Source organism: Heptranchias perlo, chromosome 15, assembly GCF_035084215.1.
Source record: "Heptranchias perlo isolate sHepPer1 chromosome 15, sHepPer1.hap1, whole genome shotgun sequence".
Taxonomy (NCBI): domain Eukaryota; kingdom Metazoa; phylum Chordata; class Chondrichthyes; order Hexanchiformes; family Hexanchidae; genus Heptranchias; species Heptranchias perlo.
Genome location: NC_090339.1, coordinates 57668899 through 57740987, shown reverse-complemented (window position 1 = coordinate 57740987; position 72089 = coordinate 57668899). Strand labels below are relative to the sequence as shown.

The following is a 72089-nucleotide window of genomic DNA, read 5'->3' as shown; positions in this document are numbered from 1 at the left end:
TCTTGGAACAGCCGTTACATCAAATGCCTATTAAAATGTGCAAAACACTTGAAGCCAAGGACTTTGTCGGAGTGCTGTGTGAGGACAAACTATAATTGATTTTAAATCTGTGCTGCAAATCATCTATTTTGCTTGTGGTGAGTTGGCTGTTTTCAGCTTTTCTGTCTTGGAGATGTTTAGCATAAAGATAATGGTTTACTGAGAGTATAATATCCCTTTACTTTGTTCATAAATATAAAAAATAATCACAGCAAACTCTCCACGCTAGGTTTAAATACAGGGATTATTTGCTGTAGAATTTCTGTACCTTTTTAATCAATTCAGAAATCTTTCCATACAGAATAATGATTTCCGATACATTAAGAGGGCAGAAACACACATTATTTTCAGTACAAGCTTTTAAAAGACCTCTGAAAAAAGATTGACATATAAATTGAGTGGACTTACTGACAGCCACCTTTAACAGTACTTGCTGATTGCCTGACAGAAGTTGTTGATTGGGATTCTGCCAGTTTTCTGTCTCCCCTTGAGGTAGAATGTCTGGGCTACCATGTAATGGAACAGTAACCTTTCACAACAGATACAAGCAACTTTGAGTCACAAACAGTCTTGGACTTGTGGCCATCCAGTTTTGTTTTTCCAACCATTTCACACTTTACTCCAAAGGCTTGAAAGGTTTCAAGAAAGCCTGTAGTTAAAAATGACAGTTATCATCTTAACTGTGAACCTGAGGTTAATCATGATAACCCAAATTTCCTTTTGATTCTCAATCCATTTGGTTATGGGAAATGAACCTCCCTAATTTGGAAATTTACTGTGTCGTGTACCAGATAAAATGATCACAAAAGCTGCTGGATTGTTGTAAAGACCTAACTTGTTCACTAATGTCCTTCAGGGAAGGGAACCTGCTACCATTACCTGGTCTGGCCTACATGTGACTCCAGTCCCACTCTACATGGTTGACTCTTAATGTCCTCAAGGCAAATGGAATGGGCAATAAATGTGGCCACGTCCTGAGAACTTTTCAAAAAAATATATTTTGAAACGTTTTCAGCCTTTGCAAAAGTGGGGAAGAAATTCTGGATGAGACCAGCATGACAGAAAACTCAATATGGACCCAGAAAACAGAGTGTAATGGAAATTGACGTGACACTGAACTCAAATCCTGTGTTTGATGGCTGACTAAGTGGATAAGGAGGGTGCAACAAGGGTGGTCCTGTTAGGCAATCCAAGGCACCTCCACAGAGGATTGGCAATGCACCATTCTTGACAGAAGATGGTGGCCAGACTTGGTGCTGTCTAGGAGGTGGGAACGAATGTTGGAGAAGGCAACACATTATAAGGAACCTGGAAGGTAAGACTACCAATGTACATCTTAAATGGCTCACTATTCCATGCAACAAATCATTCTACATTTACTGCTCACCCTTGCACAACCTTACACCTCTTTCACTGCAGCTTAGTGACATCAATTGAGGAATGACTGTTGGCTAGGACATTGAATGTCTGCACCTTTTTAATCAATTCAAAAATCATTCTGTACAGAATTGTGATTTCCTGCACATTAAGAGGGCAGAAAAACTCATTCACTTTCAGTAGAAGCTTTTAAAAGACCTCTGAGAAAAAGAATGACGTATAAATTGAGTGGACTTTATATGTCAATCTTGCAGCTACCTTTAACAGTACTTGCTGATTGCCTGACAGAAGTTGTTGATTGGGATTCTGCCAGTTTTCTGTCTCCCCTTGAGGTAGAATGTCTGGGCTATCATGTAATGGAACAGTAACCTTTCACAACAGATACAAGCAACTTTGAGTCACGGGCAGTCTTCGACGTGTGGCCATCTAGATTATTTTTCTAACCATTTCACACATTACTTTGAAAGCCTGAATGTCTTCAAGAAAGTCTGGAGTTAAAATAGACTGCAGTTTCTTTCTTTTATCTTCTTAACTGTGGCCCATTGGAAGTCTAGTTAATCTGAGGACCACGATAATCCAAATTACCTTTGATTATAAATCCATTTGATTATGGCAAACGAACCTCCTAATTTGGAAACAGTTAGCTGAATCATGCATAATTTATGGAATTAGTGACCACAGTGGAGCATTTTCCTTTCTGCTGCCCAGGTCTGAAAGGTTAAAGTGTATGGGAGAATGATGTTTTGCTGTGCTGTTCAGTTAATGCTTTGAAGGGAATACGCTATCATGACACTTGGTATCAGCTGTGAGTACAGCCATTTACATAATGAGATGGCTACATTAAATATATATTCATGACTGATTGATTATAATTTAATTAAAGTAGAAAATGATTCTGCCTCTACTTGCATAATGTTGGCACTGCACAAATCCAAAATTCTATAGTAAATGCGTTAGTTTAGAAGTTGATAAGTTTCCAGAGATTATTGTGCTACCAATTATTTTTATTTCATTTTGCAAAAATTTAATTGCATGACAGACATTTTGATCGCATTCTGAAAATTATATAGACATTTTGTGGATAGATGAACAAAAGCAAAATTGCTGGAAATACAGAGTCTGGTCAGCATCTGTAAAGAGAAAAGACAAATTCACGTTTGCTTCACATTTTCAGTAGTTGTAGTTGATTTTTTCTTATCTGTTTATTTATGAATAGAGCTAATATTGTTCAAACAAACAGGAACATTTCATGCGTATAATGTGTTTCTGTTTACACATTGAATGATAAGGGCTTTGTAAGTATAACACTATTGACTTTAATGATAGGAGTCACATCATAGAATCATAGAATCATTGGTTACAGCACAGAAAGAGACCATACAGCCCATCGAGCCTAGTCCGACTCTTTGTAAGAGCAATCCAGTTAGTCCCATTCCCCTGCTCTTTCTCCATAGCCCTGCAAATTTTTTCCCTGTATTTATCCAATTCCTTTTTGAAAGCCACAATTGAATCTGCTTCCATCACCCTTTCAGGCAGTGGATTCCAGATCATAACCACTCGCTGCGTTAAAAAACTGTTTCCTCATGTTGCCTTTGGTTCTTTTGCCAATCACCTTAAATCTGTATCCTCTAGTTCTTCATCCTTCTGCCAATGGGAACAGTTTCTCTTTATTTACTTTATCTAAACCCTTCATGATTTTGAACACTTCTATCAAATCTCCTTTTCACCTTCTCTGCTCCAAGGGGAACAACCCCAGCTTCTCCAGTCTATCCACGTAACTGAAGTCCCTCATCCCTGGAACCATTCCAGTAAATCTTTTCTGCACCCTCTTCATATTCTTCCTAAAGTGCTGTGCCCAGGATTGGACACAGTACTCCAATTGTGGCTGAACCACTGTTTTATAAAAGTTCATCATAATCTCCTTGCTTTTGTACTCTATGCCTCTATTTATAAAGCCCAGGATCCCGTATGCTTTTTTAATCCGTTTCTCAACCTGTCCTGCCACCTTCAAAGATTTGTGCACATATACCCTCAAGTCCTTGTTCCTGCACCCACTTTAGGATTGTACCGTTTAGTTTATATTGCCTCTCCTCATTCTTCCTGCCAAAATGTATCACTTCGCACTTCTCTGTTAACTGTCATCTGCCACATATCCGTCCATTCCACCAGCCTGTCTGTGTCCCCTTGAATTCTATCACTATCCTCCTCACTGTTCACTACACTTCCAAGTTTTGTCATCTGCAAATTTTGAAATCGTAAAAATTACACCCAAGTCCAGGTCATCAATATATATAAAAAAAAGCAGTGGTCCTAGTAACTACCCGGGGAACACCACTGTATACCTTCCTCCAGTCTGAAAAACAACCGTTCATCACTACTCTCTATTTCCTGTCACTTAGTCAATTTCATATCCATGCTGCACTGCTCCTTTTATTCCATGAGCTTCAATTTTGCTGATAAGCCTATTATGTGGCACTTTATCAAATGCATTTTGGAAGTCCATATACACATCAACTGCGCTGCCCTCATCAACCCTCTCTGTTACCTTATCAAAAAACTCAATCAAGTTAATTAAACACTATTTCCCTTTAACAAATCCTTGCTGGCTTTCTTTTATTAATCCACACTTGTCCAAGTGACAATTAATTTTGTCCCGGATTATCGTTTCTAAAAGCTTCCCCACCACCGAGGTTAAACTGTCTTATTCTTACACCCTTTTTTTGAACAAGGATGTAATATTTGCAATTCTCCAGTCCTCTGGCACCACCCCCATAATTAAGAAAGATTATGGCCAGCACCTCTTCAATTTCTACCTTTACTTCCCTCAGCAACCTAGGAGCATCCCATCTGGACCCAATGACTCATCTACTAATTAAAGGAGGATGAAAGACTCCATAAAAAGGGTGAACCAACCATGGCTAACGAAGGAAGTCAAGGATGGTATCAGGTTGAAAGAAAAAGCATACAACATGGCAAAGATTACTGGTAAGCCTGAAGATTGGGAAAACTTTAAAAACCAGCAAAGAATGACTAAAAGAATAATAAAGAGGGAGAAAATAAATTGAGTAAACTAGCAAGAAATATAAAAACTGACAGTAAAAGTTTCTACAAGTATATAAAAAGGAAGAGGGTAGCTAAAGTAAACATTGGTCCCTTAGAGGATGAGACTGGGGAAATAATAATGGAAAACAAGGAAATGGCAGAGGAATTGAACAGATATTTTGTATCTGTCGTCACAGTGGAAGACATTAATAACATAACAATAATAGTAGAAAATCAAGGGGCAAAGAGGAGGGAGGAACTAAAAACAATCACTATCACTAGAGGAAAAAGTACTAGGTAAACTAATGGGTCTAAAGGCTGACAAGTCCCCTGGACCTGATGGCTTGCATCTGAGGGTCTTAAAGGAAGTGGCTACGGAGATAATGGATGCATTGGTTGTAATCTTCCAGAATTCACTAGATTCTGGAAAGGTCCCAGCGGATTAGAAAACCGCAAATGTAACACCCCTACTCAAGAAGGGAGTGAGACAGAAAGCAGGTAACTATAGACCAGTTAGCCTGACATCTGTCATTGGGAAAATGCTAGAATCCATTATTAAGGAAGTAGTAGCAGGACATTTGGAGACTCATAATACAATCAAGGAGAGTCAACATGGTTTTATGAAGGGGAAATCGTGTCTGACAAATTTATTAGAGTTCTTTGAGGAAGTAACGGGCAGGGTGGATTAAGGGGAACCAATGGATGCAGTATATTTGGATTTCCAAAAGGCATTCGATAAGGTGCCACATGAAAAAAGATTACTGCACAAGATAAGAGCTCATGGTGTTGGGGGTAATATACTGGCATGGATAGAGGATTGACTAATTAACAAAAAACAAAGAGTTGGGATAAAAGGGTCATTTTCAAAATGGCAATCTGTAACTAGTGGGGTGCCGCAGGGATCAGTGCTGGGGCCTCAACTATTTAAAATATATATCAATGACTTGGATGAAGGAACAGAGTGTCTTGTGGCCAAATTTGCTGATGATACAAAGATAGGTGGAAAAGCAAGTTGCGATGAGGACACAAAGTGTCTGCAAAGGGATATTGACAGGTTAAGCGAATGGGCAAAAATTTGGCAGATGGAATATAATGTGGGAAAATGTGAAGTCATCCACTTTGGGAGGAGAAATAAAAAAGCAAAATATTATTTGAATGGAGAAATACTACAAAATGCTGCGGTACAGAGGGATCTGGGTGTCCTCGTACATGAAACACAAAAAGTCAACATACAGGTGCAGCAGGTAATCCAGAAGGCAAACGGAATATTGGCCTTTATTTCTAGGGGGATGGAGTATAAAAGCAGGGAAGTCATGCTACAACTGTACAGGGTGCTGGTGAGACCACACCTGGAGTACTGCGTACAGTTCTGGTGCCCTTATTTAAGGAAGGACATACTTGCATTGGAGGCAGTTCGGAGAAGGTTCACTGGGTTGATTCCGGGTAAGGAAGGGTTGTCTTATGAGGAAAGATTGAACAGATTGGGTCTATACTCATTGGAGTTTAGAAGAATGAGAGGAGATCTTATTGAAACATACAAGATTCTGAGGGGACTCGATAGGGTAGATGCTGAGAGGATGTTACCCCTCATGGAATCTAAAACTAGGGGGCATAGTCTCAGAATAAGGGGTCACCCGTTTAAGATGGAAATAAGGAGGAATTTCTTCTCCCAGAGGATTGTGAATCTTTGGAATTCTTTACCCCAAAAAGCTGTGGAGGCTGAGTCATTGAATACATTCAAGGCTGAGTTAGACAAATTTTTGATCAGCAAGGGAGTCAAAGGATATGGGGAGAGGGTGGGAAAGTGGAGTTGAGGTAAAAATCAGATCAGCCATGATCTCATTAAATGTCAGAGCAGGCTCGATGGGCTGAATGGCCTACTCCTGCTCCTATCTCTCATGGTCTTATGGTTTAAGTGCAGCCAGATTTTCTAGTATCTCCTCTTTATCAATCTTTAGCCATCTAGTATCTCAACTATCTCCTCTTTTACTGTGACTTTGGCAGCAGCATCTTCCTCGGTAAAGACAAAAGCAAAGTATTCATTTAATACCTCAGCCATGCTCTCTGCCTCCATGCGCTGATCTCCTTTTTGGTCCCCAGTTGGCCTCACCCCTCCTCTTACTACCTGTTTACTATTTATGTGCCTATAGAAGACTTTTGGATTCCCTTTTATGTTAGCTGCCACTCTATTCTCCTACTCTCTCTTTGCCCCTCTTACTTCCTTTTTCACTTCTCTTCTGTACTTTCTATATTCAGCCTGGTTCTCACTTGTATTAGCAACCTGACACCTGTCACATGCCCCTTTTTTCTGCTTCATCTTACTCTATCTCTTTTGTCATCCAGGGAGCTCTGGCTTTGGTTGTCTTACATTTTCCCCCTCGTGGGAATGTATCTAAACGGTACCCAAACCATCTCCTAATTAAAGGCAACCCATTGTTCGATTACAGTGTTGCCTGCCAATCTTTGATTCCAATTTACCTAGGCCAGATCCATTCTCAATCCACTGAAATTGGCCCTCCTCCAATTAAGTATTTTTACTCTAGATTGCTCCTTGTCCTTTTCTATAACTAATCTAAACCTTATGATACTATGATCACTGTTCCCTAAATGTTCCCCCACTGACACTTGCTCCACTTGACCCACTTTATTCCCCAGATCTAGATCCAGCAATGCCTCGTTGGGCCAGAAACATACTGATCAAGAAAGTTGTCCTGAACACACTTCAGAAATTCCTCCCCCTCTTTGCCCTTTGCACTATTACTATCCCAGTCTATATTAGGATAATTGAAGTCCCTCATTATCACTACTCTATAGTTCTTGCACCTCTCTGTAATTTCCCTACAAATTTGCTCCTCTATCCTCACCACTTGTTGGTGGCCTATAGAATACACCCAGTAGTTTAGTGGTGCCTCTATATTGTTTCTTAACTCTAATCAAATAGATTCTGCCTTTGACCCTTCTCTCTCCAGCACTGTGATATTCTCCTGAATCAATACTGCCATCCCTCCACCCTCCCTCCTATTTTTCCTTCCCTATCTTTCCTGAACACCTTGTATCCAGGAATATTTAGTACCAATCCTGTCCTTTTTTGAACCAGGTCTCTGTTATCACCACTATATCATATTCCCATGTAGCTATTTGCAACTGTAGCTCACCCACCTTATTTACCACGCTTTGTGTATTTACACACATGCACTGTAAACCTATCTTAGACCATCTCGTATTCTCTCTTAGTCTGATCCCTTCTAATACTGTATTATTTCTTACTCTCTCTGTTCTTAGTGAATGGATTTGGACACCAGATAATCAACTCACAACAGCAAATTGTTTTCATGACTTCATTGGCAGCACAGCAATGTAGAGAGTGTAGTTACCCAGATCAGCAGAACAGAGATAATAGTGTCTTTGGGCCTCCCTCCTTCCTATGTCTGTTCTATTAGTCAATGGCTCCACTGCCTAATCATACCCAGCTTGTTTATGATCGATTTTCTGTCTCATCTTACTTTTAACATCCGCAAGGTCCTTTTGCTTCTTATTTTTCAGCAGTTCATTATTTTCAAGAGTTAATTACCCTCTTTATGAGTGCAGATGTTCACTCTCTACATTATCAGAATTTAAACAATCATTTCTCTCCCTGCAATGTCCTTGTTATAATCTCATTTTGAGTCACAACCTACGTTCCTCTTTATCAAGCAGAAAAATATTGCACAAGTTTTATGATCGTCCATTTGAACAATATTATCCAATTTACATGGTAGCTTTATTTTAGAAAGCCTATTTTCTCGTTATTTCATACATTAGCAGGTTTACACAAGAACGCTATTGTTGATTTGTATTCATGCCAGTTAATTTCTAATTGCTTCAAAAAAATTAGGGCAATTGTGAGATGCTGGCTTAATAAGTCAGTGGGACCCCTGTGTGAGGCCCAAATGTCTTGCTGGCAGAGTGATGAATTGGCCTCATTGGATTTTGCAAGGCCAACTCATCAATATAACCTAAATGCTGGTCCTTAAAGGCATGCTGAGGAAATTTTAAAGAGATTTAAAAAGCCACTTAAAAGGAAGTGTACGTGGATCAAAACTATTGGGGTCTTTTTAAATGCTCAGGGGTAGTGTAGCCTGATAACCTCTGGGATTACTAGTCCAGGACCAGAACTGAGAGTTCAAATCCCACCATGGCAAGTTGGGAAATTGAATTCAATAAACCTGGTAATGTGTGGGCTAGCACCAGATAAAATGACCATGAAAGCTGCTGGATTGTTGTAAAAACCCAACTGGTTCACCACTGTCCTCGAGGGAAGCGAACTTACCACTCCTACCAACATCTGGCCTACATGTGGCTCCAGTCCCACTCTACATAGTTGAATGTTAATGCTTTCAGGGCAACTAGGAAAGGGCAATAAATATGGTCATATCCTGAGAAATCAAAAAAAAATGTTTTTTGAGAAGTTTTCAGTTTTTGCGCAGGTGGGGAAGAAGTACTGTATGAGAACAACATGACAGGAAACTCACAATGAAGCCAGAAAGCAGAGTGTAATGGAAATTGACATGACACTGAACTCAAATCCTGTGTTTGATGGCTGAGGAAGTGGACAAGGAGGGTGCAAAAAGGGTGGCCCTGTATGTCAATCCAGGGCACCTCCGCAGAGGATTGGCAATGCACCATTGCTGAGAGAAGATGGCCAGACTCAGTGCTGTCTACAGGAGTTGGGAGCAGGTGTCTGAGGAGATGGCACATTATCAGGAACCTGGGCATTAAGACTATCCATGTACTACATAAATAGCTCAAGAATCCACGCAACAAAGTGTTCTATATTTACTACTCGTCCGTGTCAAACCCTTGCACAACCTTACACCTCTTTCACTCTGTCATGGAGGTATCAGTTGAGGAAGGACTGTTTGTTACAACAAGAACACCCTGATCTTTTTTTTTAATCGTTCCATGAGACCTTTAACATCCTCCTGAACTACCAGAACAGGCACACATGACCTGTTGGCCTAGAATACCAACCTGACAGTAGATTTCCAAGTAGGGTAATCAAATATAAAGTACGACCACACAAGGCCCATATGACATTCTGAAAGCCAAGGTCTAGATGCCCTCAGAACAGTTACTTCAAGAATACTAAAACTGGTAAACTGCTATCGAAAGTGTAGTTGCTGCTGCTGATTCCTTAATTTATACTTAGTTGTTAATAACACAGATCTGTTGCTATGCTTCCGCTCAGCGGTAGCACTCTTACCTCTCTGTCAGAAGGTTCAAGCCCACTCCAGATACTTCAACAAATAATCTCGGCTGACACTTAACAGTGCAGTTCTGAGGGAGTGCTGCATTGTCAGAGGTTCAGTCTTTTAGATGAGACTGGGGCCCCATCTGTCTTCTCAAGTGAATGTAAAAGATCCCATGGCACTATTGCAAGAAGACCAGGGGAGTTCTTCCAGTGCCCTTGTGAATATTTATCATTTAAACAGATTGGGCGCTAAATTGGACCGTGTAGCGCCCATTGTTTCAGCGCTACACAGCCTCTCGAACATTCAAGGTGACGTCTTGGCTGCGCACATACATTTCCAGCGTGATGTGCGCCGGACGCCATCTTGGTATAGGAGTTAGCGCATGCGCAAATACCGAACGCTGGAAGCCTGTAATGTAGGGAGAAAATGCATGCAATCAGTGTGCGATGCTGATTTAAAGTGATAAGTTCCAAAATGTTGTCTAACGCTCAACTCAACCATGCTCACCTGAATGTGTCTTAGAGTGCCTGGAGAAGCCCCCACTAGCGCTATTTAAAGGGACCATGCAGGATTAACAGGTTAGTTGCTGGATTATTGCTTCTGCTGCTGGTGGAATAGGAAGTGTTTTTTTGAAGCTTCCTACACGTACTGGGAGTTGCTACAGTACATTTGAGAGTGCTTTGGCAGGTACTGCCTTACGGTTTGGAAAGCTACATCCGTGGTTGAAAAACATTCCTGGCGATCATGGGTGGTCTGCTAGGGCTCCCGCTGAGCATTGAGCACGCAGAGAGACCACGCAGAGCAGGTCAAGCTGCGAGGAGAGGGAGGACAAGGAGGCGCAGCACGCTGAGCAGGAGGCTGTGTCCAACGAGAGCCTTCCGGCACCAATTCTCTTACCTCAACATGACCGAGGAGGATTGCATCTGACGCCTGAGTTTCACCAAGGAAGCCGTAACCGAGATCTGTCAACTGGTGCGGCCACAACTACAGCCTCAGAACAGGGCGAGGACAGCATTGCCTGTGGCTGTGAAGGTCACCGTGGTGCTGAATTTCTACGGCTCAGGATCATTTCAGGCCTCTGCTGGTGACATGTGCAACATCTTGCAGTATGCAGTGCACTGCTGCATGAGGGAGGTCACAGACGCACTCTACCACATGAGGAACAGGTTCATCTCCTGATAGAGACAAGGAGAACGAACAAGCACAGGGGTTTGCTTGCATTGCTGGCTTCCCCATGGTGCAGGGTGCCATTGCCCTGCATGTCCCACATATCAACTCGGCCGTCTTCGTCTACTGAATGTACAGCTGGTGTGCGACCACACGCATTGAATCATGGAGGTCAATGCCCCGCTACCCTGGGAGCAGTCATGATGCCTTTGTCATGCAGCAGTCCAACGTGCCAGCTATCTTTCACCCACCTTGGCAAGACAAAGGCTGGCTATTGGGTGACCAGGGCTATCCCCTCACGCCATGGCTCATGACTCTGGTCAGGAACTCACGCACATGTGCACAGCAGGCCTATAATGAGAGCCATGTTGCCACACGCAACATCATGGAGCACACCATTGACCTCCTCAAACAATGCTTCCGCTGCCTGGACCAGTCTGGAGGAGCCCCGCTCTACTGAGCGGGTGGGCAGATTTGTGGTGGTATGCTGCACAACCTCGCCATCATGAAGGAACAGCCTTTGCCACCAATGATCGGAGAAGACCCTGAGCCACAGGTGGAGGGGGAGGAGCCGGAAGAGGAAGTGGAGGAAGATGCAAGGGTGCAACAGGGACCACACGCCTTGTCTGCAAGGGCTCTCCGCGCTCGCCTGATTTGTGCCCGCTATCAATAATGTCAACTACATCCCCCAACTCACCAACAGTCCTACACTCCCCACCTTTCCGCTCCCACAAGACAATCAAATTGCTCTCCATCTGATTACACTTTGGTTTCCCCCTCAGCTCATCGTGCAAATAGAAACCACCACCAAATGCAAAATCAAAGTCACGTTTATCAAAGAATAAATGAAATTATGCAAACATAACAGAACTATTCACCCTTGCGCATTCCCTTAGTGCCTGTTGTTCGTGTGCCTTTACCTATCCTAGTGCTCCTACAAGGTGCTTCACCAGTGGTTGGAGTACGGGTGGTGGAAGGCTGCTGGCCTTCAATGGAGGAGCGTGCAGATGGCCTTGGAGGACAACCTCGAGCAGCTCTGGGCCGGGAGGGCCCAGCTTCAGACTGCATCGTCTACAGCATGGGCTGCAGCAATCTGACCTGGCTGGTTGAAAGGCAACAGCAAGGGCACTGGCGGAGTGGTAGGGGTGGGAGCAGGAAGGCTGTTGTTCTGAGGACAGCAGGTCTGACTGCCATAGTGCCACGCCCACTCTCCCGGGGCAGCGCCTCAGCAATCCCGGTGATCAGCTGGAGAACGGATTGCTGGAGTGCTGTGACGTCCTGGAAGCCCCGTTCCACAGTGGTCCCCAGACCCACGATAGCAGCTGTCTGAGCTTCCATTGCAACAGTCTGAGCAGCAACTGTAACTTGCAGACCTTTGACATCGGTTTGTGCTGCACTGGAAGCCATGACGCTGCATCATGGTGGGTTCCACAGATGTGCTGATGGAGGTGACCATCCATTCCATGTTGGAAAGGATCGGCTCCAAGCTCTGCGCAAAGCCCTGTGCCAAGTTGGAGCTGGACTCCTCCATGCCCCCTCTTATTGTGCGCAGGCTTTCCAGTGCCCCAAGCATTTGGTGGTGTTCATCCATCAGCCGTCTTCTGTAGCCTGGCCGATCGAAGTCCTCATTTGACTCCTCTGCTGCAGAACTAGTGAGTGACCTCGCCCTCCGGCGAGCTGGCAAATGCGGTATCTGTTCCCAACCCCGGTCCTGTCTCGGCTCCTGCGCACTTGTGCCCGGTGTCTCACCATGTGCAGATCCCTCCCCTAAACAACGCACAGTGTCAGCCTCTGAGCTGGTGGAAGCAAGTGTCAGATTGAGTGACGGTGTGGCTTCAATGTCCCCCCCTCCTCCTCCTCGGATGGTGCTGCCATGTGTTCCTGGGTATCTGCAATGACAAAGGGCAACAGGTTGAATTGTGGAGCGGGGAGAGGAGCAAGTAAGACGTGCGTGCTGACAGCATCTACAACACGTGAGTCAGAAAAGATTATGGGAGGAGGGAGATATGAGAAGGAGCATTAGATATGCAGAGACCCCCTTCATCAGGACCTCCAGCGGGCATGTTGTCACGGCTGCAGCGACGGCTGGCCCAGTGATCTGAAGCACTGTCTCCTCTAGGGTGGTGAGGATGTGTAGGCATCCCCATCCACCCTCGGGTCCCTCCTGCTGCCGGCTGTTATGCGTCACCTTCTCCTGCAAGACAGAGGCCAGTGTGTCAGTGAGTATCCTGCAAGCTGTGTGGGTGATGTGCCCGTCGTGGTCGAATAGCTGCCAGTGTGTGTGACCTGAGAGTGGTGGTTGTGTGGCACTGTGCGGGTGAGATGCAGAATGCCAAGTGCAGCATTGCATATGGATGGGCAGTGTTGGTGGGTGGGTGAAGGGGAGTTTGATGCCTGGAGCAGTGGTGCAGTTGGTAGGATGTGCCACTTGATACTTGCATTCACTCACCATGACCACTCATGTCAAATTATTGAACTTCATTCGGCACTGCATGTACATGGTGCCGTGCTCCTGGCTTTCACTTCCTGCGTCACAGCCTGCCAGTGCCTGTGGAGCTGCAGTCTGGAGGGTCTCCTGCAACCCTACGGGTACATATTGTCCCTCCTTTCATCTGTCCCTTCCAGCAGGGCCTCCAGTGCATCATCCGAGAAGCATGGGGCCCTCTTTCACGCCAGTCCTGCCATCCTCACGGCCATCTTTCCCTCCTCCTAGTGGACTGTGCATGTCCCATTTTAAAATGTGCAATTGCACCTTTTTTAAGGGGTGCAGGCTGCTGATGACATGCGCTGAGCACGCCCCATTTCAGGCTTCCTTATTCTCCGTGCAGCCTCTCAGCAGCAAGGTAGCGCTGGTTGCACAGAGATATCAGGGTAAGTATCAGGCAGCTCGAAATTCATGTGCTGCCTGCGTAGGGGCCATTGGGCGAGGGGTGATAGCGGACCATGCTATCCGCACCTGAAAATGGGCCCTATCAAATTTCCCCCCCCCCGCCGCCCCCCATGATCTGGTCATATCTTATTGCTGTTTATGGGATCTTGCTGTGCGCAAATTGGCTGCTGCATATCCTTACATTACAACAATGACTACTTCAAAAGTACTTCATTGGCTGCGAAGTGCTTTGGTACATCCTGTGGTTGTGAAAGGCACAATATAAATTGCAGCTCTTTCTTTATGGTAATAATTTGTCTTTTAATAAAAATAATATATAGTGGAGACAATAAATTTGTATTTTTATGTATGTGTGTGATATATATATATATATATATATATATTCTCTGCATTATTCCGTACATGAAATAATATTCCAGGCATAATTTTCACAACACTATTTCGCTCTATACAGTGGTAAGTGAGCTCACATTATTGATTTCAACAGCAACCCTATCTTTAAAGTAACCACTTGTTGCACAAAATCAGCTTTGACATGACAAGCCCGGAGCCATAAATTAATGTACAAAACACTGGGATCGTCTAATACACTGGGATCATCTAATACATTTTGTACACTGCATTTCATCAAAGTGCCAACATGTGTGCCATTATTTATCACTGTTTCCTAAGATTTTGAAAAATTTTACGACCTTTATAAAGCATCTATATTTATATCTATAGCATGAACAGAAAATAACACACAGGCAATTACATTTCTTGTCCCTTATTCAGTAAGGTCAGCTTTTGGACAAATAATCCAACCAATAAGTGACCAAATACATTTGCTTGCTTGCTTGCTTTCTTTCTTACTTTCTTGTCAATGGCCTATGGCATTGCACATAGATGCAGGACCAAGTGTAGTCCTCAATGCTATAAATTGGATAGGCCAGATTGAAGGCAATCTGGCCTTCGAGACAGAAGATCGTGGGTTCATCGGCCCACTTCAGAAACTTGAGCGCAAAAATCTAGGCTGGCACTTCGGTGCAGTACTGAAGGAGTGCGGCTTTGTCAGAGGTGCCGTCTTTCGGATGAGATGTTAAACCGAGGCCCTGTCTGCCCTCTCAGGTGGGCGCAAAATGATCCCATGGTCACTATTCTAAGAGGAACAGGGTAGTTCTCCCCGGTGTTTTGGCCAACATTTATCCTTCAACCAACAATTAAAACAGATGATTTGGTCATTCATCTCATTGCTGTTGGGAAATTCCTATTTTTGCTCAAGGTAGTGGAAAAAGTAGGCTTGTGTTAGAAGCCACTGTACAACACAATCGAACAGCTAACGTTTAATTTTCTTAAGTCTGCAGACTGGAATCTTCGCTTGTGCCTGGAGGAAAGCTTAAACTCAAAGCTGGCACTCTCCAGCAGGTGATAGCACAGCAGATTGTGACCAGAGGCTTCCTAAGATTATTCCCAATTGTTTGGAAGGGAAAACAAATTTGAAGCCAAATTTTAATGGATGTGTGATAAAAAGGACTTATTGTTAGCGTTGCTAGCTCGTCTTATGTCTCCTTAGTCTATTTTTGAGGGGGCCACGTGGGAAAGGGAGATGCTAGGGTATAGCCATTGGTGGAGAATGCGTTAAGAGCCTATTCATCTGTGTTTAACACTTCACAGAGATCTTATCCCCCCCCCTCACCCCCCAAAATGGAATAACAAACCGTAGTGAAAGGATTGGAAGAAAAAAACATTTCAACTTGCTAATGCCAATCAGACGTATAATTACGCAACATTATTTAAACGGAAGGGTAGTCTATGTCAGCGAAGATTCATAAAAGTATCAGCACGAGTCATAGAAGTGTATAGTACAGAGGATTTTTCTGTCCGTCCTCCCCTCCATTTGGATACAGCAGTCGGGTTTCTCTCTCATGGTGGAGTAGACAAAGGTGGTTTCTGTATTAGAAGGAAATCTCCTAATCTCTCCCCTCATTCTTTTATTGATGATATTCACTTTTTGCCCTCTAGTTACCAACTCACCAACCATTGTAAAAAGTTTTTCCGTTAATTTGTCCAGCCCTTCATAATTTTGAACACATCCATCAGATGTCCTCTTAACCTTCTCTGTCCGAGTGAAAAGGACTCCAGTCTCACTAGCCTCCCATCCCTGAGATCACGAGAGTAAATCTCTTCTGAAACCTCTCCATGGTCATGACATTTTTCCTCAATTAGAACACCCAAAACAATGTTTTGTATAGGTTTAGCAAAGGGGAACAGCACTCAGAGAGCAAAGAATTGGCACTGCAGGAGCCATATATCTGATCAGTGCTCTCTTTGAACGTGGCTCCTCGCTGGGAGCAAAGGATTAATGAATATTACCCCAGTGTTCACTGTTTAGGTGATACAGTCCCACATGCATCTCCTTCTCTGCATATTTGGGACTCCTCATCACAGTATTCCATCACAGCGCTCACAGGTGCTTGCAGTTCATTGTCATTGACAAGCAATTTTCTTACTTGCCTTTAGTCATTCTCTAACACTATTATGTATTCTACAACTGGATTAATGAAATTTGGGAGATTTATACCACTTACTTGGTTCATTAGCTGCTTCAGCAATGTTAAAGAATTACTATCACAGATGCATCATGATTGGTTGATATTTGTTCCTTCGCAGTTATAATGATGAAAAGGGGATTTCACACCCTTGTTTCTACATACACCAATAACTTTCAATCCCATTTCAAACGAGACATTGTCTAGTTTTTTTTTGTTAAAGAAATTCCTCTTTTCCAAGCAAATATATCTGCAACGTAGATGGATATGTATCTACAATAAATCTAGGTCGACACTCCAGTGCAGTACCGAGGGAGTGCTGCACTGTCAGAAATGCCATCTTTCGGATGAGACGTTAAGCAGAGGCCCTGTCTGCCCTCTCAGATAGACGTAAAAGATGCCATTGCATGTTTCAAAGAAGAGCAGGGGAGTTCTCCCCGGTGGCCTAGACAATATTTATCTCTCAACCAACATCACTAAGCACAGATTATCTGGTCATTATCCCATTGCTATTTGTGGGATCTTGCTGTGCACAATTTGACTGCCAACTTTCCTACATTACAACAGTGACTGCACTTCCAAAGTACTTAATTGGCTGTAAAGCACTTTAGGATGTCCTGAGGTCATAAAAAGTGCTATATAAATGCTAATTTTTTCTTCCTTTCCTGATTTATCTATTCTTCTGACAATCAAACTCTGGCACCAGGGGACCCAGACTCAACTCAGAACAGAGCAGGCAAACAGGCAGTTTAGATTTACCCACTTTACACAGAGGATGGTGAATGTGTAAAACAATTTGCCCAGGGAGACAGTGGAGAGTAAAGTGTCAACAAATTTAAGAGTGAGTTGGATAATTTTTGGGAGAAAGAAGAGATTGAGGGGTATAAAGAGTCAGAGAGAGAGATTATAGGGATCTGCCACAAGGACTGTGTTTTCTTTTACTCTTTCCAGCCTTGAGCGATGTCTTGGAATATGGCCCTCACCTTGGTTTTTCAGTAACAGAGAAATTACACTGTGTTCACCTCCACTTCAGAAGACTCTACAGAAAATCTAAAAGAGGTCCAGGCACATGAACCCACGATCTTCTGTCTCGAAGGCCAGATTGCCACCACTGAGCCAAGGCTGACACCTGCATGTAATGGAGTGATCTGATTGGTAGAATATGAAATTCTGATTTATAATGTTATCAAAAGCATTTTTGCATTCCAATAAACCTTAACTAAATTTATGAATCCATACAGTATTAAAGCTTTAAAAAATGTTGTGGCTCTTCCTGTATTGATTCAAAGTGTCTTAAAATTTGTTTTGCAGCACGATTGTGGACACTTCCCTTTTTACGAGGAATGAGAAACCATTTTAGTGGTGATGTTTTACATTGGCAAAAAAGAAAATAAATACATAAAGCAATGCCTAAAGCTTTTATTGTTTTGTTTTAAATGCTTACAAAGCAGTTCCTTTTTAAAATGTAATTGCCTTTCTCAAATAATACCTTGAAAAGGTCACTGTTTTTCTCTAAGTTTATTGATTCTTAAAACCATTTGATGGGCATTTTAAAGGGACTCTATGTTACCCTTTGGCTAACTATGTAAATTTCCCATTGATTATCAATTGGATTGCCTTGTAAAGTTTTGAAACTACTTCCAACCTAATGGCTGAAGAGATACATAGTGATGCTATTGTACCAAATTGAATCTGCATTAAGAACTCTTGGTTTGATGAATTGTGCTAACACTAACTGACTATGATTAGTCTTAAACTTTGTAAACCTTGCATAATGAGCACAGTAATTCTTTCAAAACATTTAAGGCTAAATTTTCCCTGTTGGCTTTACATACAGATTTGGGCATGGACCGATCAGTCAGTACACGCAAAAGGGGGAATTTTCACCCTATCTCCCGCGCAGTTAAAATGGCCTGGGAGTACTTACCATTTTAATTAGGCACTTTTTTTAACCACCTCGGGTACCCATCACAAGCAGGCGCGCCCTTTGGGGTTATATGATGTCATTAGGACCCCAAAGGCATTTTAATAGCCTACTGAACAGGGCGCTATTGGCAGGGAATATATGGAGGCTCTCTAAGGTAAGTCAGAAACTTTCTTTAATGACACCAGGAGGAGCAGGAGTGCCTCTGCATTGAGCTGCCTTCTCTCCCTTCCACCCACAAAATGGCCCTGATCTCTTCCCACCCCCCCCCAATCCCAATGATATGATAGTTCACTAAATCCAAGGGATAACATACTGCACACAATCAGCAATCTAAATGAAGCCAGTGCAGCATAATAATGTCTTCCTGTTAGCTCAAGGTTTCCATCATAATTGGCTGCAAATCAGCAAATTCTGTATATAATTTGGATAGATCAGACTTGAATATTATAACAGTAACTCACTGGGGAATAGTTAGAGATTTCATTGTTATAATTTCATAGACACTGAAGCAAAAAACAGCAAAAACACAGACACATTTTATTGATTATTTATCCACACTTCAGACTTTTGCAAAACTAAATGAGCCACAGAAAACTGCCCTCTGAATTACCTGAAAATGCCCCTTTTTATGAGAAACTACGCAAATCTAAGTACTTTGTATGTGGTCAAATAAGGAACAGGAGAAGTAATGGCCCAGAATTTGCTAGAGTGGGGCATCTTGTGGTGAGTGCCATGAGTTGGATTTACTTCCTCACCCTTCAGCTCGAATTAATTTTGCGCCGCAAATTGCTGGAAGTGCGAGCTGATAACGGTGCGGTGAGGGGAACAGGACATCTGGGACCTTTGGTAAAGGATGGGACCAACAGTCTATCTCCTTAACCAATGAAATTTAAAGGTGGCTGAAAGAAACCCAGCAAACGAAGGAGAAGGAAATAGGGTGAATTAGAGTCAAATCAGGTACAGAAAGAGAGGGAAAGAAAGATTGTGTATATATAGAGAGAGAGAGAAAAAAAAACAGAAAGGAAAAATAAGAAAAAAGTCTTAAAATTTATTTTACATTTTAAAAACCTTTTAGGAACAATTTACAACCTGCGGGAGTGAGGCTCCACTGTTTCAATTGCCCCTTTGCTGGGCCGAAGAGGTTGAGTGGCATGTCAGGACCATAAACCGTCATTAAAAGCGACCTTACACCTTTTAAATACTTTCTGCGGCGAGGTTTAAGTCGTTCCAAAAGCGCAAATCCAGCAATTTCTTGAAACTCGCTGCGAGATCTCGTTTTTTGCCAAGCTAACAGCGCAAATCATCCAGCAATTTGTGGCAATTCGCAATTCATGGCGTATCTCTTCCTCGCCACAAATTGCCGGATTGTTTACACACTAATAATGGCGAGTGCTATTAAACTCGCTGTTATTTTGCCAGCAAAATCTGGCTCTGTACATATTGAGCAAGTGTGCACATTTCTTCAAAAAATGAAGAAAAAACGGAAAGCAATGTGTAAGGAGATGAGGCGCTTCATGCTTATTCAAATCCAAGTAATGCAATACATAAATTAAAGACTCTTTATGCCACTGACACTTTATTAGCAGATGATCTCTTGAGGACATTACAGCAGGCATTTCCTTGTGATTTCTCAAATTAATGGGAATCAGGCATGAAAATATCATTTATCTTCCTTCCAAAGCCTGAGTAGCCTCTTGTCTCTAAAACACATTGGGCTCGATATTACCAGGGCGGTGGGTTCGCGGCGGGGGTCTATTGGGCGCGTGGGTAACGCGCCCGGTGAAATCAGTCTGCCCCGAAAACAATCTCAGGCTAATTGGATCCACTAACCTGGTCTTCCGGGTTCCCCGCTGCTGAGCTGCGCGTCGGGCGGGCTGCTCATGCGCAGTAAGGTCTGTCAGCTGGAGGAGTTCTATTTAAAGGGGTAGTCCTCCACTGACTGACTGCTGCATGAAATAGGAAAAGTTACAGCATGGAGCAGCCCAGGGGGAAGGCTGCTCCCAGGTTTAATGATGCCTCACTCCAGGTATCATTGGATGGGGTGAGGAGGAGGGGGAGGACAGAGATCTTCCCCCCGGCGGGCGGAAGGAAGTGGCCTGCCTCTGCCACCAAGAAGGCCTGGCTCGAGGTGGCAGAGGAGGTCACTTGCACCACCAACATATCGCCCACCTGCATACAGTGCAGGAGGCACTGCAATGACCTAAGTAGGTCAGCCAAAGTGAGTACACTTACTCATTCCCCTACACTCCGTCTGCCACGTCACCGCCCCCACCCCACATCTCCTTCTGCACTGCCAACACTACTCTGTCACATCACCCCTCACACCCACTCAAACCTCATCCTCATCTTACCTGCACTTACTCACCTCGCCAGTACTCATCCCGCCACTACCACTCAACCCAATCCTTATACAATCTCATGGCTCTATCTCATACTCACCCTCTCATGCATCTCTTTCACAGTCAGCCTCACTCAACCTGCCACTACCTGTGCTGCAGCCACAGGGCATGCATCACATATGTGCAGTAGGCAGCGTAAGGCAAACGTGTCGTGAGCATGAAGGGGATGCATAAGGTGTTTGAGGGTTTGTCATGGTTTTTACTTATATTTAATTTCTGAGCAACTCACATTACACATTATATTGGCACCACTACTGCCACGTCTTTGTGAATCTTGTCTGGTTTGTGCAATAATGCCCTTTCCTGAGGATCACAATGAAGACCCACACCTGATGCCACCCATTGTGTCACTGCAGAGTGGGTGTAGGTGTATTTGCTGGGCTCTTTTGTGCAGACGACTGAGAGACGTCGGCGATGTCCCCGGTGGCACCCTGGAAGGATGCGGAGGAGAAGTTGTTGAGGGCAGTGGTGACTTTGACAGCGACAGGTAGGAAGATGGTGCTCGGGCCAGCCGGGAGCAGCTCGGCATGAAGGAGGCTGCAGATGTCCACGACTACATGTCGAGTGACTCTGAGCCTCCGTGAGCACTGCTGCTCAGAGAGGTCCAGGAAGCTGAGCCTCGGTCTGTGGAACGTGTGGCGAGGGTAGTGCCCTCTGCGACGCATCTCTCTCTGCGGTTGCCCTCCCTCCTGCTGTGCAGGTGGATGTGTCACAGCACTGTGTTGTGGAGCTCCACGTGTCAGAGGTGGACGGCGTGGCTGGCGAGGCTGGTGATGCTGTTCGCCCTCCGTGGAGGTCATGACTGCAGCTACGGCGGCCCCCATCCAGAAGATGTACATCTGAGGGGGTCCACAAGGTAGGTACATGTGTCTGAACACTGGGGTAAGTGTGCAAGTTGGTGAATTTTATTGTTAGGAGGAGGGTGGTGGAGGCCAAACTTTGTCCCAAGTGACAGAGTGGCCTCCTGCAATGAGTGAGGGTCTCTCCCCCCACCTGTCAAATGGACCTTTGCAGCTGCCACAGGCTGATGGCTGCAACACGTCCATTTGAACTGGGAGTGTTTCCCCCAGTACGGGAAACAGTCCCAGTTGTTTGTAAAATCCCACCCCTCCTAAAATATCTCGTTAATCAGGTCTGTAAACGACCTGAAATACCTAAATAAATACTTTAAGTGGCACCCCGCCGGCTTTAATTGCCTGCGGGAGTCCCACATGCGAGGGGGAGGCGCGCATGTCGGCGCGTCTGTGGGAAACCCGGAAGTGAGCGGGTTGGAGCCGGGCTCCCGCCCCGGGAATCCCCGATTTTCGGAGCCCCCCCGCCAGGAACGCACCCGATAGCGGGTGCTAATATCCAGCCCCTTATCTCACTAAGTGTTGCAATGCTGCTGAAAGAGGGTCAGTTTGAAAATGACTTTTGAAGTGTTTTAGAAATGACTTTAATTTACAGAAAATTACAAACATTTTGCGAAGTCACTGAAAATTAGACTGTTCAAGAGGCCATTGGCGTAGCCTTGTGTGTTGCAGGTCACTGTGCCCAGCAAGGCTGTAGAGACAGGGGCCCATTGTTAACTTGTTTCCCCTTCTCATGGGTTTATTTTTCTTTTTTTGGTGATACTCTGGGTGTTTTTTTGGGGGAGAGAGGAGAGTAGATCTATGGTTAAACCAGAATACCTCCATACTTTGAGTTCCTTGTGGAAACTATGCATTCATCTTTCCGATTAACACATGTGTCACGTTTGGTGGGGAAGGGTTGCTTTGCACAGTCAGTGTATGTACCATCTTGCAGTGACAGTTATGCTAGCCTCTGTGCTCTGTGGGGGGAAAGATAGCAATCTCCAGTGAGTAGACCCAGCAGTCATAGGGCCAGACCTACGGAGATTGCAAGACCAGCCTTGGTCTTTGTGACCTCCATCCAAAATGGCTGGTTGTAGGAGCATAACAAAAATGTGTACAGTATTGTACCTTTTACAGCAGTTATCCTTCAGAGGAGGGTGGAATTTGTACTCTGCGCTCCTCCAATTCCAGCCTCTTGTGCATCCCCGATTTCCTTTGCTCCTCCATTGACAGACGTGCCTCCAGCTGTCTAGGCCTAAGCTCTGGAATTCCCTCCCTAAACCTCTCCACCACACTCTCTTTTAAGATGTTCCTTATAACCTACCTCTTTGACCAAGCTTTTGGTCACCTGTCCTTATATCTCTTTATGTGGCTTGATGTCAAGTTCTGACTGATGATCACTCCTGTGAAGAGCCTTGGGATGTTTTACTACGTTAAAAGTGTTATATAAATGCAAGTTGTTGTTGTGTAGTATGTGTTATGTTCAGCGTAAGTGGTTGAGTTGGCTCTCATGCATTTTATTGCATATGATAATTGTGAAAGCCTTCCTCCATCGCTCTCAGAGCAAGGATTCCGTGGTTGCCATGAGGTGAATTCCTGGTTTCGGTGTTGGTATTGGCTTTGTGATTGGGCAATTTCAAGGCCTGTGAGCATGCAGATAGCAGTTGTATTTGTGAATTTGCACCCAATTCCTTTCCTCTTTCACGGCTGATAGTGGAATCTGTGGCGGAACAGATGTCCTTGTCAGATGAAGCCCTCACGGCCACTGTGCCCAGGAGTCTGGTACAGAATGTGATGAAGCTGTAGAGTGGAGGTGGGATTGGGTTACAGCTCATTTTCTTCAGCGGTCTCATTGTGTGAGTCTCCTTTTAGATTCTGCATTCTGTGAAATCAATGATGGACTCCAGAGCTCATACCTCAAACAGGGAGGCAATGACACCAATGGAAACACAAATTACTTCGAATATGCAGAAAATTATATATTGACCATTTCTAACTCCTCCCTGAAATCATCATCTTGCTGCATCCCAGTCTCTATGCCAGGAATACATTTCTGTTTGAAAACCAATATGTTAAGCTTTGTTACTCATCACTTCATTTGACTGAGTTATTTTATTTTTGAAACTTTATTAATATTCACAATGCAATACAATTATGTGTAACTCTCTCTCATTTATCACTGTCTTGCGTTCTTACTTTGCAGATTCAATAGTGTTTTATATCGTCCGTACCACAGTACCAGGCTGGAACTGAAATCTATTCAGTTCTCTGCACATTAATTATCAGTCGAATTGCAACTGGGTATGTGCAAATATAATTTGCAGAGATATGTCAGGATGGTGTCACTCATTCCTTCTCAAGCGGGTATAAAAAAAAATCTACTCATATGGGTAAATGTTGGCTTCTCTCTTCCTAATTATGAGAATGATGAGATCAAGGTTATTCCCTCTAATTTTAGTTACAGTGGGACTTTCATTATCTACCATAATGAAGACCTTACCTCTGGTGGAGAATAGAAATTGGTGGATAATTGTAAGTTGCCAAATTTGGGTTTTTGCACCTGATTGCAGATGTATTGTACTTGTCTTCAATCCCAAGGAACAAACCGAATTTCATCTTTCTTGGGCTGCATGCCTGATTGACGTAAGATAGAATGAGATAGCAATTGTAGCGATTGTATCCTGTCCCTCACAACTCCATCAAATGGCTGTTGATGGCACAGAATGGGTCTCAGTTTTTCCTATATAACAGTTGCTGCATTTCCAAAAGCAGGGTACGATCGCATAGTGGTTATGTTACTGGACTAGCGATTCAAAGGCCTGGACTAATATTCCAGTCATGAGTTCAAATCCTGCCACAGCAGCTGGGGAATTTAAATTCAATTAACTAAATAAAAATCTGGAATAAGAAAAACTAAGTGGCCATGAAAGTACCGGATTGTTGTAAAAACCCATCTGGTTCACTAATGCCCTTTAGGGAAGAAAACCTGCTGTCCTTACCCGGTCTGGCCTGTATGTGACTCCAGACCCACAGCAATGTGGTTGATTCTTAATCGCCCTCTGAAATGGCCTAGCAAGCCACTCAGTTGTTCAAGAAGTTGGTGAGCCACCACCTTCTCAAGGGCAATTAGGGATGGGCAATAAATGCTGGCCTTACCAGCGACACCCACATCCCATGAATGAATTTTTAAAAAAATTAACTGCATGACACCCTTTTGAGATGTTTCAATGTGGACGATTGTATATAAATGAAAATATTATAAACTCTGCTGCTCATATCCTAACTTGCACCAAGTCCCCTTTACCTATTACTACTGTGCTTGTTGATCAATATTGGCTCCCTGTCCGGCAACACCTCGCTTTTAAAAAAAATTCTCATCCTTGTTTTCAAATCCCTCCATGGCCTCACCCCTCCCTACCTCTGTGACCTCCTCCAGCCCTACGACCTTCTGACATCTCTACGCTCCTCTGATTCTGGCCTCTTGCACATCCCCGATTTTAATCGCTACACCATTGGCGGCCGTACCTTCAGCTGCCTAGGTCCTTAGCTCTGGAATTCCCTCCCTAAACCTCTCCACCTCTCACCCTCTCTCTCCTCCTTTTAAGACGCTCCTTAAAACCTACCTCTTGGACCAAGCATTTGGTCACCTGTCCTAATATCTCCTTATGTGGCTCTGTGTCAAATTTTGTTTGATAACCCTCCTGTGAAGTGCCTTGGGACGTTTTACTACATTAAAGGTGCTATATAAATGCAACTTGTTGTTGTATAGCTTCAAAGAATGTGTTGAGTATTTACTGACTGCATCAACTGAATTAGTTTTGCATATCAAACTGCAACTAAGTAATTTTTGTTATTTGTCGTATATATTAATGTGGTCCAGTTATAAAAACATATGCGCCAAAAAATAATACTAGCAGTGTCTATTTCAAGCTCATATTATAACAAGAACATTAGCATCGGGTCATAAAATAACTTGTTGCTTCAGAATCCATGGCCAAGGCTTTCTGCCCCCCCTCCATTGATTGGGGCGCATGTCCGATGGAGGCAGGAAATCTGTCCGCCACTTTAATGCCTTTCAGCCTCAGGTTCATTACCATATGTTGCCGTGGCTCATTTGGTAGCACACTCACTTCTGAGACAGAAGGTCATGGGTTTAAGTCCTATTCCAGAGATTTGAGCACATAATCCGGGCTGCCACTTCCAGTGCAGTACTGAGGGAGGTGCGGTCTTTCGGGTGAGACGTTAAACCGCGTCTGCCCTCTCAGGTGGACATAAAAGACCCCACGGCACTATTTTAAAGAAGAGCAGGGGAGTTCTCCCTGGTGTCCTAGCCAATATTTATCCCTCAACCAACATCAATAAAACAGATGATCTGGTCATTATCTCATTGCTGTTTGAGGGACCTTGCTGTGTGCACATTGGCTGCCCCATTTCCTACATTACAACAGTGAATACACTTCAAAAACGTACTTCATTGGTGGTAATGTGCTTTGGGAAGTCCTAATAAATGACCTTAGGACTTCCCAAAGCACATATTCGTACTGAACCAAAAGGCCTTATGGAATATTTTCAAATAATGATTTGAACTCAAGATCTCGAGGATGCTAGCCCAATAACACAACCACTACACAACTATACCTAAAACACGCAAGTGTATCCAAACCATTTGAGACATTGCAAACTCATTCTTTCATTTATGTATGCAAAACAAAGTCAACTTTCTTTGTCCTTCGATAACGCATTGTCTGAAAGGGTGGTGGAAGCAGATTGAATAGTAACTTTGAAAAGGGAATTGGATAAATGCCTGAAAAAGAAAAATTTGCTGGGCTATGGGGAAAGAGCAGAGGAGTGGGACTAAATGGATAGCTCTTTCAAAGAGCCAGCACAGGCACTATGGGCTGAATGGCCTCCTTCTGTGTTATATCAGTGCCTTGAACAAGTTGTGCTTAAGTAACCGAACCAGGTGCTTTAGATCTTAAGAAAGAACATGCATTTATTTAATTCCTTTCATAACCTCAGGACATCCTAAAGCGCTTTACAGCCAATTAAGTACTGCTGTAATGTAGGAAACACAGCAGCCAATTTGCACACAGCTAGATCCCACAACCAGCAATGAGATAATGACCATCTTGGACAAGATAATGATAATCTTGGAAACAACAAAAATTAGAGCTTACACATATTTGTTTTAGATAGGTAGCCCACGTGGCCAGTTTTGTTCATTGTCATATCCTTCTGTTGTGTTCCTGATTATTCCAAATCTCATAAAATGCACTGTTTTTTATCCCTTTTGGATATTTTCAGTGATAAATTACTGATGGTTTTAGAAATGATTTGGTAATTCAGTCAGACCTGTACACTGATTAATATATACAACAAAAACAGATTGCTTGGGGCAACAAACATGCTAGGCGTTGAGCAGAGAATAAAGTCGCTGAAATAAAAAAAAATGTCAAGTACTTTTGCGGAGTATGTTGGAACTAAGCTTTGCAGCCTCGTGTGACATGTTGTACAGCATTTCAGTTCTCTGCCAACATTTCACAAAATTACTGCTTGTTATTGCAGCAGTTCTAATTACTGTAGTGCATCTCCAAGAAGCAATCCCTTCTCCTTGCTACAGTCATTTGTACAAAAATAAGCTCTTGATCCAACCATCTTCTGATTATTTCCATTATGTTTTATACTGCAATTGAAATGCATCAGTTTCAATCACAGGTCACATGGGGTGACAGATTTTTCATGCAGTTTGCCTTTTGCAACGTGCCTTGAGTATGGTAGTAAGATGTAAATACACAGGTAGATGTAGCACTGGGTGCATTTACAGGTTTATGGTATACAATTGAAAGGATAAAGATCTTGAACTGCCAAGCTATAGTACCTATAAGGAAAGAGTGAATGTGGGATACTATTGAACTCAGGACTAACACGTCTATGTCTCAAAATTGTTAGTCATTTCACACTTTCTATCACCAAATAGTAACCTTTTTACCCACCAAATGACTCTATGGTCAAGGCCAGCAGACAGACACTTACAACACAGAAGCTGGCTATTTGGCCCATCATGCCAGTGCTAGCTCTCTGGAAGAGCTACTCACTTTGCCTCAATCCCCTGCCCTTTCTCCAAGTCCTTTTAAAATTTTTTCTTTATCATATATTTATCCACTTTCTTTTTAAAAGCTATTATGGATTCTGCTTCCAATACTGTTCTGGCAGGGTATGCCATGTTCTAACGACAATCTGTGTAAAGAAAAAACATTCCGAACTGCTTCCTTCATTCCGACAGTGATGATCTTAAATTTATGGTCTCCAGTGACCAATGGAAATAACCTTTCGTGATTAACCTTGTCAAACCATTCGTAATTTTGAATGCCTCTGTCAGGTGTTGAACGATTGCAGTCTATCCAGCACCAGTGAAGGGTTTACAGGGCTCATGGATATCCAGCAGTCTCTCCTGAGCCAGGTGACTTGTACCCACGAGCAAATGCACAGACTTGGGTCTGAGCCATCACAGACCGATCAATGTCAAGTCATCAACCTGTCTTGAGCATAAAGATGATTAATTTGCAGTCACTTCAACCAAAGACATTGAATATCCAAAGCATTCAGCTCCCTGATCATCAGCATGATCCCAGGTATCTCCCTGTTAGAACTGTTTCTGTAGGGGACGTACAAGGGTCACAGTCAGAAGTACCTTGGTGAGATGCAGTACAAGGATTTTACAGGGAAAAAGCAGCACACATCTGTTGTGACTTTATTCCCCAATAAAATGTATTGCCCCCTGTATTAACTCATGCCTTTTACACAACTCAGTGAGCTTATGCCTCTCTACGATGAGGTTAGTTACAGAATCTTTTCTTCTTCGTCCTAACTTCTCATTCCTTATCCGAAAAGACAAAAATATATTTGCTGCTTTCTCTCCAGGATCTTTGTGTCACTAGTATACAGTTTAGTGTGACTCACACCGCTAGATTCGTGCACAATCTACCGAGTATGTCTGAAATGAATGGGATTCTGATGGGTAAATTGAAATTTTCCTATCGGCAGCATGAAATTGTGACTGCCCTGTTAAACCCACACTTGTAATTTCAATAACTATTTACTGATTATATACAAGGGTGGTAATGTTCATGATTCACAGGGGCTGAAAGGAGAGAAAGATGATTTTTCATTCTCTTCCCTTGTGAATCATCCACATTAACACCATAGTATGAATTTTGTTAACAAAATCAAAATGTTGCCAATGCCATGACAGAAACTGCAACCTGTGTAAATGCCACCAAATTGAAACTTAGGTCAAGCTTATCAGTTTCCACATGGCAGCAAGTTGGTTCAAAACTTAAGACAATTGGAAACTTACTTCCTACAGTATTCTTTCCCCCGCCCGCCACCACAACCCCTTTCAGTTTTAGTACTGATGCCTCATGTCTGGTGAGGGCAAGAGTGACTTTGCCTATGACTTTCTGGACTACATTGTCAAATGATTATACTTTTACTAGGAAACTGAGAAGGGCAGAAGTGAAGTGGGGCTCAGTGCTGTTGCTGTGATAATGCAATATTCCATCTGTTGACAATAAAGTATTATCATAGAATCATATCATAGAATGGTTACAGCACAGAAGGAGGCCATTCAGCCCATCGAGCCCATGCCGGCTCTTTGTAAGGGTAATCCAGTTAGTCCCATTCCCCACTCTTTCCCTGAAGCCCTGCAAATCTTTTCCCTTCAAGTATTTATCCAATTTCTTTTTGAAAGCCGTGATTGAATCTGCTTCGACAACCCTTTCAGACAGCACATTCCAGATCATAACTACTCGCTGTGTTTTTGAAAAAAAGTTTTCCTCATGTCGTCTCTGGCTCTTTTGTCGGTCACCTTAAATCTGTGTCCTTTGTTTCTCGACCCTTCTGCCAATAGGAACAGTTTCTCTTTATTTACTTTATCTAAACCCTTCATGATTTTGAACACCTCTATCAAATCTCCTCTTAATCTTCACTGCTCTAAGGAGAACAACCCCAGCTTCTCCAGTCTAGCCAGAGAACTGAAGTCCCTCATCCCTGGAACCATTCTAGTAAATCTTTTCTGCTCCCTCTCGAAGGCCTTCACATCCTTCCTAAAGTGCGGTGCCCAGAATTGAACACAATACTCCAGCTGAGGCCTAAACAGTGTTTTATAAAGGTTCAACATAACTTCCTTGCTTTTGTACTATATGGGGTCGATTTTAGCACCCGCGATTGGGTGCATTCCTGGCGGGGGGCTCCGTAAATCGGGGAATTCCGGGGCGGGTCGGGAGCCCGGCTCCAACCCGCCCACTTCCGGGTTTCCCACAGACGCACTGACATGCGCGCGCAGCCCCCGCATGTGGGACTCCCGCTGGCAATTAAAGCCGACGGGGTGCCACTTAAGCTATTTATTTAGGTATTTGAGGTCATTTACAGACCTGATTAAGGAGATATTTCAGGAGGGTTGGCATTTTACAAACAACTGGGACTGTTTCCCGTACTGGGGGAAACACTTCCAGTTCAAATGGACGTGTTGCAGCCATCAGCCTGTGGCAGCTGCAAAGGTCCATTTGACAGGTGGGTGGGGGAGACCCTCACTCATTGCAGGAGGCCACTCTGTCACTTGGGACAAAGTTTGGCCTCCACCACCCTCCTAACAACAAAATTCACCAACTTGCACACTTACCCCGGTGTCCAGACACATGTACCTACCTTGCAGACCCCCTCAGATGTACATCTTCTGGATGGGGGCCGCTGTAGCTGCAGTCATGACCTCCTCGGAGGGCGAACAGCATCACCAGCCTCGCCGTCCACCTCTGACACGTGGAGCTCCACAACACAGTGCTGTGACACATCCACCTGCACAGCAGGAGGGAGGGCAACCGTAGAGAGAGATGCGTCGCAGAGGGCACTACCCTCGCCACAGGGTCCACAGACCGAGGCTCAGCTTCCTGGACCTCTCTGAGCAGCAGTGCACACGGAGGTTCAGTGTCACTCGACATGTAGTCGTGGACATCTGCAGCCTCCTTCATGCCGAGCTGCTCCCGGCTGGCCCGAGCACCATCTTCTTACCTGTCGCTGTCAAAGTCACCACTGCCCTCAACAACTTCTCCTCCGCATCCTTCCAGGGTGCCACCGGGGACATCGCCGACATCTCTCAGCCGTCTGCACAAAAGAGCCCTGCAAATACACCTACACCCACTCTGCAGTGACACAATGGGTGGCATCAGTTGTGGGTCTTCATTGTGATCCTCACGAAATGGCATTATTGCACAAACCAGACAAGATTCGCAAAGACGTGACAGTAGTGGTGCCAATATAATGTGTAATGTGAGTTGCTCAGAAATTAAATATAAGTAAAAACCATGACAAACCCTCAAACACCCTTGTGCATCCCCTTCATGCTCACGACACGTTTGCCTTACGCTGCCTACTGCACATATGTGATGCATGCCCTGTGGCTGCAGCACAGGTAGTGGCAGGTTGAGTGAGGCTGACTGTGAAAGAGATGCACGAGAGGGTGAGTATGAGATAGAGCCATGAGATTGTATGAGGATTGGGTTGAGTGGTAGTGGCGGGATGAGTACTGGCGAGGTGAGTAAGTGCAGGTAAGATGAGGATGAGGTTTGAGTGGGTGTGAGGGGTGATGTGACAGAGTAGTGTTGGCAGTGCAGAAGGAGATGTGGGGTGGGGGCGGTGATGTGGCAGACGGAGTGTAGGGGAATGAGTACGTGTACTCACTTTGGCTGACCTACTGAGGTCATTGCAGCGCCTCCTGCACTGTATGCAGGTGGGCGATATGTTGGTGGTGCAGGTAACCTCCTCTGCCACCTCGAGCCAGGCCTTCTTGGTGGCAGAGGCGGGCCGCTTCCTCCCGCCCGCCGGGGGGAAGATCTCTGTCCTCCCCTTCCTCCTCACCCCATCCAATGATACCTGGAGTGAGGCATCATTAAACCTGGGAGCAGCCTTCCCCTTGCTGTAATTTTTCCTATTTGTTGCAGCATCAGTCAGTGGAGGACTGCCCCTTTAAATAGAGCTCCTCCAGCTGACAGACCTTACTGCACATGTGCAGTCCGCCCGCCGCGCAGCTCAGCAGTGGGGAACCCGGAGCAAGAGGTAAGTGGATTCAATCAGCCTGAGATTGCACGAGGAGCAGACTGATTTCACCGGGCGCGTTACCCACACGCCCAATCGTCCCCCCGCCGCGAACCCGCCGCCATGGTAATATCGGGCCCTATGCCTCTATTTATAAAAGCCAGGATCCCGTATGCTTTTTTAACCACTTTCTTAACCTGTCTTGCCACCTTCATAGATTTGTACACATATAACCCCAGGTCTCTCTGTCCCTGCACCCCCTTTAGAATTGTACCAATTAATTTATATTGCCTCTCCTCATTATTACTGCCAATATATATCACTTTGCACTTCTCTGCGCTAAATTTCATCTGCCATGTGTCTGCCCATTCCACCCGCCTGTCTATGTCCCCTTGAAAGTCTATCACTATCCTCCTCACTGTTCACTAAACTTCCAAGTTTTGTGTCTTCAAAAAACAACTGTTCACCACTACTCTGTTTCTTGTCACTTAGCCACTTTTGTATCCATGCTGCCACTGCCCCTTTTATTCCATAGGCTTCAATTTTGCTGACAAGCCTATTATGTGGCATTTTATCAAACGCCTTTTGAAAGTCCATGTACACATCATCCACCACATCACCCTCATCAACCCTCTCTGCTACTCATCAAAAAACTCTTCACGTTAATTGAACACAATTTACCTTTAAACAAATTGCTGGCTTTCCTTTATTAATCCACACTTGTCCAAGTGACTATTAATTTTGTCCTAGATTATCGTTTCTAAAAGCTTCCCACAGAGGTTAAACTGACTGTTGCCTGGTTTATCCTTACACCCTTTTTTGAACCAGGGTGTGACATTTGCAATTCTCCAGTCCCCTGGCAACACCCCCATATCTAAGGAGGACTGAAAGATTATGGCCAGCACCTCTGCAATTTCCACCCTTACTTCCCTCAGCATCCCAGGATGCATCCCATCTGGACCAGGTGACTTATCTACTTTAAGTACAGCCAGCCTTTCTAGTACCTCCTCTTTATCAATTTTCACCCCATCCGGTATCTCAACTACCTCCTTTTACTGTGACTTTGGCATCATTTTCTTCTTTGGTAAAGACAGATGCAAAGTACTCATTTAGTACCTTAGCCATGCCCTCTGCCTCTAAGCGTAGATCTCCTTTTTGGTTCCTAATCAGCCCCACCCCTCCTCCTACTATTAGTAACTGAAAGTTAGGAAACCATTTTAATTTAAGAAATCCATCCAAGAAGACAGCACATTACACTGCCACATTGTTGTAGAGATAAAATGGTCATTCAGATTTTTTGAAAGACAGCATCAACAGAATGAATGACTTTTGCCACACAAATATAGATAATTTTCACTCTATTTTCATTGTCAGTAAAATCTATGGCCAAAGAATGAGATGAAAGGGAGTTTTAGCAGGAGAGTGCTCGGCAAGAAATCTTACTGTAGGGATATATAAATCCACTGATTGTTACATCAAAGATAAAAAGCATTAAAGCAGTGGCCAAATAAATTTTATTGAGGAATAAAATCATAATGGATGGGTGGCTGTGTGTTTCTCTAATCCTTTATTGGGGAAAGATCTAATTAATTTTAGACACACTGCTCTTTCTGAATAGTTATATAAATCTTAAATCCCTTCTGCATTACAGTGTACAGATGTTCATTTTAATGTAATATTGGGTACACTAGGACACATGGTGAAATGGATCAATATCAGTGCACAATGGATGGATTATTGATTACTTCCTTTTTGTGCTATTTCAACAACAACTTGCATTTATATAGTGCCTTTAACGTAGTGAAACATCCCAAGGCGCTTCACAGCACTGATTATCTGACAAAATTTGACACTGAACCACATAAGGAGATATTAGGACAGAAAGAGGTAAGTTTTAAGGATTGTTCTAATGGGGAAGAGAGAGTTCAAGAGGCAGAGAGGTTATGGGGTGAGAAATCCAGAGGTTAGGGCCTAGACAGTTGAAGGCACAGCCACCAACGGTGGAGTAAAGGAAATAGGGGATGCACAAAAGACCTGAATTGGAGGAGAGCAGAGACATCGGAGGGTTGTAGGGCTAGAGGGGGTTAGAGATCGGGAGGGGCGAGGATTTGAAAACAAGGATGAGAATTTTAAAATCAAGGCGTTGCCGGACCGGGAGCCAATGTAGGTCAACGAGCACAGGAGTGATGGGAGAACAGGACTTGGTGCGAGTTATTGGACGAATGCAATTTAGCCCCATGAATGGATGGCGATTGGGTTACATCCATCATAAGTTTACCATTTACAACAGTATACAAACAGTTTTAAGCATCTTAACATTCAATATCATTAAATGTTTTTCTGTCATTTTCATTCGAATGTATGGGAGCGAATCAATGAATCGGGGAAAAAACCTACTTTAAATAAATTGAAAATACAGTTCTAAATAAATGTTAAATATTAGCTTTGCTATCAAATAAATGTACATATTCTTTGTGTTCTATATGGATGTGTAAAATTATTTCAGTTTTCCATTAGGATGGAAACCTGTAGATTTGGTGTTGAGTGTTGAGTGTTTTACTTTTCAGTGTGAGGAACCACGTCAACCTCCTGATAGAGCAGTTTGTAAGGTATACAAATATCAGGGGATTTCTTAGATTCATTGCTAATATACCGTAGCTTCATCTGAATATTGTAAGTCCTGCAGTTTTAAAAGTTCTGATTTAAACAGTAGCAATGTGCACAGTTTGATAAATACCATCTTCAAAACAACAGCTTTAGATTAGTGCAAGGCACCAAGGACTGTATTTCCCCCTGTGTTCAATAGGCAATGTCATTTGTGTGTTTCTTTTCCCTCATGTTTTTACCTTGCATGCATGTTTTCATTTGTGCAAGTGTAATTCTTTGTGCCTGATTTAATTGGAGGGGATATTGTCAAAATTTTGAAGGGAATTAAATCACTCAGTTCTCCAAGAGAGGAGTATAATTTTTGTCATTTTGACGTCACATGAAAGCAACATAAATTGGATATAGAGGGCTTTGCTTTGATCCGTTGGTTGTGGAATATCTTAGCTGTCTATACTTAGCTGTTTTGGTGCTTGCAGGTAACCCTGTGTTGTAGCTTCACTAGGTTGGTAGCCTAGTCTATGGTATTTCTGATACTGCTCCTGCCGTGCCCTTCTACACTCTGCATTGAACCAGGGTTAGTCTTCCAGTTTGATGGTGATTTAGAAGGAAGGGGTGTGCCCAGGCCACCAGATTACTGATTGCAGTGATTTACTGTTCTGCTGCTGATAATGCCCCGCAGCGCCTCATGGATACCCAGTTTTGGGGTGCTAGATCTGTCCTTAGTCTGTCCCATTTAGCATGACGGAATTCCCACACTACACAATGGAGGGTGTCCTCACTGTGCAGATGATACTTTGTCTTCACAAGGACTGTGTGGTGGTTACTCCTACCGATGCTGTTGTGGACAGATGTGTCCATGACAGGTAAGTTAGTGAGGATGATATCAAGCAGCTTAGTCCTCATTTTGGTTCCCTTGTAACCTGACGTAATTGCAGTCTGACAGCTAAGTCCTTCAGTACTTGTCCAGCTCAGTTAGTGGTGGTACATCCCAACCACTCTTGGTGGTGAACATTGAAGTACCCGACCCACAGTACATTCTACAACAACAATAACTTGCATTTATGTAGCGCCTTTAACATAGTGAAACGTCCTAAGGCGCTTCACAGGAACGTTATCAGACAAAATTTGACGCCGAGCCTCACAAATTAGGATAAGTGATCAAAAGCTTGGTGAAAGAGGTAGGTTTTAAGGAGCGACTTAAGGGGGGAGAGAGAGGCGGAGAGGTTTAGTGAGGGAATTCCAGAGCTTCTATATGCTTGCTTCGCTCATTGCTTCCTCCGAGTGGCAGTTAAGGTGGTGATCAGCAGGAGGTTTTCTCGGCCATGAGAGGTAATAGGGTCCAGAGTCAGTGTCGAAGACTCTCAGGGTCACATCCCCCCCCAATTTTATACCACTGTGCCCCCACCTCTGGTGGGTCTATCCTATTGGTGAGACAAGATATTCCCAGGGACAGTGAAGAAGGAGTTAGGGTGTTAGCTGACAGTCATACTCCCAGATGCGTATCTATGTTCTTATTATTGAACCTGGTAGGAATTATTTACAACTACATGGATTTTTAGGTCATTCCAGAGGGCATAAAAAGCCATCCATGTAGTAAGGGATTGGAGTCACTGAAGAAAGGAAATTAGGGAACCATTGGCTTTTTATGACAATCCAGCACGTTCTTGTTTGTTTTTCTATCACTTGCTGACAAATCACCAGATTTCTTGAATTCAGTTCCACAATTTATCACGGTGGGATTGGGGTTCGTAACCTATGAGTTGCTAGTCTAACTTGACGCATTGTTGCTTTTTGAAATTAGATTTTAAAATTACTATTTTTAGCAGAATTTTTATCATACAAATTAAAGAAAAGCTAAAAGTGCTGCTGGAATATTTACCTGCAGTCACTGCTGAGTGGGACCCCCTTTCAAAAATCACTTTCCATCTCATTATTTTCATTTTAAAATGTTTCCAGCATTCTTTGAACCAGTTGAACAGTGACACAGTATTAAGCGCTGCATGTTGTGAATGTTCTGCTCTGTACCGACAACTGAAATCATCATAGAATCATACAGCACAGAAGGAGGTCATTCGGCCCATCGTGCCTGTGCCGGCTCTTTGAAAAGAGCTATCCAATTAGTCCCATTCCCCCGCTCTTTCCCCACAGCCCTGAAGAATTTTTGTTTTTAAGTATTTATCCAATTCCCTTTTGAAAGTTACTATTGAATCTGCTTCCACCGCCCTTTCATGATGTGGAGATGCCGGTGATGGACTGGGGTTGACAATTGTAAACAATTTCACAACACCAAGTTATAGTCCAACAAATTTATTTTAAATTCCACAAGCTTTCGGAGGCTTCCTTCCACATTCACCTGGCGAAGGAGGAAGCCTCCGAAAGCTTGTGGAATTTAAAATAAATTTGTTGGACTATAACTTGGTGTTGTGAAATTGTTTACAATTGACTACCCTTTCAGGCAGTGTATTCCAGATCACCACAATTTGCTGCTTAAAAAGTCACCTCATCTCCCCTTTGGTTGCTTTGCCAATTATCTTAAATCTGTGCCTCTGGTTACCAACCCTCCTGCCAGTAGAAACGGTTTCTCTTTATTTACTCTATTAAAACCCCTCATGATTTTGAACACCACTATTAAATCTCCCCTTAACCTTCTCTGCTCTAAGGAGAACAATCCCAGCTTCTCCAATCTCTCCACAATATACAATGAAAAATAATCAAAGTTAAGAGGCAGTTGAAATCAATCAGTATTAATGTCTGCCGATTTAAACACTGCTGAAGGATAAAAAGAGCCATTGAAATACAATATTTAATACAAAAACTGTCTCAAATGTACATAGAAGAATAAAGTATTGTTGTTCTGTTTTTTTTTCAAATTGCAATAAAATATATTTTTTAATAAGTATCATTTGTTTCATCAGTGGATTGGAGCTCTCAGTATACGATTAAATGATTTGGTTTATATAAGATCCAAAAGTGTGCTTGTCAGATGTTCTGAGGTATATTTGTGTTCTTCACTCTTAAAGTAAATGCCACAACATTTGTTGTGGGAAACCATCTCAGTTCCTCTTTAGCATGCTAAGTGTTGATTTTCTCAGGAATAACTTTTTCACTGCACTGATTTAATTATTTTTTCCAGAACGTTTTGTGAGGACAGGAAGGAGTGTTTTCACACACATGCAGCAGAATCCTATGGTTTGCAACAGCATGAGAAAAAAAACATTTTGGCTTTTTTTTTCAAAAAAGTCGTACAAATTGTAGAGTTGACAAGTCAGAAAGAAAGAAAGAACTTGCATTTATATAGCACTTTTCACAACATCAGGACATCCCAAAGAGCTTTACAGCCAATGAAGTACTTTTAAAATGTAGTCACTGTTGTAATGTAGGAATCGCGGCAGCCAATTTGAGCACAGCAAGATCCCACAAACAGCAATGTGATAATGACCAGATGATCTGTTTTAGTCATGTTGGTTGTGTGATAAATATTTTTCAGGACACCGGGAGAACTCCTCTGCTCTTATTCAAAATAGTGCCATGGGATCTTTTACGTCCACCTGAGAGGTCAGACGGGGCCTTGGTTTAACATCTCATCTGAAAGACTGCATCTACGACATTGTAGAACCTCGATTGTTCATCCCGTTCATCAGACAGATTTTACAATCGGTGGGTGATCTGTTCTGCCAGATTTTTGCCCAAATGTTTCCTGGTCATCTGGGCTTTTGTTCTAAAGTTCAATGTACCTTTTGAAATCATTAATGCCCCAGGAAAGTATCTAGTTGGGCTGGTTTTTCTGACCTTTGCCTCCAGGGAACATCCATTTTCCTTGCACAAAGGTCAGAAGAAAGGGATGGAGACCCGTTTTGGCCTGGGATTTCTTGAGCTTCCTCGGTGGGGAAGGGGGGGAGGTAACCCATTGAAGAAGGGGGTGTGTGCACTCCAACCTCTTGCCTTATGTCCCTGGGATTCCGTTTAGCACAAGAGCACCTAGTCAAATCTGATGCGATGGCCTGCCCTAGATTTCTGCCACGTGGAGGGTCAGCAGACCAACGCCAAACAGGTAAGTTGCTTAATTTGTTATTTGACAACCTACCCCTTCCCTATCCAGGAAGAATTGAGCCACTGCGAACTCTCTGGCTACCAATTGCAATCAGCAGTCAGAAGGATGGTTCTGTTTACATTTACGTTAGCTGTTATTTAGGTGCAAGGACCAGGCAGGGAGCAGGCCTGAACTAGGGTTACCCCAATCTCATGATAATGGCCTGGGATAAGAAATAGTCCTGCAGCTCCTGGGAGTGGAAAAGAACCAGGAATGGCTTCATCTCGGGCTGGAATTAATTCTACAGCACGACAATACAGCGGAATGTTGCCAGCCGGTATCATCAAAATATCCTCAAATATGTGTGAAAGAAAGGATGCTTGGAAGCCAATTGGAAGACAAAACTGTCCATTATTATGATTGACTTGCTTACTTTCAAAATCTGTTTTTTGCTCCTTGAAGCTAACTTTTCAATTGGTTGCTACGTGACGCTTTAACTCCTCAAGGACTACAGAAGGTTCCTCGTGCTTACTTTGGTGGCTTTCAAGAAAAGATTGAAGAGAAATTTTCAAAACAAGCAAGGACATGCTACATTACTGTAGTAAACGTATTACATTCCCCATTAAGTACAAATTCTGTGCATGTTAGCAAAGCAAATACTTTCAAGATCTGGTGTGTCAAAGTTCAACAGGAAAAATGTAGAAACGAAACATCTTATTTAAATTAAAATCAATGTACCACTGGGATTTAACGAGCTTGGATGTGAACTCCCATTATTTATCCAAGAAGATGTAATGCTGTACGTTCAGTTTCGATTTTGTCTGGTCGCACTTGGTTACAGAATAACACTTCAAATTTATTGTAATTATAGATGACTGACAGATTTCAGTACTCCTCACAAACAGCCGAGGCACTAATCAATAATTGTTAAATGCCCAGGGAATAAAAGGGGTTGCGTGATTTGTAGAAAAATAATAAACAAGCTTTGATTGTTGGCGTAGGTACAAAGTGGCTTTGTTACTCTTAACAAAGCACTAATCATGCAGCAGTCTAAAGTCAAACTGATTGATTGAATCTCTCAGACTGGATTATTGAGCAGTGATGACAAGAAACTCTGGCGAGCTGTGCTAATCACATGGATACATTTATTCTTGCTTCTAATAGCTGTTTGTTTTTTACTAGAAGTATTTGTTATCCGGGAGTCTATTTAAGACTTCAGTGTATTAAATGATGGGGGGAATTTTAACCTCCCACGATGGGCGGTCGAGGGTTAAAATTTCAAAAATCGGAAACCTGATCACAGCCCCGCCTCCAACACGCCCACTTTCAATTTTAATGGAAGCGGGTTGGGGGACGGGCGACGAACCTGCTCTCCAGAGGCTGAGTCGTAATTTAAATATTTAATGAGGCTGCGTGCCTCAAATTTTAGCAGGCTTTTAGATTTAACGCCTGCAGGCCTGGTTTCCCAGGGCCCGGGAAACCCGGCAGCTGAAGGGAGGCGAGACTGGCCAGATTAAGCAGGTAAGTGCCTTTCCAGCGCTGCATGTGGGCCAAGAAGAGCAGGAGTCCTCCCCCCACCGCCCCCTCCCCCCACCCCACAGCCCACCGAGCAAATCTGCTTCCGTTCCCACAATTGGCCTCCCCCCGCAACCCCCCTCCAACTGCAATCCGATCTCTTTCCCCCTCCCCCCCCCCACCTCGACTCACGATCCTCAACTCCCAGCCTTTCCAATCTCCCCACTGGCCTCCACGATCTCCTCTTTTCCAACCTCCCCGACCTCCGATCTGGCCCCCACCCCGGCCTTTCCGATCTCCCTCCTGACCTCCAATCTCCCACCCCCCCCCACCTCGGCTTTTCCGAACTCCCCCGGCCTTTCCGATCTCTCCCTCCTCTCCGCTCCCCTGCTGCAGCCTCGAGCTGCAGGCCTTCCCGTGTGGCAGTCAGACAGCCTCTCAATCCGGCTGCCGGCCGAGAAGCGGAGACAAAAAATTTAAATGAGGTCCTGCTGTTAAATCGGCAGGACCTCCCGGGTTACCTGCATTTCTGGGTTCCCAGGCTGCTACGACCCCTCCCTTTCCCTGCTCCCTCCCCGTCTCCCTGTAAATATCGGGGCCTATGTTTCTGAGTAGCATTTCCCAGACTGTTTTCATTAACTTCAAGTAACCTTTTTTTTTCTGTGTTTTGCATTAAATATTTGGAGGTCGAAAGGTTGATGTAAAGAAAAACATCCCCTACTCTGCCCCAATAACATGCCTTAATCCCCTATACTGTGCTTGTGGGAATTTTTCAATATCCCACACCAGCCACCCTTGTGACCTTTGAGTGAAACTGTCAATTCAGTATCAAAATGCCAAAATAGGGGCAGTTTGATGTGGCCCAACATTGAATAGAAATGCCCATCTGCATGGTACAAATTACTCCATGGTCAACAGAGAGAAGAGGCTTAGGATTTTATTTTGACGGAGTATTGACACCGTTGTGCCAGCCAATGGGTTGGAGGTGGGGCGGGACTTAGACCAAACGGTCTATTTTACAGCAAACAGAGTCTATTAAACACAGTCTCTATGCACTACAGCAAACAGTGTCCATTTCCTCAAGAGAGTCTATTTAAACAGAACCCGATGACCTGCAGCAATAAATAACTCCCAATAAAAGCAGGATTATTTCTCCAGCAAAATGCAGTGTGTGGAGGATAGCTACATAATACAAATTACGTGTGTAAAATCAATCCCAGTCACTTACAGCAGTGCGGTATCCAGGCGTGATTGATGGGGGAATTCCCCCATCATCTCCATTCTGCCGGGACTTGTGGTGTCGTTATATGCAGCCTTTTTGTTTAATTGCAAAATTCTAGGCTGGATTTCGGCAGAGTTCCTGGGGCAAAGGGAAAACTGCTCACTCACTGAACCTCCAGGTTAATGTCTCTCTTAAAATTTTCCAGATTTTTATTAAGCCATTTTACAGCTGCTAATCTACTTGTATTTGGTGCACAACAAACGTTAACATCTTCCTCAAAACCCAAATTAATTTTCGATAGACTCTGTCACGTCCTCCTTGTAAAACCTTTTCAATCAACAGTGAAACCAATGATCTTATTCAATGTTATCAGTATTCTTGAGCTTTTACTTTGCAGCTTTATAACAATGTCTTTATACCGTTTAGGGGTGTATAATTAACTATTATCTATATATCATTATATTAATTTGAAAGATTGAAAAGGCAGGAGTTCTCTTCTCTAGAAAAGTGAAAGCTGAGGGGTAACCTAATAGAGGTTTTTAAAATTACGAAAAGGTTTGATGGGGAAGTCCAAAACTAGGGATCATAAATATAAGCTAGTCACCAATAAATCCAATAAAGAATTCAGGAGAAAAGTTTGCAGGGCTATGGGGAGGGAGCAGGGGAATGGGACTAATTGGATAGCACTTTCAAAGAGCCGGCACAGGCACAATGGGCTGAATGGCCTCCCCCTGTGCTGTACCTTCTGTGATACTATGAGGAGAAACTTCTTTACCCAGAAAATGGTTAGAATGTGGAACTTGCTACCACATGGAGTTGTTGAGGCGAATAACATAGATGCATTTAAGGGGAAGCTAGATAATTACATGAGGGAGAAAGGAAAAGAACTCAGGACTACATGCATGCTAAACAGCGGAAGCAACATGCTATAGACAGAGCTAAGCGATTCCTCAACCAATGGATTAGATCAAAGCTCTGCAGTCCTGCCACATCCACTCGTGAATGGTGGTGGACAATTAAACAACTAACTGGAGGAGGAGGCTCTGTAAACATCCCCATCCTCAATGATGACTGAGTCCAGCACGTGAGTGCAAAAGACAAGGCTGAAGTGTTTGCAACCATTTTCAGCCAGAAGTGCCGAGTGGATGATCCATCTCGGCCTCCTGCCGATATCGCCACCAGCACAGAAGCCAGTCTTCAGCCAATTCGATTCACTCCACGTGATATCAAGAAATGGCTGAGTGCACCGGATACAGCAAAGGCTATGGGCCCTGACAACATCCCAGCTGTAGTACTGAAGACTTGTGCTCCAGAACTAGCTGCACCTCTTGCCAAGCTGTTCCAGTACAGCAACAGCACTGGCATCTACCCAACAATGTGGAAAATTGCCCAGGTATGTCCTGTCCACGAAAAGCAGGACAAATCCAATCCGGCCAATTACTGCCCCATCAGTCTACTCTCAATCATCAGCAAAGTGATGGAAGGTGTTGTCGACAGTGCTATCAAGGGGCACTTACTCACCAATAACCTGCTCACCGATGCTCAGTTTGGGTTCCACCAGGACCACTCTGCTCCAAACCTCATTACAGCCTTGGTCCAAACATGGACAAAAGAGCTGAATTCCAGAGGTGAGGTGAGAGTGACTGCCTTTGACATCAAGGCAGCATTTGACCGAGTGTGGCACCAAGGAGCCCTCGTAAAATTGAAGTCAATGGGAATCAGGGGGAAAACTCTCCAGTGGCTGGAGTCATACCTAGCACAAAGGAAGATGGTAGTGGTTGTTGGAGGCCAATCATCTCAGCCCCAGGACATTGCTGCAGGAGTTCCTCAGGGCAGTGTCCTAGGCCCAACCATCTTCAGCTGCTTCATCAATGACCTTCCCTCCATCATAAGGTTAGAAATGGGGATGTTCGCTAATGATTGCACAGTGTTCAGTTCCATTCTCAACCCCTCCAGATAATGAAGCAGTCCGAGTCCACATGCAGCAAGACCTGGACAACATCCAGGCTTGGGCTCATAAATGGCAAGTAACATTCGCGCCAGACAAGTGCCAGGCAATAACCATCTCCAAGAAGAGAGAGTCTAACCACCTCCCCTTGACATTCAACGGCATTACCATCGCCGAATCCCCCACCATCAACATCCTGGAGGTCACCATTGACCAGAAACTTAACTGGACCAGCCATATAAATACTGTGGCTACAAGAGCAGGTCAGAGGCTGGGTATTCTGCGGCGAGTGACTCACCTCCTGACTCAAAGCCTTTCCACCATCTACAAGGCACAAGTCAGGAGTGTGATGGAATACTCTCCACTTGCCTGGATGAGTGCGGCTCCAACAACACTCAAGAAGCTCGACACCGTCCAGGACAATGCAGCCCGTTGATTGGCACCCCATCCACCACCCTAAACATTCACTCCCTTCACCACAGGATGCACTGCAGCAACTCACCAAGGCTTCTTCGACAGCTCCTCCTAAACCCGCGACCTCGACCACCTGGAAGGACAAGGGCAGCAGGCACATGGGAACAACATTACTTGCACGTTCCCCTCCAAGTCACACACCATCCCGACTTGGAAATATATTGCCGTTCCTTCATTGTCGCTGGGTCAAAATCCTGGAACTCCCTTCCTAACAGCACTGTGGGAGAACCTTCACCACACGGACTGCAGTGGTTCAAGAAGGCGGCTCACCATCACCTTCTCAAGGGCAATTAGGGATGGGCAATAAATGCCGGCCTCGCCAGTGACGCCCACATCCCATGAACGAATAATAAAAAAAAAATGGGGTTAGATGAAGTAGGGAGGGAGAAGGCTGTTGTGGAGCATAATCGCCAGCATAGACCAGTTGGGCCGAATGACCTGTTTCTCTGCTGTAGACTCGATGTAACTCAATGTAAATTGTTAGGTTAATACTGCAACCTTGTTAGAAAAACAATGAATCCAATATCCAACATTTCTTTCAATGATTAAACAACAATGGGGAATTTGCATAGTAGATGTGTTGCTGAGTGAGGAGGCAGCAATTAAGTTTCTTTCCAACAATTTTTTTTCAATACTGAAACAGCCTTTTAAGCATAATGAATCAATGAAAGGCATATGCACAATAGACTTCTCTATAGATGAGTGTGGTGTTCTCCAACTTGTACATTTTATCTTCAAATTTATTTTGACTTTTATAAGTCTATTTTTCCATGCCTTTTTTACATTTTTATTTTCTGATGCTGCCTTATCATTCCTGGTCTTTCTTTTCTCATTTAATTTTTATTATTGAGTTGTCACCCAGTATGTTTAAAAGAAAACTGTGAAGTTGTGTTTCACTGAAGCAAATTATTTCCAGCGCTTTCCTTTGAGGCCACATCACAGTGATTCAATACGAACTCATTGCTCTGTGCCAAACATTGCTGATGGATGTTTTATGTAATACAGTTTACCGTATCAAGAAGATACAAAGGACTGCCAATGGTCTGCTAACTACCTTTTTTAAGTTGAAAAGCACCATCAATTAAGTTGTTCTACTTCAAAAGCAAAATGTTGCAGATGCTGGAAATCTGAAATAAAAACAGAAATTGCTGGAAATACTCAGCAAGTCAGGCAGCGTCTGTTTCTTTCTCCACAGACGCTGCCTGACTTGCTGAGTATCTCCAGCATTTTCTGTTTGTTTTTATTTCAAGTTGTTCTACTTTTTGTGCAGTCTATTGATAAGGCAAATGAAATCATCAATATCTGAAGTCAGCCAGATGGAAGTTTCTCTTTCTGTATTTTGGGTATATCTTCAGGGAAATGGAAATTTTGTGCAGCTAATTTTGTAATATAAAATGTGGCGATTGTAATCATTCTCAAAATTGCTTACCTATATATTGGCACACTAAGTGAGGAGAGTCCTCTTTTTATGCAGAGAATTATTGGAATGCGGAATGCTTTGCCACAGAGAAAAGTTGAGGTTGAACCATTGCCTCTTCTCTTAAAAGAGTAGGTAAACATTTGAAACAGAAGCTGTTTCAGTGCTATGGGGAGAGAGCAGGGTGATGGGGTTCATTTTGTATTGCTCTGTCAAAGAGTCTGAACAGACAAGGGCCAAATGGTATCCTTTTGTGCTGTACATTTATATGGTTCTATAATCAAATATAACATCTCTTTTTATCTCATAAATTTGTGGACCAAGCAATGATCAGAATAGCTATTTAATAAACTTTGGGCAGTTGTTCAAAAAAGAAACTGCATATCTTTGCCTCAACGCCATCCTCCCTACCAGCTGCTTGCAAAGGCGGAACCAGTTGGTTCACATCATCAGTGTCCTATCTGATCCCGAGCTCAGTTTCAAACCCCAGATTCTACGCATCACTAAGACTGCTTATTTCCACCTCCACACTTTCACTTCTTCAATGCACTCCTCACCAGCCTCCTATAATAACTCCAGCTCATTCAAAACTTGGTTTCCGCTTTCTGATATGTGAAGTACTTTGCGAAGTCTCATTGCATTTAAGTTGCTGTATAAATCAAAGTTCTTCTTTCCTTCTGAAACCTTTTATTCCCAGTTTTTATATTATACAGCCTCCCACCTTTTTCTTGGGTATTTGTACGTTTGTAAAAGATATTTTTTCTTTCCTTTTTATTTATCATGTTGCATTTAAAGTTCCTATTGAAGCTGTTGTTGGTGTAGCACTGCCCAGGCAAATTCCACCAACAGCACCCCCCCCTCCCCACCACTCCCCGATTTTGTCTCCAGTGACCAACAACTGGACAAAGTGGTCTTTCACCATGGCCTGGGCTTGGCTGACATCATATCATCATAGTAGGTACAGCACAGGAGGAGGCCATTTGGCCCATCGTGCCTGTACTGGCTCTTTGAAAGAGCTATCCAATTAGTCCCACTCCCCTACTCTTTCCCCATAGACCTGCAAATTTTTCCCATGTCTGACTTCAGCCACGATGTCCAAGGTGAACAGAAAAAACAGCTCATAAATATTCCTCTTTGGCCTTGACACAAATATCAGATCCCCTTTAGCATGAAAAACATATCCTAAATAACACCATTAGGTCAGAATTTTATTTAACATTTTAAATTTTTTATCACAGGTTTTATACAATTGTTTTTTCCTATCATTCTCACCTCATGGTTATTATTGGTAAATGTTCTCCCTGGTGTGTAAAGCATACACTCTGAGGAGCAACATGAAAATATTGATTTCTACGACACATCTTTCTCTCGCAATTTCTCCAAGAGCTCACACTCTCCTGTCCTTTGCTACATGATTATCATGTGATGTGGGCACTGGTGCATGCTGGGAGTTGTACTTCCACCGCAGCAGGGCTACAACTTCCATGGCCCACCCCTCTCTGTCTGTCTGTCTGTCTCTTTTTCTCTCTCTTTGTGTCTTTCTGTCTGTCTGTCCTAGCACTCATGCCCAGATGTAATTTTCAAGCCCCAGGTTGCAGACAGAAGGGAAGGTCGATGCAGAAGCTACTTGTTGTGGACATTTCTAATCATAGAATCATAGAAGTTTACAACATGGAAACAGGCCCTTCGGCCCAACATGTCCATGTCGCCCAGTTTATACCACTAAGCTAGTCCCAATTGCCTGCACTTGGCCCATATCCCTCTATACCCATCTTACCCATGTAACTGTCCAACTGCTTTTTAAAAGACAAAATTGTACCCGCCTCTACTACTGCCTCTGGCAGCTCGTTCCAGACACTCACCACCCTTTGAGTGAAAAGATTGCCCCTCTGGACCCTTTTGTATCTCTCCCCTCTCACCTTAAATCTATGTCCCCTCGTTATAGACTCCCCTACCTTTGGGAAAAGATTTTGACTATCTACCTTATCTATGCCCCTCATTATTTTATAGACTTCTATAAGATCACCCCTTAACCTCCTACTCTCCAGGGGAAAAAGTCTCAGTCTATCCAAGCTCTCCCTATAAGTCAAACCATCAAGTCCCGGTAGCATCCTAGTAAATCTTTTCTGCACTCTTTCTAGTTTAATATACCACTAAGCTAGTCCCAGTTGTCTGCACTTGGCCCATATCCCTCTATACCCATCTTACCCATGTAACTGTCTTAGAACACACTTTGCCCAACGTGGGGCACGAACCCACGCCCCTGAGATTAAGAGTCGCATGTTCTACCGACTGAGCGAGCTGAGCCATATTAAATGACCAATTTTAATGGGGGGTTGGAGTTTGGCATCATTGAGGATGGACATTGGTAGATCTGGGATAACTGCGTAGGGCGTTTTCAGGGATGTTTCTGGAATGTGTGAGGAGTCCAAGGAGGGGTCTGCTGACACGTGAGTAGTGAGATGGATGTTGAGATCTGGAAGTTTTTGATGGGTGATCCTGTATGTGGAAATAATGAGCAGGGTTCTTGGGTTTAGAAGTTGGTAAGGGGTCATGGGATGTGGGAGTATTGGGGGAGTGGTATTAGGGAGTCTAGAGTCTAGAAGCATTAAGGGGCAAAGTTGAGGGGGAAAATAGTACAATGGATTGAGGGAGTTGGCACTGAGGGGAATGTAGCTTTATGTGCTCCTGGCCCTTTTAGACACATCAACTGCTCCTTCTCAATGGTGTTCTTGTATTCTATTTGGCCCCGTTCTAGCCATCAGGATTTTATGAATGACATTGCCAGCCTTCAGCCAGTAGTTTTATCCTTGGTCGTTCAAAGCCAAAATGCGCTATTAAAGTACTTGCAGACTGTACAGCATCCAGAAAATCTTGATGGTTTGATAGCAACTGAGATAGCTATGGGCAATGAGAAAGAAGGAAGTGGGGAGGAGAGGGGAAGAGGCAGCTGTTGTACAGGAGAGGGGTATAGCCTGGGGAAGGGGTGGCAATGGGAAGAGACGGCAGAGTGGAGAGGGGGGAAAAAGACAGAGGCCTGATTTTCCTAGCTCTGTGGTACTGTATAGAACAGTGCACCTATCTTTAGAGAAGCAGCTGGGAGGTCTCGGGGGTTGGTTTCAGCAAATACCTTAAATATAACAGATAATTGTAACGGAAATAGCATAACAGGAAGTTGCCCAATCTCACCAGCAACACAGGACTATGCGGAGCAGGAAATGACCATCTTCACCCATTGGGCTGGGAGTGTGGTTATTTATCGTGGAATATGACAGTGACGAAGAGTGAGTGATGTATGAACATAGGAACAGAAGTAGGCCATTCAGCCACTCAAGCCTGTTCTGCAATTCAATTAGATCATGGTTGATCTGTATCTTAACTCCATCTACCCGCCTTGGTTCCATATCCCTTAATACCCTTGCTTAACAAAAAATCTATCAATCTCAGATTAAATTTGACCCCCAGCCTCAACAGATTTTTTGGCAAGAGAGTTCCAGATTTCCGCTACCCTTTGTGTGAAGAAATGCCCCTGAACGGCCTATCTCTAATTTTAAGGTTATTCCCCCTCGTTCAGGATCCCCCACCAGAGGAAATAGTTTCTCTCTATCTACCCTATCAAATCCTTTAATCATCTTAAACACCTCAATTAGATCACCCCTTAATCTTCTATGCTCGAGGGAATAGAAGCCTAGTCTACGCAACCTGTCTTCATAATTTAACCCTCTTAGCCCCGGTATGATTCTGGTGAATCTGTGTTGCATCCCCTCCGAGGCCGATATATCCTTCCTGAAGTGCAGTACCCAGAACTGAACGTAGTCCATATAATTTTCTCACAAACCTAAAATATATTTCTGAAGTAATATTTGTACTGTAACACCACTCACCAGCTCCTTTTGTGTGAGCTAAATAAACATGCACAGGGTTAATGAATATGTAATACATCACAGCGCCTAAGTTAATAGTTTGATGATGTCTGATTTCATCAAGGATGGTGAGGGAGTGTCACGCTGAGTAATTGTTATATCAGTGAACATCTGGAGAAGAAAACAGTCATTGCCACTTTGCTGCTTATTCTGGCATAGATAATGAGCAAGGTGCTGCAACAAATCATCATAGGAAATAAACATCAGCTATTCAATTTCAGCAATATGTTATCCATAACAGTAATCAAACACTCTCGAAAAATAATTGAAAATGCTACACCATTCTTGAATGATTGAGTTTCTCACCACACAATGGGCATATATTCTATGGAGTTTAGAAGAATGAGCGGTGATCTCTTGAAAAGGTATAAAATTCTTAGAGGGCTTGACAGGGTAGAAGCTGAGAGGTTGTTTCCCCTGGCTGGAGAGTCTTGACCTTGGGGTCATAGTCTCAAGATAAGGGGTCGGCCATTTAGGACCGAGATGAGAAAAAGTTTCTTCACTCAGAGTTGCGAATCTTTGGAATTCTCTACCCTAGAGGGCTATAGATGCTCAGTCGTTGAGTATATTCAAGACTGAGATCGATGGATATGTGCACACTAAGGGAATCAAGGTACATGGGGATAGGATGGGAAAGTGAAGTTGAAGCAGAAGATCAGCCACATTCTTATTGAATGGCGGAGCAGGCTCGAGGGGCCATATGGCCGACTCCTGCTCCTACTTCTTATGCTCTCATGTTCTCAGCTCTGTTATGGAGCAAAAGGCAACATGTGTGAGTAAGGTGCTTCTCCAGAGGTCAGAGTGCAAAGGTCAGGAGGATGAGTCAATGTCAGCAAAGGTCTGGAAGCAGGTACTTGCCTGGCCTCTGATTGATTTAGTGAATGAAGGGTGAAATTGTAACACCACAACAGTGATGATAAGTTATCAAAATAATTTAAAAACGCTGGACAACAGATTAAAATTCTTGAAGCTCCACCTGTGACATGGAGCCTGGTTTGTAGCGGGCATGGATCATGAAAACCAGGTCTTCGATCTCGTGTGACCAATTTGCAGTGCGCCCAATTTTCCGAGGCTTGATTTAGTGGGCCGCAGGCTTAATTTAGGTGGAGTATTTATACAAATCAGGTCCCCTGCCGGATGTCACAACTTCAGCTGAGACTCCATCCGTAGCATGCACCTCACCCGCGTAAAATGGGGGCCTGACCTGCTTTGTGGAGTGTTTCCTAAAGCAAGTTTACTGTTGTTTCAATTGCTGCTGAAGTCAACTTTTTTTTTGGCAGTGGGCATTTCTCTACTTGTTCACCGAATGTCCGCCTGATTCAACCTTGGACAGTAACCGGGAAGCGGATGGAATCAGTGGCTAAGGTAAGGAATTTTTGGTGGAGGTTGAAGACGATGGCTTTGGTCCCACTGTTTAACTGGAGGAAAAGTACAGCTCATCCAAAACTGGATATCAGACAAACTGTTTGACAGCACAGAAGCAGTGCAAAAGTCAGGAGGGCGTTGATGGAGCTGGGTGTCATCACTGTACATGTGGAAGCTGACCCTCATGTTTGGATGATGTCGCCAAGGGGGCAGCTTGTGGAGGAAGGGAAAGGGCTGACAATAGATCCTTGGAGTTTCTAGAAGCAATGGTGTAGGAACAGAAAGAGGAGCCATTGGTGGAGATTCTCTGGATAGTTTGTGGAACCTTGCTGTATCCAAATTGGCTGCTTCGCTTGTCAACAAAACAGCAGTGACAGCACTTAAAGTAATTCATTGGCTGTGCAGTACTTTGGGACACACCGAGGATGTGAGAGCACTATACAATTGCAAGTTGTTCTTTCTTTCTTGAGGTGGGCTAACACTGACAGTGGAGCAGGTTTCTGGTTGTACAGGTCGCATATAAGAGGGTTGTCAGGCTGGGTCTAGAATTCAAGAATGGACAGGTCAGGGCTGACAGTCAGGTCCGGGTGGCAATGGCAGCAGTACCAACCCCCATATCATCCATCTAAGCACCAGCTATTGCTTCTAACAGTAATCTCCTCATGCCTCCACATTTCATGAAAATCCTAAGGGCAAATTCTGTAGTCCTGCTCTCCCAGCCAGGAGCTTCAGATGGTCAATAGAACATCTGTAATCTGCATTCCCTTCCAGTACGGCTTCCCCTCTGTAAGCAAGGAATTGTAGGGTTAACATAGAAACAGGAGGAGGCCATTCAGCTCCTCGAGCCTGATCTGCCGTTCAATTAGATCTTGGCTGATCTGTACCTCAACTCCATTTACCTACCTTTACTCCATAATCCCTTGATAGCCTTACTTAACAAAAATCTATCTATCTCAGACTTCAAAATTTAAATTGACTCCCAGCATCCACGGCTTTTTGGGGGAGAGAGAGAGTTCCTGATTTCCGCTATCTTTTGTGTGAAAAAGTTCTTCTTGTTTATACTCGTAAATGGCCTAGCTCTAATATTAAATTTATGTGCTCTAGTTCTGGTTTCCCTCACCAAAGGAAATAATTTTTCTTTATCTACCCTATCGAATCCCTTTATCATTTTAAGACCTCTATTAAATCACCCCTCAACGTCTAAACGCAAGGGAATTCAAACTAGGTTTATGCAACTTGTTCTTGTAATTTAAACCTTTAAGCCCTTTTGTCATTCTGGTGAATCTGCCCTGTACCCCCTCCAAAACCATTATCTTTCCTGAGGTTCAGTGCCCAAAGCTGAACACAATACTCCAGATGGGATCTGACCAAGGCTCTGTACAACTGAAGCATCACTTCCTCACTTTTGAATTGCAACTTCCTTGAGATAAAGGCCAACATCCCATTAGCTTTTTTGATTAAATTTTGCATCTGTGCAATTGCTTTTAATGATTTGTATACATGGACTCCTAAATCTCTTTGTTCCTCCACAGCTCCTAGTCTCTCAATAAGAAAATATTCGATTTTGTCTTTCTCAGATCCAAAGTGGATGACCTCACACACTTCCCCACATTGAACTCAATCTGCCATCGTTTTGCCTGCTCATGTACTCTGTCTATGCCCTTTTATAACTTCCTGCTTCCATCTACACAACTTACTGTGCCTCCTGAGTTATTGTCATCTGCGAACTTGGATATACAACTCTCTACTCCTTCATCCAAGTCATTAATGTATATGGTGAAAAGCTGAGCCCCTGTACAGATCCCTGAGGAACACCACTTGTCACATCCCGCCAATCAGAATGTTCCCATTATCCCTACTCCCTGTCTCCTTTTTCACAACAGAAAGTGATTTGATGGCATCCTGTGAATTCAGTACATTTTTATTTCATTGCCGTTTGCCTTTAACAAGCCCTTTCCACAGTTGAGCAAGTCTTTCACAAACACTGAAGTTTGTTTTCCTCCAAAGTTTTTTCTGCCAGTCGTCTTTCAGCTTTTGAAGTCTGGGAGCTATAAGAACATAAGAAATAGGAGCAGGAATAGGTCATTTGGCCCCTCGAGCCTGCTCCGCCATTCAATAAGATCATGGCTGATCTTCTACCTCAACTCCACTTTTCCGCTCTATCCCCATATCCCTTGATTCCCTTAGAGTCCAAAAATCTATTGATTTCAGTCTTGAATATACTCAATGACTGAGCATCCACAGCCCTCTGGAGTAGAGAATTCCAAATATTCACGACCCTCTGAGTGAAGAATTCATCCTCATCTCAGCCCTAAATGTCCGACCTCTTATAATGAGCATACGTCGACTAGTTCTAGACTTTCCAGCCAGACATCCTCTCAGCATCTACCCTGTCAAGCCCTCTAAGAATCTTATATGTTTCAATGAGAACCTCTCATTCTTCTAAATTCCAGAGAGTGTAGACCCATTCTACTCAATCTTTCCTCATAGGACAACCCTCTCATCCCAGGAATCAATCTAGTGAACCTTTGTTACACCTCCTCTAAGGCAAGTATATCCCTTCTGAGGTAAGAAGACCAAAACTGTACACAGTACTCCAGGTGTGGTCTCACCAAAGCCCTGTACAATTGCAGCAAGACTTCCTTACTCTTATACTCCAACCCCCTTGCAATAAAGGCCAACATACCATTTGCCTTCCTAATTGCTTGCTATACCTCTATGTTACCTTTCTGTGTTTCGTGTACAAGGACACCCAAATCCCTCTGAACACCAACATTTAATAGTTTCTCATCATTTAAAAAATATTCTGTTTTTCTATTTTCCCTACTAAAGTGAATAACCTCACATTTCCCCGCATTATACTCCATCTGCCACCTTCTCGCCCACTCACTTAACCTGTCAATATCCCTTTGCAGACTCTTTGCATCCTCCTCTCAGCTTACTTTCTCACCTAGATTTGTATCGTCAGCAAACCTGGATACATTACACTCGATCCCATCATGTAAGTCATTAATATAGATTGTAAATAGCTGAGGCCCAAGCACTGATCCTTGCGGCACCCTCTAGTTACAACCTGCCAACCTGAAAATGACCAGTTTATTCCTGCTTTCTGTTTTCTGTCCGTTAACCAATCCTTTATCCATGCTAATATATATATTACCCCCAATCCCATGAGCCCTAATGTACTGAAGAGTGCTGTAAATGCATTTTGGGTCCATTTAACAACTAGATAAGATTGCTTGCCATTTCACTCAACTAACAGTTTTTTTTTAACCTTTACACCTGGAAAAAAATCTGGGCATAGTCACTTCCAAGTTACAAGTGATAAAAGCCATGCTATGTGTTCAAATCACGCTGTGTGATGCTAATAACAAATACATTGATGTGTTCATATGAAATTCCTTTGCCTGCTAGTTTTCAAAGGTGTTAACTCATTCACTTCCAATATCACACAGTGTGATTTCAATCCACTCATGTACTTTACAAGTGTTCTTTTTAAAGACTCTTGTGTACGGAATGTAATGCACTCTTTTCAAGTGGGAGATTTATTTTCCACGGTGTATTAGATAATTCGAAGCAGACTGTTAAAAGGAGCAGATGGAAAGGATGTTGGTGCATAACAAGAATAACTGTGTACCCAGACTGATTTCCTAATCTTCATCTTTTGATTCCTGTCAATCACAGAGCCAGTACTTCATGGTAAGAAGCAGATGACAGCTTCTGTGCATTATATGCAATAGTCCACATTTTTTAAAATTGTGAAACTTGGTTGGAGATCTAATGCCGATAGAGCAACAATGAGTAGGAGAAGATGAGGTTTGTCAAAGAAGTAATGGTTAGATCATCACTGCTAAGGTTCCGGGAAATATTTCAAAATGTCCGCTTGTGGGGTGTTCAAATGAATCCTTTCTCCTGCCAATTCCAGATGTTTCCAAGTATCTTTGGAGTTGCACAGGTTAAGAGCTAAAGGTTCCAGGAAAGCTAAGGTTAGCTCTAACTCCAGGATAATCATTTTTATTTGGAACATCTCAGCATTATGTAAAACAGTCTCTTGAGTACAGATCATTAGGAACAAAACAGAAGGATCTGGGGAAGACTAATGAAGTAGCCTCCTCTTTGGCCTCGAGGGGAGTTAGGTGACTTATATTTATGATATTATCATATCTTATCCCTTCCTGTGCCTTGGATGAGTTACCTCATACGGGCATAATTGGTAGCCAGCACTGCAGATAGCATCTCTTGCAGCTGCTTGACTCTTTAAAGCAAATCAAAGATTGACTTGGTGGCTTCTTTGGTGCGATCATGTCAATCTTTACAGCAGGTCGAAAAAGGCAGCTGTGGAGTGGTATGGAGGCCACTTTCTAAGTGTTGTTTCCAAAATGTATTTCACAACCTGAGGAGAGAAAGTAAGAAGAGAAGAGCTAATTTACAGTTCTTATAATGTGAGTATAAACTTTATTAATCATAGAAAAGTGAATAAAATAATTTGAATAAACAAAGAATTGAAAGAAAAGACAAGGGAAGCAGAGTACAAGTTTTAACGTTCTATTTTTATTTAAAATAATTTATTTTTGTCATATATGTAACACCTATCGGAATATTGTGACAGTGATATAACTATTCCTGACAGCTGAGAAGCTACTGTAATATGAGCATCATGATGTGTGAGCTGTAAGCTTCAAAGAAATTTCCCTGGATCTACTGGCAGTTTGAGGATCAACTTTTTCTCGGCAAGATACACCCATGTCATTGGTGATAGACTTTTCTTTTTTTTAAAAAAAGCTAAAAGCACTGGAAGTGTCAAATATTGAATGGCCTGCGGCAAAACTTATTGCCGGAGAGGACAGTAGGAACCCTCTGTCTCCAGGCATAGCCTTGTGGGAGAAAATCTAGAAAACATCAATTGGAACTGTCTTGCAATCACTCTCCTTTTCTGCAGCCACAGAACAGAAGGGCCTATTCCAGCCAGAGGATTATAGTGTCAGCCTTGGGCTGAGGTTAGGACTGCTTATATTTTCTGGACTTCAAGTTATCTAAGTAGGAATGCAATATTAACATTACATGTTGTGCTAAAAGACTAATAGTCCAGTGTTGGTTCTTAGATATGTCAGGTGGAACTGCGTGCTTTCGTGTATGAAGAGTGCTGATACGTATATTGCACAATTACACTGGTGCTGCTTGTGATTAACTTACACAGTCTGTGGTGAGTTAGAGGTAAAGAATAGTATTGAACAAGATGCTGTGGTTTTGAGCTGCAGTGCAGCCAGATGAGACAAGGTCTCATGCACAACGTACATGTCTGAATGAAATGTGTTACATAGCAATTGGCCCAGCCATAAACAAAGTTTAAAAATCTGACTCTTTTCCTTCCTGCTGCTGGTAGATTATTCAATCTTTGCTCAGCATCTCCCAGCTTGGTGCAGCTTTAATTGAGAATCTCTCACTCATCATACTAAGTATTCGTGCTCCATGCTCAGCACCATTGTACCCTCAGAGTTGACTAAGTTTCTGTGAAGCCAGGTTTATAGCTGGATAGCCCACTTCCTCCCATACTTCACTGCTACTGAGACCCTCATCCACTATTGTGTTACCTTCAGGCTTGATTTCTCCAGCCACATTGTGTGAAACTGGAGTCACATGTAAGCCAGACCAGGTAAGGGTGGCAGAATCACGTCTCTGAACGATATTAGTGAAGCAATGCATATTTTACAATAATCCAGCAGTTCTAAGGGTCAATTTCTGGTGCTAAATTTATTGAAATCATTTTCACAATTTGCCATGATGGGAGTTGAACTCACAATCTCTGGGTTATTAGCCCAGTACCACAACTGCGAGTCCACTGTATCCATTTCATCTACTATTACTACAATGGTGCCAGGGACAGGGGACTTCAGTTATGTGGAGAACTGGGATTGTTCTCCTTAGAACAGAGAAGGGTGAGGGGAGATTTGATAGAGGTGTTCAAAATCATGAACGGTTTCGATAGAGTAAATAAGGAGAAACTGTTTCGAGTGGCTGAAGGGTCGGTAACCAAAGGGCACAGATTTAAGGTGATTGGCAAAAGAGCCAGAGGCGACATGAGGAAACATCTTTTTTTATGCAGCGGATTGTAATGATCTGGAATGCGCTTCCTGAAAGGGCGGTGGAAGCAGATTCAATCGTAACTTTCAAAAGGGAACTGGATAAATACTTGAAGGGAAAATAAATTACAGGGCTATGGGGAAAGAGTAGGGGAATGGGACTAATCGGATAGCTCTTTCAAAGAGCCAGCACAGGCACGATGGGCCAAATGGCCTCCTCCTGTGATGTACCTACTATGATACTATTGCTTGTTGTGTGTTTCCCCAGCTGCCTGTTTTCTCTTCCATGAAGTGCCTTATGATGTTTATATATAATTGCAAGTTGTTGTTATTTCAGAAGGTATTCCCTTCACTATAGTTTCCATGACACAGTCAAGAGCAAGGACAATAATGATCTACAATTTTCTCATCTTGTGAATAGAAATGATGTTCACTGCTTTCCACTTAAATGAAACTGATATGAAATTGAATGCATTGTGCCCTCAATTTTGGAAACAAAAAAGCCCATGTACAATTGATTCAAATATATTTAACATCACTAATAACATACACATGAGACAGTGCCTTAAAAAACATTAATAGTTGCTTCTACAATTTGATCTTGTCTGCAAGCACTTACATTGCAAAAACATTTCATGAGCTTTAGTGAGAAAAAAAATCTCTTCTAAATTGTTCTTTAGTATGAAATGGTCTTTAACAAAATGAGCAATGGTCTGGCTGCATTTCAAAAGTATTTAATTGACTGTAAAGCACTTTGTGACATTCTGAGGTTGTGAAAAGTGCTATATAAATGCAAGTCTTTCTTTTTTCCTTTTTAAAGCAGACGGCACATCTAACATGCTAATTTTATTTTTGTTAGGCAGTTATTGCTAGCGTCACGAACCCATTATAATTGAGTTGATAACCCGCCAGTGAAAAATATTGGGTATATCTCCACTACATTACCAAGAGCTGAATGGAATAGCCGTTAAACACTTTACAGGTGGCTAGTCAGCGGAAAATATAGCTCATTGCCAGAGGTATGACAGTTTGTCAGTTTTATTCACACACTTCTAGCTTTTTAGAATACGTATTCAATACGTTCTTAGTTGCTAGTTGAACTGACAGTAGTTAAGGCTCAGACTATTACATGTCTAAAGTATAAGGGTGATGATAAAGGGGGAAAACACAAATAAAGCTGGTGTGGTACTGCTGTGATATTTAATATTTTTACACAATGAGTGGATCTCACCAAGCATTGTACAGCAGTTACTATTGAGCGATAGAAATACAGAGCAGAACAGTACCAGTGGATTGTATTATTTATATACAATAAAATTGGCAGGGTGCCTCAGCAGAGATGCAAAGAAAAAAATTGATGGAGATCTAAAATAGAAACAGAAAATGGTGAAAACACAATGGGGCCATCAATAACTGGGAAGAGAAAAAATAAGATACTTGTCTTATGTGTAAAGTATGGACGAAGACCTTGGACATAAAAGTTCTTTTATCTTTTCTGATGTTGACAGACCTGCTGAGTTTTTTAATTCATTCTCAGGTTATGGACACAGTCAAGAGCAGGGACAATAATGATCTACAATTTTCTCATCTTGTGAATAGAAATTATGTTCCCTGCTTTCCACTTAGATGAAACTGATATGAAATTGAATGCTGGTAAGGTCGGAATTTATTGCCCATTCGTGGTTACCTACGGTTGGCTATTTTCTTGAACCGCTGCAGTCCCGTGCGGTGAAGGTGCTGTAAGGTAAGGAGTTCCAGGATTTTGACCCAGCGACGATGATTAAACGGACAATATATTTCCAAGTTGGGATGGTGTGTGACTTGGAAGGAAACTTGGAGGTGATGGTGTTCCCATGCACCCGCTGCCCGTGTCCATCTAGGGGTGGAGGTCGTGGGTTCTGGAGTTGCTGCATTGCTTAGTGTAGACAGTACACTGCAGCCACGGTACGCCAGTGGTGGTTGTTTAGGTTAGTGGCTGGGGTGCCAATCAAGCGGATTGCTTTGTCCTGGATGGTGTCGAGCTTCTAGAGTGTTGCTGCAGCTGCACTTATCCTGGCAAGTGGAGAGTATTACATCACACTCCTGACCAGTGCCTTGTATGTGGTGGCGCAACTTTGGGGAGTCAGGAAGTGAACTATTTGCCACAGAATACCCAACCTCTCCTGCTGTAGAAGCCATGGCATGTATGTAGCTGGTCCATTAATTTCCAGGTCAATGGTGACCCAGGATGTTATTGGTGGGGAACTTAGTGATGGTAATGCCATTGAATGTCAAGAGGAGGAGGTTAGGCTCACTCTTATTGGAGATGGTCATTGCCTGAGACTTGGGCTGATAAGTGGAGCGAATGTTACTTGACACTTATCAGCCCAAGCCTGGATGATGTCCAGATCTTGCTGCTTGCGTGCATGGACTGCTTCTTATCTGAGGAATTGCAAATGGAGCTGAACCCTGTGCAATTATCAATGAACAGCCTCACTTCTGACCTTATGATGGAAGGAAAGTTATTGATGAAGCAGCTGAAGATAGATGGGGCTAGGACACTGCCCCAAGGAAGTCCTGCAGCAATGTCCTGGGACCAAGATGATTGGCAGTGGGATGATAGGGTGGTAATTGGCTGGGTTGCATTTGTCCTGCTTTCTGTGGACAGGACATACTTGGGAACTTTCCACGTTATCGGGTAGATGGAAGTGTTGGAGCTGTAATGGAGCAGTTTGGCTAGAGGCACGGCTAGGTTTGAAGCACAAGTCTTCAGCACTACAGCTGGAATGCACTATAACCTTTGCTTTGTCCATTGCATTCAGCCATGTCTTGATGTCACGTGAAGTGAATCGAATTGGCTAAAGACTGGCATCTGTGCTTGTGGGGATCTCATGAGGAGGTCGAGAAGGATCATCCACTCGGCATTTCTGGCTGAAGGTTGTTGCTAACGCTTCAGCCTTGTCTTTTGCACTCCCGTGCTGGGCTCTGCCATCATTGAGGATGGGGATGTTCATGGAGCCGCCTCCTCCTGTCGGTGAACAATTATCATTCGTGAACGGATGTGGCAGGGTTGCAGAGCTTTGACCTGATCCGTTGGTTGTGGGATCGCATAGCTCTGACTGTAGCATGCTGCTTTCACTGTTTTGTATGCACATAGTCCTGTGTTGTAGCTTCACCAGGTTGGTATCTTATTTTCAGGTACGCCTGGTGCTGCTCCTGGCTTGCTCCTCTACAATCCTTATTGAACCAGGGTTGGTCACCTGGCTTGATGGTGATGGGAGGAATGAGGAATATGCCAGGCCATGAGGTTACAGATTATGGTGGTCTACAATTCTGCTGCTGCTGCTGATGGCCCACAGCTCCTCATGGATGCCCAGTTTTGAGCTGCTAAATCTGTTCTTAATGTGTACCATTTTGCATGGTGGTAGTGCCACACAACACGATGGAGGGTGTCCTCAGTGTGCAGAAGGGGCTTGGTCTCCAGGAGGACTGTGCGGTGGTCACTCCTACCAATGCTGTCATAGACAGATGCATCTGCGACAGATAGACTGGTGAGGACGAGGTCAAGTAAGTTATGTCTTTGTTCTCTCACCACCTGCCGTAAGCCTCTGTTGTGCCGCTACAGCTGTGGGCTTCTGCTCCGAGTATCCAAATGGCCCTGTTCCTGGGATTTGTATCAGGGTCACAGGCAAGGCACAGCAGAAAGGATCCGTGGAATTTCCTGACCATAAATTTCCCTTAAGTTTCAATATGTGAACTCACTTTGGCGAGCAACCTTTCAGAAGATGTGAAAGGGATATTCATGAAAAAACAAAAATGGACCAGACAAAGGTCCTCAAAGGAGCGACAAAGTACAATTTTGGAAAATGAGCAGAAAATGTTTAAGTAGAAAATTGGAACTGAAAGGTTCCCTACCCTAGGCACTGCACGAAGGCAATCTTCCCCGAGAGAAATGTTACAAAACAGTTGTGTGGGCAGGCAGAGATCCCTGAGCACTCTGATTAATGCAATGATTCACACATTAATTTTTTAATGGAGCCCCAAAAGTAAAGGTATAAATTGTTTGGTAGCAATTTTCCTGTCAATGGCTCAACACAAATTGCATTACTGGACAAAAAACATAAATATTTTGCCCAAGAGCTAAATTTTTCTGTCAGTAGATTCTCTAACAGTGTATTTAGCAGTAAATATGCTGAGTAAACACTTGCGTGATGGTGTATAATGTTCCCAACCTGCACGGTGATAATTCAGCAAACACACTTCAATATTATTCAATAAGAATGAAGCCACTAACAAGCCAGTGACAAGCGGTTATGTAACTCTATATTGTTTGCTATTTAGGATAGCCTATCTCTGTAACTTCCTCCAGCCCTACAACCCTCCGAGAACTCTATATTCCTTCAATTCTTCTCTCTTGTGCATCCCCGATTTCCTTCGCCCCAGCATCGGCAGCTGTGCCTTCAGCCGTCTGAGCCCTAAGCTCTGGAATTCCCTCCCTAAACCTCTCTGTCTCTCTACCTCTCTCTCTCCTGCTTTAAGGTGCTCCTTAAAACCTACCTCTTTGACCAAGCCTGTCCTAATACCTCGTTATGCGGCTCGGTGTCAAATTTTGTCTGATAACGCTCATGTGAAGTGCCTTGGGACATTTTACTACGTTAAAGGCGCTATATAAATGCTTGTTTTTGTTTGTTTGTTTGTTTGTTGTAGGATGTTACTTTCATCAGTGTGCAAATCTAATGGAACTGAGACATCTGATAATACACATAGAACTACTGCCTATACCTCAATTAATCAGAATGGTTATTTTTTGCTGATATATCACAGACCGAAACAAAGCAGGCGATTTTAGATTTTAGGAATATGAAATCTGAATACCTTAATCTGTTTTTAAAGGGAGAAAAAAATAATCTTGTTTAAATGAATGCGTTAATGGAAAGTAAGACCAAGGGCGTTTAAAAACAACGGCAGCCAATTAGTTCTAAATCCTCACTTGATGGTTGTGAGGCACCAACTGCTGTCCATGGTGCTGATTAATAAACATATGAGCATAGGAGCAGGAGAAGGCCATTCAGCCCCTCAAGCCTGCTTCGCCATTCAATTAGATTGTGGTTGATCTCTACATCAACTCTACCTGCCTTTGCTCCCTACCTCTTGATGCCCTTACCCAACAAAAATCAATCAATTTCAGTCTTGAAAGCTCCAATTGTCCCCCAGCATCCACAGCCCTTTCTTTGGGGAGAGAATTCCAGACGTCTACTACCCTTTGTATGGAAAAGTGCTTCCTGATTTCACTCTCGAATAGCCTGGCTCTAATTTTAAGACTATGTCCTCCTTGCTCTTGATTTCCACCCCCCCCCCCCCCAACCAGAGGAAATAATCTTTCCGTATCTACCCTATCGAATCCTTTTTCCACACATTGGGCCATCCTGTCTTTCCTGACATGTGTGGATGTGGGGAAAGTGAACCTAAGTAAAGGAGAGTAGTGGGGGAATAATCAGCTAAATAACTCATTGATAGCTCGGTGTGGAATGTATACAGTTGGCAAGGAATTAACATCATCAGGTGGCTCATAATCTGATTTCCTATTTAGTGCCAATTTGCAGGTCAGTAAGGTTTAGTGAATAGCCCGTGCATACTAATTGACAGTGGCATCCCTCCAACTAAAAGCAAATCATTATTCATCAAAACTGAGTGGTAATACAGATGGGAGTCTACTGCCATTTCCACTTTACATCCTAGTTTGGCAATACCTGGTTGCACAATATGGTGAGTGCACTTGCTATGGTTCCCAAACCCTTCAATACCATGATTTGAAGACCATTACATTATTAATGGGACATGAGTAAACATATACATACATTTTTTTCCTTTTATAATTGCTTTCTTTCCATAAAATCCAGGAATTCTTTTGGATATGGGAATTCTGCGAATGTTGTACATCCACTCCATTTGAGCAGATGGGGGCCTCAGGCTGGATGCTTCCCATCAAATATCCTGATTACTATTTGTAAATCACGGACCATTCAAATATTACTGACTTATGATTCAAGGATTTCCAAAAGAACTTCAATTCAGTTTTTACAAATTGATTCATTTTGCAAAAACACGATTAAATAAAATCTTTTTGCTGTATAATTATGTCGGTATGCATAATCATACCCACAATTTCACCAAATTATTTTTAAATTATCAATGGACTTTGGTTTTGCTCTTATCCTTAAAAAAAATGTTAACCCAACACACTGACACATCCCAACAGCTGTAGTGCAGAACATCTATTTAGCAGTTTGATTAGTGTATGCATTTTAATTTAGATCTTGTCTTGTTTAAATGAATCCTTAGCCAATATTTTCAATTTTTTTTTATATAAATGCAGGATGAGACAGCTTGTAAAATATTTAGTTGTGCTGGTAATAATTAAATTGAATCATGTCCAACAGAACAGAGAATCAACATCTGGAGCATAATTTGGCTAACCCTTGCTGAATTGTAACAACAACAACAACAACAACTTGCATTACATAGCACCTTTAACGTAGTAAAACGTCCCAAGGCGCTTCACAGGAGTGTTATCAAACAATATTTGACACCGAGCCACATAAGGAGATATTAGGACAGGTGACCAAAAGCTTGGTCAAAGAGGTAGGTTTTAAAGAGTGTCTTAAAGGAGGAGGGAGCAGTTCGAGAGGCAGAGAGGTTTAGGGAGGGAATTCCAGAGCTTAGGGCCTAGGCAGCTGAAGGCATGGCCGCCAATGCTGGAGCGATTTAAAATCGGGGATGCGCAAGAGGCCAGATTTGGAGGAGCGCAGAGACCTTGGTAAGTTGTATGGCTGGAGGAGGTTACAGAGGTTACCGAGATGGATGACCTGTAACAAATGCTTGCAGTACGATGCTTAATCTCTTATCAATGACGCACAATTTAAATCCAGTCTAAACATTTACCCCTGAAAGCTGAAATTCAAGTTTCATCCAATGGTGACCTCTGGTAATTACTTCAAACATTGATTTTCAAGGTTTACTGGTTAATGACTCACAATTTACAGCATAGTGATGAGCACGGTACTAGAACAAAATAGTTATGCCAATCAAACTTGGCCCGTTTGATTGTGTCAGGCAACAGCTGATCTTAAGCTGATTTGCTTCAACTTCCTTTTAAAACTTGACCCTGGTTCAGTAAATTCAGTGGTTCAAATCTGATGTGTCAGCTTGGTTCAGTGGTAGCATTTTCACCTCTGATTCAGAAGGTTGTGGATTTAAGTCCCACTCTAAGCCATAAGCAGAGAGGGGGCAATTTTAACCTAACCCGCCCATCGGGAAACTGACGGGATCGGGTGGAACGCTGTTTTTTTCTAGCCAGCAACCTCTGCTAGAAGTGCTCATGTCCAAATGCCAGTTGAGGAGAGGATCAGATTTGGCTGTGATGCCCACAAAAAACAAATGGCCGGATAACACCCACTGCTAAGGTTCAAACAGGAAAAATGGCCATTTAGGTGAGAAACCGCACCCCAGGAAAAAGTTTTAAAACATCAGAAAATGGTAAAAAGGCAAAACATGGAGGTTACTTGAACTATTTTGCTTCCTTTTCTTCTTCTGATGTTAGGCCCACCTGTTAAATTTATTTGCAAGCCCCTAGTTTACTTATCCAAAGTACATGATTGAGATTGCTCGATACAATTCTAGCATCTATAATATATTAAAGAGTCAGTTTTCTGAGTTCATGCTCCGGGCAGGGAGCTCTGCCGGCTGATGGGAAAAATCACAGACATTCTGTCTATGAGTTGCTGTCCATTAAAAATAATGGACAGAAAATCATGGTCAGCACACCAGTGATTTCCCGATTATGCATGGTTGGTGAGCTAGATTCCATCCTGGTAGTGTAAATTTTGAAAATAATCCCTAAAGAGTCTTGTGTATACACTTTTATGTTGTTACTGTAAGGACTCCTTCCTGTAACACTCTCCTGTTGTGTTTTTTTTTCCTCCATGCTATTTCTGTCATGCGTTTTCTATTGTAACTGTCTGTCACCCGAAGCTTACTTACTTCTGGCTGAAGTCCTCCCAGCTCCCAATGTACATCTCCATGACAGGTGGCGGTGTTGTCCGCAATGCCACCCGCTTGCTGCCAGTGAAAACTGGGACCCTCTGAATGCCGTTGACCTTTTCCCACCCACTGCTCCCTCCTGTCGCCCCTACCCCGGGTCTTCCCTGGAGACCAGTGTTGCTGACTCACAGCCACTGCAAGAAAGGCCTCATTCTCAGTCATGACCCTGTGTTCTTTTAAAGTGCTCACTGCACTTTTAATAAGATAGTGCAAGTGCAGAAAGTGCTTCAAGCAACTCAAAGGCTTTCACAGGTCATAGACAAGAATGTGGTGATAGCTTTTTTCTCATGGGGACAGATTTCCAGCAACAACTTTCTTGGCACTCAGCCAGGAGCTATGACTTGCTTATTTAAAATGCAGTGCGCTTATAAAGTAATTGTCAACAGAGAGTCAGCAGTTTCAGTATATGTGCACTAAGTGCTTTAAATAATTGAAAGAGGGTTCTAGCTCAGTGCTGGGAAAGAGCCATTGTAAAATTTGCTCAGAGGGCATTCGTGGGGGGTTACAGCCTACATTTTCCTTTATCTCTTCCCCCCCAAAAAAATACTAACAGGCACCAGACTGCTCCCCCAACACAATTTCAGCCTCCCCTCCCCAATTGTTCAACACCCTACCTCTCAATCCCCAAGACCCCTCTCCCCATTTGTTTCAGAACCTCAAGCCCCTCCCTCATATTTCCCCACTGCACAACCACCTTCTGCTCCCACGTCATGTGACCCGCTCAGCAATGGTCCCCATTGCTCTCCCTCCCACAAGTCATTGCACCACCTTCCCAAATATTCCCAGAGTCCAGCACCCACCTCGCTAAACACATCATACAACTCCTATTGTAACCAGATCCCCAAAATGCCACTCCCAGTGCTCCCATATCTTGCAACCTGCTCCCCAACTGGAAACCTGCCATCCTTACCCGGTCTGGCCGATATGTGGCTCCACTCCCCCACATCATGTGGTTGACTTTTAACTGCCCTCTGAAGTGGCCCAGCAAGCCACTCATTTGCATCGAAACAGTGCAACTAGGGATGGGCAATAGATGCCGGCCTTGCCAGCGATGCCCACACCCCGAGAATGAATAAAAAAAATATGCATTGGATGAATACTGTTGATAAGTACTGCATATCCATCAGAAGTGGAAATGTCTCATTCACTCCATAAGAAAGATTTAAATCTTGGAAGTTCTACTTGTTGACTTTAACAAGTGCATTCACACCACGTTGTTGGGTACGCTGCTTTTATGCAGATGTAAATCTGTTTAGAATAAACAGATTATTGGCTGTGTAAAAATAGTGCACACAGGAATATAGTACGAACGTCACAATCAGAATTTGTGTCCTCATCTCAAAAGTGGAATTTGGCTGGCCTGCTTCTGTCACTCAGTAGAGAAGCAGAATGTGCGGATTAGTTTATCCGTGCATCATTTCCTCCTCGTCTTGTCTTTTTTTTTTGGAAAAGTATTTGCCTCTCAAAATTGCATGCAATTGTCAGCACGTGCTTGTAGACGGAAAGTTCTGTAGGGATGGTAAGTTTGAGGTGTAAATTCGACTTGAACAGTAGTGTAAAACAGGCGATGGCGTATCGACCTCCCGTTTTACACTCCACCTGATTTCCTTCTCCATTGAAGTCGATGGGCGGAGTGTAAACAGACAGCAGATTTGCAATCACCCATTTTTTGCATTCTCCCAAGACAAATTTATAGCACAATGTTCCTTTACATCTATCTGACCCTGATTGATGAACCTTTTTTGACACAGATATTGTTTAAGTCTGTCGCCTTTGTTCCACCTGAACTGTAGAAGATTTTGTTTTAAAAGGAATATCAAGGTTTTCAACTTCTGCGGCTTTGTGAATTGCTGACTGTGGAAAACAAAAACTGCAATCTTTTTATCCGTGTTTAATCCCAGTTACCATTTATTATTAAATTACATTATTGTACTTTAGTGACCAGCACAAGGATTAATTTGTCATTTCAGATGTTGATGTCGAGCGTCAGCTTGGTTCCGTCGATTGTGAATCCAAGTCCTACTCCAGCACTTGAGTGCAGAAACTATGCTGACACTACAGTATCAAAGAGGTGCTACTTTCCGGGGTTACTATCCTTTTAAAGAAGATGTTAAACCAGGATGTCTGCCTGTTCTGGTGGTACAGATACATTTATCTCGGCGTTCTGAACTTTCCCCTTAAGCAGCACCACCAAAATCAGATCAACTGGTCATCCATGTCGTTACGGTTTGTGGAATATTGCTGGGGGCAACATGGCTGCCATGGTTGCTCAAATACCATCATTGCACTTCAAATTAATTCACTGCATGAGAAGCACTTGGAGACATATCTGGCAGACTTATTGGTCTAGAATTTGCTGGAGTTGGACATTTTTCCTCATCCTTCAGCTCCAATCAATTTTGGGGCGCCAATTGCTGGAAGTGTGAGCTGCTAACAGCACTGCGAGGGCAACAGGACATCTGGGACCTTGGTGAACGACAGGACCAATAGTCTGTTGCCTTAATCAATGAAATTTAAGGATTTGAATGGCTAGCAAAGCTCTGAAGTGTCAGCTTGGACATTATTTAAACAAAGTTCATCACTGGATTACATGCAGGAAAATGTGTAGTTCCAAGTTTTTTTGCCTATGGAACAGGACACATAAACATGTGACTAAGAGCCTCCTGCCCAAGGTTCAGATTATTATTGTTTTTAATTCATGAAATTCAGGAAGTGAAGGCAGCTGTTGCCTATACACGAAAGCTATATATTTTATAGCAGTTCAAAGCATGATGTCACTTGTGGAATCAGCACAGTGATTGTTGGTTACATACAAATTAATGAGACAGCATACTTTGAGGGGAAGGGGGGTAACTCAATCCTGACAAGCTGAAAAGAATTTAGCATCAAGTTTATGCCCAGCCAGAATCCACAACCAATTAATTTAATAAATCAGTTTAATCAATTAAACAAATCTTGCTGTTTGCTTTATGTGGCATATGCAGAACGATTATCATGTAATTACTAACTGGTTTCAAAGTGGAAGGCCATTGGAAATATAAGTTACACCATTAATAAGGTCCCCTTTCGCTGTTAAATACCAGCCCTAACTTTCTGCGGCGAGATTAATTCATTTTTACAGCCCAAGTGTAGCAATTTCTTGACACTCACGGGGAGGTTGAGGGCGAGCCTCCGTTTACGCAAGGCTAACGGTGGAACGATGCAAATCGTCTAACAATTTGTAGCGATTCATAGGTCACGGGATATCTCTTCCTCGCCACAAACTGCTGCTTTTTTATGCACTAATAACGACGTGTGCCTTAAACTACAGGCATGCATGCTAAACAGCGGAAGCAACAGAGCTAAACGATTCCACAACCAACGGATCAGATCAAAGCTATGCAGTCCTGCCACATCCAGTTGTGAATGGTGGTCGACAATTAAACAACTAGCAGGAGGAGGAGGCTCTGTAAACATCCCCATCCTCAATGATGGCGGAGTCCAGCACGTGAGTGCAAAAAATAAGGCTGACACATTTGCAACCATCTTCAGCCAGAAGTGCCACGTGGATGATCCATCTCGGCTGCCTCCCAATACCCCCACCATCAAAGAAGCCAGTCTTCAGCCAATTCGATTCACTCCACGTGCTATCAAGAAACGGCTGAGTGCACCGGATACAGCAAAGGCTATGGGCCCTGACAACATCCCGGCTGTAGTGCCGAAGACTTGTGCTCCAGAACTAGCTGCGCCTCTAGCCAAGCTGTTCCAGTACAACTACAACACTGGCGTCTACCCGACAAATGTGGAAAATTGCCCAGGTATGTCCTGTCCACAAAAAGCAGGACAAATCCAATCCGGCCAATTACCGCCCCATCAGTCTACTTTCGATCATCAGCAAAGTGATGGAAGGTGTCGTCGACAGTGCTATCAAGCAGCACTTACTCACCAATAACCTGCTCACTGATGGGTTCCGCCAGGACCACTTGGCTCCAGACCTCATTACAGCCTTGGACCAAACATGGACAAAAGAGCTGAATTCCAGAGGTGAGGAGAGAGTGACTGTCCTTGATATCAAGGCAGCATTTGACCGAGTGTGGCACCAAGGAGCCCTTGTAAAATTGAAGTCTATGGGAATCAGGGGGAAAACTCTCCAGTGGCTGGAGTCACACCTAGCACAAAGGAAGATGGTAGTGGTTGTTGGAGGCCAATCATCTCAGCCCCAGGACATTGCTGCAGGAGTTCCTCAAGGCAGTGTCCTAGGCCCAACCATCTTCAGCTGCTTCATCAATGACCTTCCCTCCATCATAAGGTCAGAAATGGGGATGTTCGCTGATGATTGCACAGTGTTCAGTTCCATTCGCAACCCCTCAGATAATGAAGCAGTCCGAGCCCGCATGCAGCAAGACCTGGACAACATCCAGGCTTGGGCTGATAAGTGGCAAGTAACATTCGCGCCAGACAAGTGCCAGGCAATGACCATCTCCAACAGGAGAGAGTCTAACCACCTCCCCTAGACATTCAACGGCATTACCATCGCCGAATCCCCCACCATCAACATCCTGGGGGTCACCATTGACCAGAAACTTAACTGGACCAGCCATATAAATACTGTGGCTACAAGAGCAGGTCAGAGGCTGGGTATTCTGCGGCGAGTGACTCACCTCCTGACTCCCCAAAGCCTTTCCACCATCTACAAGGCACAAGTCAGGAGTGCGATGGAACACTCTCCACTTGCCTGGATGAGTGCAGCTCCAACAACACTCAAGAAGCTCGACACCATCCAGGACAAAGCAGCCCGCTTGATTGGCACCCCATCCACCGCCCTAAACATTCACTCCCTTCACCACCGGCTCACTGTGGCTGCAGTGTGTACCATCCACAGGATGCACTGCAGCAACTCGCCAAGGCTTCTTCGACAGCACCTCCCAAACCCACGACCTCTACCACCTAGAAGGACAAGAGTAGCAGGTACATGGGAACAACACCACCTGCACGTTCCCCTCCAAGTCACACACCATCCCGACTTGGAAATATATCGCCGTTCCTTCATCGTCGCTGGGTCAAAATCCTGGAACTCCCTTCCTAACAGCACTGTGGGAGAACCTTCACCACACGGACTGCAGCGGTTCAAGAAGGCGGCTCACCACCACCTTCTCAAGGCCAATTGGGGATGGGCAATAAATGCTGGCCTCGCCAGCGACGCCCACATCCCATGAACAAATTTTTAAAAACTCAGTTATTTTGCCAGCAAATTCTGGGCTAATAAAGCTTTCTGTAAATGCAAGTCCTTATTTATTTTATCCTCGTAAAGGAGTTCTGAAAGCTGAGGAAATGGAGATTGCTGTCGGTTTTCTTTGCCTTATGACTTTGAGTTATTCATCAAATTGTATGGTGTATCCTTTAGTCCACCTATAACCCTTCCCCCACCCCCCCAGAAAAACACATAGAACATTCAGATCCCAGCTGTACTGAGCACTTTCTTGGCCTTGTAACTATATCTCTCAAATAGGAACAAAATTGATGAAATTCCAATGATAATGTAAGAATCTAAATAGCACTGTAATTTGGATTCACATTGTTACCCCGTTCAACACTCCGGGACACAGCTATATGGCATATTACAATGAACAGTGAGTACACAGCTAACCTTTTAAAATTCAGCAAACTATTATTCATCTTCAGTCACCCTGCTGCATTCCTTTCAGAGGACTTGCATTCATGTTTCAGTCACAACTGTTATTTCACTTGGATTCCTCCAAATGGATAAGACCAGACTGATGGATGTAACACTTGCTGAAGTGGAATTCTCCAGCTTAAATGTAATGACAAACTAACAGGACCAGTTCTGCCCCACGATAAAGAACGAAAGAGAGAATTTGCATTTATATAGCACCTTTCACGACCAAAATGCTTTACAAGCATAGAAGCACTTTTGAAGTGAAGTCATTGTAGTAATGTAAGAAACACGGCAGCCAATTTGCGCACAGCAAGGTCCCACAAACAGCAATGAAATAATTGACTAGATCATCTGTTTTAGGTGTTGGTTGAGGGATAAATGTTGGCTAGGTCACCAGGAGAACTCCCCAACTCTTCTTCGAATAGTGCTTCAGGACATTTTACGTCCACCTGACAGAGGCCTTGGTTTAATATTTCATCCGAAAGACAGCACCTCCAGCATTCTCTCATCAATGTACTGAAGTGTCATCTTAGATTATTTGCTCAAATTTCTTGAGTGGGGCTTGAATCCATGACCTTCTGACTCAGAGGAGAGAATGCTACCACTGAGCCAAGAATGTTCTACATATCTTGTCTTTGTCAAGGATTTGATGGTGACATGAGAAAGTCCATGGCTCAGAGAGTCTGACAGGCTTTGAAGAAGGAAAAATGCCTATAGCTTAATTGGAGTTGAAAGCATACTTTTAAAAAATGTATAATTGGCTCTATAGGATTATTTATTGGATTCTTTCTTGTTGCCAATAGTGTACACAGAACAAAATGAGATATTGTGACTTGATTTTTCAAGCTGCGATACATTTAGATTACGGTCTGCCTAATATTCACACCTCAAGACAAGATGTGGAGATGCTGGTGATGGACTGGGGTTGACAATTGTAAACAATTTTACAACACCAAGTTATAGTCCAACAATTTTATTTGAAATTCACAAGCTTTCGGAGGCTTCCTCCTTCCTCAGGTACATTCACCTGAGGAAGGAGGAAGCCTCCGAAAGCTTGTGAATTTCAAATAAAATTGTTGGACTATAACCTCAAGACAAGGCATAGACATGCATAGTTCGGGAAGGCTTTGGAATGTATTGTTTGATTGTCCCCATTGTATTTGGATGCTGTCTTGTCTAACAGGTCTTTTGACATTGTTTGGCAAAGGTAAAAGAGTCAAGTCAACCCATTCCATCAAAACATCCTACGCAATTGACATCTTGGGGAATTAAGTTTGATTGACATCTGTATCCAAGGTCAACACACAAGTGAGGATTTTGAGAGAGGAACAGGTTGATGATTCTTTGTCGTCCCTTTGATGGACAGCTCTGCAGCATGGAGCTTCCAATTGTGGACTTACACTTGGCTGTTTATGCCGAGCTCACCAGTCAGTCTGAAGTTAGCAGAGATAAAGTGGAAGTCAGACGACTTCTTGGCAATGAATAGTCCTGTAATAAATAAAGGAACCATGTTTTAAGTGTCAATTTAATGTTAAGAGTTAGCACAAGGAATGGAAGAGTGGAACTGCTCTCTTAATTTGCCAGTATGTGGTAATTCCTCTTCACAATCCAGTAAACTTAGTGGGACATTAACTTATAATATTTATACAGCAGTAGGAAACTATGCCTCACCCTGCTGAAAAAAGAATAGAAAGAACTTGTATTTATATAGCACCTTTCATGTCCTCAGGATGTCCTGAAGTGCTTTACAGCCAATTAATTACTATTTGAAATTTAGTCACCATTGTAATGCAGTCAAACCCTTGCACACAGCAAGGTCCCATAAAGAACAGTGAGATAAATGACCAACTATCCTATTTTGGTGGTGTTGGTTGTACCACTAGAATAGGCAGACAAATACCCTGTTCTTTATCGAAAAGTGGAATATTATAGATCCACCTGAACAGGCACAATGGGCTTCTGTTTAACATTTCATCTGAATGGCGGCACCTCCAATGATGCAGGACTCACTCAGTACTGCCCTAAAATGTAGGCCTGGACTGGGGCTTGAACCCATGAATGTCTAACTCAAAGAGGAATACCACTGAGTCAAGCTGGCACTTATAAGAGACGTTTTAGTATTGTGTTTTTAAGAAATGTTCATTCTCGAGATGTGGGTGTCACCAGCAAGGTCAGCATTTATTGCCCATCCCTAGTTGCCCTTGAGAAGGTGGTGGTGAGTCACCTTGCTGAACTGCTGCAGTTCATGTGT

At 43.3% G+C, this 72089-nt stretch overlaps 2 long non-coding RNA genes across 2 annotated transcripts; both read left to right on the top strand.

Annotated features, from left to right (window-relative positions):
• Nucleotides 1–46: 46 nt before the first annotated feature.
• LOC137332769 (uncharacterized) lies at nucleotides 47–17592 on the top strand. Its single transcript, XR_010965745.1, has 3 exons — nucleotides 47–137; nucleotides 4245–4401; nucleotides 17226–17592. It is a non-coding gene; the product is annotated as an uncharacterized lncRNA (long non-coding RNA).
• Nucleotides 17593–39503: 21911 nt separating this feature from the next.
• Nucleotides 39504–69445, top strand: LOC137333131 (uncharacterized). Its single transcript, XR_010965801.1, has 3 exons — nucleotides 39504–39680; nucleotides 49939–50023; nucleotides 66153–69445. It is a non-coding gene; the product is annotated as an uncharacterized lncRNA (long non-coding RNA).
• The last annotated feature ends 2644 nt before the right edge of the window (nucleotides 69446–72089 follow it).